Source organism: Ornithodoros turicata, chromosome 1, assembly GCF_037126465.1.
Source record: "Ornithodoros turicata isolate Travis chromosome 1, ASM3712646v1, whole genome shotgun sequence".
NCBI lineage: Eukaryota > Metazoa > Arthropoda > Arachnida > Ixodida > Argasidae > Ornithodoros > Ornithodoros turicata.
The window spans coordinates 152,195,334-152,267,422 of NC_088201.1; the positions used below are offsets into that span (position 1 = coordinate 152,195,334).

The window sequence follows — 72,089 nt, forward strand, 5'->3', positions numbered from 1 at the left end:
CATAGGACGAGGCATCGACCGACAGCGTGACCGGGCTCTTCGGCCAGCTATAAGTGAGTGCAGGAGTCCTTGCCAACTCAACTCTGATGTTCCTGAAAGCTTCCTGTTGGGGAGCGCTCCACACCCAGGCTTCGTCTGACGAGAGAAGATCAATTAACGGTTTTGTCTTTTTCGCTAGGCCATGCAAGTAGGAACTTCATAAGGTTCTTTATCATGCCGAAAAATTAGCGCAGATCGCCAAAATTTTTCACTGCCGGAATCTTTCTGACGGCTTCAGTTTTCACAGGATCTGCCGGCTGCAGTTCGTTACCTGGACCACTGGCTTTTAAAATTAGTGAGAGCGTTTGAAACGTTGAAAGGTAAGTATTACATACAAGTGAAATATCATATACTGAATCTAAAAAGGTAAGAACTTGAGAACTATAAAATTGTGTGGTCTAGAACCTTTTTATGTGCATTTCAACAACGCCATCTGAAGCACTTCTAGAGCATCTGAATCTGAGAATCTAGAGCATCTGAAGCACTTCAGGAGAAACACAGCAATGCTAAGCCTAGCGGATTCGGAAGTTGCCACGTTGACATTGGGGATCTAGCCCCCCCCCCCCCTCCCCCCCCCCCCCCCCCTCAAGGCATATACTAGGCGGTGGCGGCATGAGACTGTGCCGCCGATTAGGTCATGAGGTCCTCAGTAAACGAGGCGGATCGCCTTCAAGAAACGGGCGCGATCAAGATACGTTTCACACAATATAAGAGAGTCATGCATGTTAATTTCTTTCCTGATTTGTTCCTCTTTCATGTAAAAACATATCGTTGACCTCGTTATTTTCCTTGGTTCGATAAGCTTAATTGTCCCGGTAACGAAGTACATCCGGATCTGACGGTATTCCTTTTGCGTCCAGAATGTGTCCAAGAAAAGGTATCCTCGTCTTGCGGAACTGGCACTGGTTGAGGTTGAGTGTAACACCGACTTTATTCAACCTACTGATCGGACCTACCGAAAAATCCAACGCGAGTTTCTGTCTAATTTGGCGTAATGTATGGCAAGAGCAGACGACGAATGTTGAGAACATGCTGGAATTCCCTCTCTGGAAATCTGAGAAAACGTCACTCTGAGAAGCACAGTCAGTGAGCGCCTTTTACTGCGAAGATGTTCAATCAGGGGGCGGCAGTACGTGAGCAGAATTCCGGGAACTCTGATAGCCGGCTTGGTAGCCAACAACCGACCAGCAGGCGAGTGGGACAGCACCTGTAGGTCGCGGAGAGTATGTCCTCGGCTTGTGGAATGTAGTTTCTGTTTAGCGTCAGACGTGTCCGTAGAGCCAAGAACATAACATTGTGCTCCCCACGACATGGACTCGTCAGAATTCACACTGGTAAGCGAAAGTCGGCGTATTTATCGAGGATTTTTCACGTAGTGTATTGCGCTACAAACGCGAAGGAGACGGGCTCGGAGACAATCGGATGCGCTTCGCTCCCATTCATGTGCCCGGTTTACGTCATCATGGTGTTACTATCGCTTGCGCTTTCTTAGATGCAGAGGAAGAGCGAACCTTTAAAACTCACTCACTTAATACGTAACCTGGTTTCGGACAACTTAGCCAACTAGACTGTGAAGCGGTCACGAACATTACCGCACCAGTCTCATGCACATACACATGTTTCTGCAGATGTGGATGTTATACGCACCTTTAGCGTTTGCAACTCACACACTGTTCTGCAGCTTCCCCTGCAACGTACAGCCAGACGGTCCGGTACGATGTGTTTCCTTTCGTTTTTTCTTGTAATGGCCAATATGTGTTTTCCAAGGACCTGGATTGAAGCTTCGCTGGTACGACCATTTACTGTGCAATGTACGCCAGGAACGACAAAGATGGTTCGAAGGCTTTTACAGCACACTGAAATAACACGATTTTATGATCGCACAGACGACATCATCGTTAAGAGAACACTACACATCTACACATTTTCGCTGATGCAAGCACAGCAACGAATAGCATAGTGGCATATCTGTCTGCGAGGGATGCGACAGGTAAAACCGTCAGTGCGTTCTTACTGACAAGGTCACAGATACCACCCAAAAGAAGGTTGTGTCTGCCGCAGTTCCAGCTGGAAGGAACCTAGGAAGGAAGAAAAATATTTTTTTTTTCACGGGATACTTGGCGGTTAGTATTTTTGTTACATTTGGAATGCGGAGCGCGAGACATGACTGAAAATAAGTGTTGTTTGGCAGAGACCGTGGGCCTTGTCTTGGTAAGCGTGTCAGTTCATCAGAATGGTTGCCATCCGCACGAAGATAGCGTGGCAAGTCTCGTGATCTGTCATCTCTGGAAGGTCGAAAGCGATAGCGAAACCAGTCTCGGCTTTCGCTACAGCCCCCTGCGGGAAGTTCGCTGTCAAACGGATGGTCGTCTTGCTGAGCGCACCTGTCCTGTTTGCGTCACGAAGCGTGTAAGGTTAGCGGGGTTCACACGAGAGACACCAGCAGAGATAAATTCTCGTGCCGCGCGCGAGTGACATCACGCGGACCATTCGTATGGCGGAGGTGAACGGTCTACGCTCCCTGATCTGGTCCTTCGCGTAGTCCGCATATTTCCATGACGTAAGCTGTAACGTTTACGCAGTCCGCGCACCTTTCCCGTGGATCCGTCCGCCGTGTGAATTTACCCGTAGAATTGACCCTTGTACACAGCTCTGCAGGCTACAATTTGAGAGGATCTGTAATAAAGTACAGGATTCACCTGTAGAGGTATTAAGGGCATCAGCTCGAAAGGCCTAAGTTTAAGGCTAATAGAAGGCCTCATGCCTTGGGGAATAGAAGGATTCCGACCGTGGTTATATGAACAATGCGGACCATTGCATCCCGTGGGATTGGAAAGCCAAACGGGAAGCCCAACAAAGAATAGGATTGCAGGCTCTGTCCGCTTCAGGGGCGACAGGTGCAGAAAGGAGCGGATGTGCAGTTGCCATTGAAGTAGAGGCTACGGCAAGGAGCACCACTGTCCGTTCCATACTTGACCATCGTTGGCAAGCTCCGGACATGTACTTCGACAAGACTTTCTTCTTTTAAACCGATCCCAGTAAACCATATATGTCTCAGAAACGTCCACACGATATCCCACTTGGGATTTTAGGGTATCCCAGGGACTAGGCTGAATAGCCCGTTGACGTCTCTGGGTCAGACAGAGGACCCGTATTTCTTCCGCATTTGCTGATCCAGGGAATGTTCCGGGAATGTCTGTCAGGGATATTTGGACATATAGGACATATACAGGACGTATTATTATTACTGTATTTTGTTGCTTTTTTGTAATTTTTACTTATTCTACGAAAATACTACTCTGCAATAGAGAACATCGTATCAACGAACTCTTGTTTATTGAACGCAGACCAAGTACACCGATGTTACATGCACTGTAAAAAACGCTGTTCCTAATAGTACAAAATATGAGATTACAACATAAATAGGCTAATTATTAACAATATAGGGTGACACTGATCAGACGCATAATACGACGATAATGGTCATAATAATAATAATCAGGTGATTGCTACGCCACTTCAGAACCGTCATCCCTGAAAGATAACTAATAGCATAGTTAATTCCATCTATTGGGATAGCAGATCAAACACTGCCATAATAGGCGTAAAGAACAGACACTCTACAAAAAGTGGGAACAAATGCAAGACAGTGACTTACCGCAGTTTCTTTCGGAGTATAGATGGTTACATGCGGAAGCAGCTTAATTACTGGCAGACCCAAGCGACGTCTTCCGGTTTATGCATGCTCTTCAGTGTTGTAGAGACACCAGGAAGTTTACACATGTGTGAGGTATCCATGGGTGTATGTGGATACTGTAAAACAGTCATGTTTTATTAATCTAGAGTCACATTGCGTCTGTGTGACATTCAAGCAAGATTAGCGGTCATGCAAAAAACAAGGAACTTTGAAAAACAATGCCGTCAAACGTGAAAACGTAACTGCTATCCTTTATATGAAAGGCAACTGTAGCTGAGCCAAGCTTATCTACTAGCAGATTGCGCATAGTTCATAGAATTGCTTCACCATTGCTTTCATCATCCCCAATGCAAGATATCACAAGGACCTATAAACTAGTACCTGAATCAAAGAGATGTGAAGAAATGTACTTGCACTTTGTACCTGTACACACACAATCTCACACAGTTCCACTGTTCGCACGACTGCGTCAATGATACGCACCGGACTCTGCAGGTAAAGAAAACTATAGCTGTTTACTCAGATACAAAGCTGTCATTGCTCCACACCTCTACCACATGTGATTGTTGAAAACACAACAACGCATAAATCTTAAGTGAGGCAAAAGGAAGAACGATCTCACCTTAACTCCAAAGCCGGAGAACAAAGGAACGCTAGCTCTCGCACACCACGGCAACCGTTGTTATGCACAACGTAGTTGTTCGGCGTACTGGCCAGTACTGCGTCGATGCTCCCGAGATTCCAGTATAAAATACGCATGATGCTGAAGTTCCAAAGATCCTTGCGTGTAACATGCAATATCCTACCGAACCGCTACGACGACGCGCCTCCCCTGTTTGAAACGGCAGTTGGAGAATGTCGATGGCGATGAGGCAGACGTCGTTACGCTTCAGCTCGCGCTTGTTGGGAACTTCATTCTTGTTATATCCCTCAACATACGTGACCGATAATTATAATTCCCGCGGAAAAGGTAAACTATGTTTTTTTTCTCTTTATTTTGTTTATTGACTATGGTGCTATACGTGATGAGTTGTTACAAATATGATTAGAAAAGGTATGGCTATGAGGGCATAAAATAAATATTATTATTATGAGGAAAGAGTGAGATAAGTACCACATCAAACAGGTCTTCCTCTACATGCGAACGGCTAATGAACAAATTGGGTGCGCAGTATGTTGAGTAAAAACGCAACGGCTTTTCCGTTCGTGATAAAGATTGACGATATGTCGAAGCTACAATGTAGACCACACGCAAATATTTGCTGCGTAAATCTTTAGTTGAGTGGGTCTTGGAAAATCAACGTTGCTCTTTATGTTCACAATCCACCATTGACCAGGTACAGTTGGAACAACGTTGATTCAGCAGAATCTATCTGCATACAACATTGCTCAACATTAGTCAACATTAGACAACGTGCATTCTACGTTACACCAACAGTCGGTGTTGACTAGCAGCTTATTCTGTGAGAGCTTCTTTATTTGTTCTGTTGTGCATGTATGAAGTGGGAAGTTATTTAGTTTATAACCTTTTTATGGAAAAGATGAAATTGTCACGCATTCTGAGAATGCTGGAAATGGCTGCTATCGACACAAGAAATCCTTGTAAGATAAAAATATGTCATTATTGTGATATTCATGGTATATCCACAGAATATTCACTGGGGGATATTTGTGACGTCTCATGGTGGATATACAGCGGAGCGGATGGATATACACGGAGGATACGCGTGACATCTGTGACGAGACCAATTTGGGAGGTCTGTGGGATATTGATGGTTTGCTGGGATGCCTGTCGTCTCAGTGTCCCACGTGACACGTATTCACGAAAAAAAAAACGTAGTGGCAATAGCCCGACTACTACCTACCCCGAATTTGTTTTCCGGCAGGTCCTACATCCTCGTGGATAGGGCACAGTTCCTGAGAACTATGCTGGTTTTGAACCTGGAGTATCACAATACTTTCTCGCCAAATAACTTTATGTACAGTCTCTTTTGTAACCATCCCTTTGATGGGATCAAAAGTAAATTTCACCTAGATGATATGATGAAGATGATAAAGGAAATTATGAAGTAAATACCCTCTTCCAGAGAACGTTCGCTCTGACCTGTAATTCGCCTGCAAAAATGGCATCTACGGTGCTGTTGTAGCTTTAATATAAGGAATAAATATTTTGCTCGTTCATGAAAAGTACACCTGCATATTTTTCATGTGTCATAACAGGAGAGGGTGCGTTTTACACTTGACACGTTTTTTTTTCCTTTTACGCTTCCTAGACGTCCTCGATCATGCGAAACGTCTGTCTCAAAAGTGACATTTTTACATATTACATTTACATTTTTACATACACATGATTTGTTTCATAAACAATGGTTAGAGGCGAGCTTCACATTTTCTCGTGAAACAACGCAATAGGTTAAAAACATAGATAGCCTCAGGCTCCTGCAAGAATGGTAATCTGCTAAAAAGTGATAATAAAATTGTTCCAAAGCCGGCTCCGTTCATTAGTTCTCAGCACAACACACAAATTATTATCGTTTCATATGTGCTTCGGTACGCTAGGTTGCGCCTTCCCCTCTAACACCAGGGAAAGAAAACGCACACATGTCGTCTGCATGTGGCGGAGCTATGCGCGGACCGAACAACACTGTTCACGTTTGGGGCGAGTTTGCGGAGCCCCCGTTGTTCAAGAAGACAACATCTTGAGAAAAACTTCATATCCTACATACACCCCCGCTAAGGGAATACAATTTTTTTTTTAGCGAAATGGGGTCGAGCTCCAACACTAGCTGGTTTTGTCCAGAATGGCTCATCTGTCTTCGAATTCTTATTACTCTCGAAGGGTGGAACTCTGTCCAGGTTGCCAGAGTACTGCAGCGACTGCAGTAAAAGAAGTACATTCTACACTCCGTCCTTGTGTCTGTACACTGAACCCAGTGAGAAGCTAACAGGGGCTATCATATCTCGACTTACGTACTGTCTGTGTTGAGCTGTACCCAATTAATGATGCTCTTGTTGGCACTGGCTTCCGCAATATGAATGAGTGCAGCTCCATGAGGACCCTACACAGTACGTTGCTGGCGTATTGCAACATCGTTGCATTTCGAATTAATTCGAATATTTAAAAACATAGAATACGGGTGACTTCATATGGGCGCCTAGTGAGGACTAAACCGAAATACCGGTACTCTATGAGATATTGGGATATGAGATATTGAGATATAATTATTGAGACTCTATCGATGTCTCAATAATTCGCGATTTGGGAAAGAAGAATATTTATAAAATATGTCGCAAATGAACGCAGTGTGCTCTTGCATCGTTGAACCCATAGGCGTGGGGATCCCGGATGTCTGAGGCTATGACAGGCCATCTGGATTTCTGGAGGTTCCGCCACGCATAATATCAAGCTTCTATATATATAAAGCAAAAACTGACCAACCGATCCCTGAAACGGTGTAGAATCGCCGTCCAGTTATGACAGCGTTGCGAAGGCGTGCAAAATGTAAGCTAAAGCAGCGAAACTCCTGAAAGAATGGTCCTCAGTGGGTTCCTACGACATCCTGATGCTGATTCATGCCAAACTACAGCCCCTGTATCTCATCGTCCTCAATATTTGGTGCCAACCTGACCTGGACAAAATTCGCAGAAACTGGCCTTTTGTGAAACTCGGAGCTTCTACGGTGGTTTTTCAAGGTAGATCTGGTAATATCTCCTCTTTGCTATATATCTTAGCTATATCTATAGCTATATCTTATATATCTTTGCTATATATCGAGACAGGAGGCCTCTCAAAACGTCTACAAGAATGTCAAGATTCGTTCGCCGAACTCCATCGCTCAGTTCTTCCGAGGTCGAGCACCGTATCAGTTGAATTGTACAACCTGCGTTAGTATATCGACCGCTCATGCGCATGGTCAGAGAACGTAGTGCGAAACAGTTACGTAGTTGTGATAGAGAAGTTGAATGCATTGAAGCTGGTGCGCTTCAGCTACTTTTCGTCGGACTGACAACGAGGGCCCTTAAAAAAGTCGTCGCGTGCTAGGCTCTTGGTACTCCAAAAAGCATGTGTTCGACTATTTTTTTCCGATTGTATGGCTCCTCAATGTCTCTGTCAGTTATCATGAACTTGAGTAACCTTGGCACGCGCTTCACATTGGCGGGATAAAAAAGGCGCCCCTTACTTGGCAAATTTTGGAGTTCAGTTCGTAAGACTTGACATAATAGAACTCAAATTAGATGACATTCACATCAGGAGGTGGTAAAATCCAAGTAAGAACAAATGCTGTTGACCACGTGATTCTAGGTGGCCTAGTTTTTATGACACGTTTTCTGAGACATCCTGCATATTGACGCTAGGCACTGAAATACAATGTAACAGAAACGGGAAGCATTTTCAGGAAATGTGTGCACGAGTTTGTTTTCTTACTAAGGCATTCTTTTGGCTAAAGAAATAGGCCGCCTGACACAGAGGCGTCATCCTAATATGCATGATCAGGTACAGCCGTGCAACAATTATGAAAGCGTCCTTAGTCTAAAAATGTTTAGGTATTCAAGTGGCTGTGTTCCGTATCTGCTCTTGCTTTCAGCTTTAGCTCGGTAAGGCGAATAGGCCGTACATGTAGGAAATCGTGCTTTGTGCCTCGTGTTTATTCCTGTTCAACAGATAAGAGGAGGCATCTTTTTATTGACTTCTTGGATGGCGACATTCAGGCGGTCTTCAGCAGTCAATTCCAAGAAGTAGACCCATGCAGAACCTCCGGACACGGGAATGAGGAGTCAAGTAATCTTCTGAAGAAATCTTATGAGAGAAGTAATCTTATGGAAGAAAAAAAGCTGCGGATCAGAATAACCCACTCGTTGATGCGGCGTTTTTTTTTTCGAAGATCCTCGAGACCGTAATCCTCGAGAATGGAGCGCAAGTGAGCATTAACATAAAGGAAGAACAAACCAGCGGTTATCAACGCCCGTTCACAAAACAGTCACTTATTCGAATATAGACCTCACTTCTTTTTGAGGGATAATCACCCCAAACGTGTAATCGACGGGAATCGATTGACAAACGGAGGTCAATCTCTAATAGTGAACAATGTACGTAGTCAACCAGAGTCGGCGAACACGCTCTATTCGGAATTTTCGATGTAGCTTCTGGCATCGTTGTATTTATGTGCTTACTTTTTTGTTCTTTGGATTCGGCCAATGGCAACCCTCTCTCATGCAGCACTCAATGATTTTTCTGAGGCATCTTATGATCTTTTTATTCCGCACTCATGATCTTATTTTCTGAGGACGAAATCCGACGTCGTACACTAGAACTAATATCCGAGGTCGGGAGGCGATATTGTGAACAGGGAATATTCGTCATGGCCCTTAAGATGGCCTGTGTTCGCAATATCTACTCGGGACGTGAGGTTTCACCCTTGGCGTTCTGTTCAGTGGTTGAATCTGAGCGTGTTAAAGCTGTGTCTTTAACGTGCGTCTTCTTACCTGGGCTTGCGTCCCTAACGCCGAGGTGGATCTTGTGGACTGTAGCGTCGATGACAGCACCTGCAGAAAATAGGAAGCTGCCAGTGAAGAAGTATTATTTCTGGAGTACGAGTCCTCCCACGTAACACTCACAGAAAATGACCAGGAGAAACACGACGATGACGGCCTTCATGATGACTGTCTTGAAGTCTTGATACACGTAAAAGGGTCCCAACTGACCTGTTCCCTATTGTAAAGACAGAGCTTCACCACATAACGCGCTACCTGTTCCACAGTACAATAACGCTACCGATCTTGATTTCAGGGGAGAGAGCGGGGCATACGAGTACGTCCTTCTGTGAAAGCACCTCAATAGCGCGTACGCCTCTAACTTTCAACCAGTCAGGAGAGAGAATGATAGCATTGCGAAATATGATTGGTTAGTCTCCAGTGGCTGCTCCCTTTCTACCGCATAAGAATGGTTGGGAAATACACACTCTGGAAGGCTACCTACGGCGAGGGCTTCACATTTATGGCAGTGATTACCAATGTAGTTATCGTTACAACCAGGGAAGGGCAACGGAAGTATTTTCATTACCGTTTCCATTTTCGTTTCCGTTATCCGTTTCTGATACCAGCTTTTAATTTCGTTTCTGTTATTTTTCCGTTACTGTTTCCGGTAATGGAAAGGCTGTTACAGAGCTTCGAGAGGACAGCCCGTCCGGATATGTCAGCAACCTGTTTTGCCCAAGTACTGCTTGGGTGTCACGCGTACACACAACTGAAGTAATTTTGCGTCGTTGGGATGCGCACTTCCTGCAAAATTGTTAAACAAGTGTAGGGCATGTCTTCAGTCTAGCGTCGCTATCTCGTCGCTATCGTCAATATCTGTCACTCTGAGTCTAGCAACCCAAGATGGGCGAAACCTTCATCCAATGTCACATTCATAGGTGGACGCTCTCACTAGTAAATAATACTGCCATAGCCGCGGTGAAATGAAGAAAGTAAAAATAAAAATAAAAAAACATATGCTGTCATCCTCGTGTTATGGCGGTGTAGAGTGCGTGGAGTCTATGTTTTGTAAGTCTCAGGTCTTGATGTCATGTAGGTAGGTAATGTCACGGGTAGGAAAGCGAGTGATGCATCCTCGATATCCAGTATTGCGCTTTGTTTCCATGCTGTCATGCAGTATTTAGAGCATTACAGGGAATGCAGTCTCAAAAGACAAAAAATAAAATTAAAAGTCACTGAAATGTCATCGCTCAACAGTAATAGCCATTACCCGAATTGTATTCCGGTCGATAATTTTCGTATCCGTTTCTCTTTCCGGTAATGGAGGACAATGGTATGCATTTCCGCTCCAATTTCGGTAATATACCGTTCCTGTTACCATTACCGCTACCCTGCCCTGGTTACAACTATTACCTTAAATGATTTGTAAAGACAACCTGATCCAGATTGGCTCACATGCGAAAAGAAGTCACTTACCAGACGTCAATGCAGAAGAATGATTTATCGAGGGGCCGTTCTTGTCTTTTATACGGAAGTTCCTTCTCACACTTCCGCACGGGTACAATGACACGAAGCACGGGACGCTACTTGTTTCTTATTGGCTGTTGTGATTAAAAATTTGCACGACATGATCGGCAAAGTTGGCGTGGAGAATATGAGGGAGGGAAGGGTTGTCTTTAGGAAACGGAGCCCGTTGCAGTGGAAACTTTCAAGGAATGAATATCAAGATGGCAAAACGTACTATTCCTGGATGAACTGAAGAAATCTTGATGATATCTAGTTTCATTTTGTGTATTAAAAGGCGAACAAGCTTACAACTTATGGTAAAACGGAAATATTTGGACACTATGGGAACTCCTTTCAAATTCTTGATAACAGGCCGCTTAGCTAGGTGAAGATGGATGGACGGATGTGACTAACATCTGATACGGTGTTCACGCCATTCACTTTGACGAAAAGTAGCAACCAGAAATATGCCTTAAGTGTGCTGCAGAGTAATTGTTTCATAAGTTGCCTTCCTGATAAGTAAATGTTAAGAATGTGACTTTTACAAGTAAAGTGCTCTTATGAGTAAAGAGGAATTTCACCTAGCATTTGCATCTTATTTGCAATTTAAATAGAAGATACATTAACAAAATCATCAGACACACATAAATCGACATGATAAAAAAAGCGATTAAGATATCAAGGAAATATTATCACCCGCAGAGCTGGTCCCTGACGCAGTGGTTCTGCATGGAGCGTGCTTCAACATATCCCTAGCCCTTCAGTGCCAACTGCGGTCCACTACACACACACAAACAAAAAAGAAATAATGATAATAAGAATAATAATATTTTCCAGCGTATCCCACGTAGCGGTTTCGCATTTTCTTAGAATCATGCAGCGGAATTTCTGTTCTACCGAATGAAAGATTTCCGTGATTTTTATCTGAGCTACAACCTTCCGGCAATTGTGGTCGAAAAATGAGAAAAACAATTTTATTTTATTTTAAACCTTGTCCACGTAGAAATTATTCCACGTAAAAACGCAAAACTTTTTTGGGGGGGATATTCGATATTCCCTTTCCCGCCTCGAGTTCCCAAGCGGGTGAGAATCCCGACGCTAGAAGATGACGAGAAAGAGTACTTCCTCAATTTTCAGTATTTTATCTAGCCTCATACATCTTATGGTTTCATATGTTTTAATGTTAATTGATCTCTGCTCTTTGGTGTGGGAGCTTTGCGTGTTGCGGCAGCAAAATATATTTTCTAAAACGTGGTTCAGTCAACATAAACTTGTCAATACATTTGCTCAAATAAGTGCAAGTTCCTTCGCAGAATTTGCTAACATAAGAACGTTTATTGAGGCCGCCTTAAAAAACGGTTTGGTTTTGGAAGTACGCAAGGTGAACGGATGAGAATTTCGCAACGATGCCCGTGACCGTTCACTGATCATGTAAGAAAGAACTCCAATAAAAGGCATGCTACACAAAAATGGAGTAGCTGTGCTACCTGTGGTACTCACAGCTGGAATACAAAGACAGCTACTTTGAGCGGTGAAACCAGAAAAGAGAGCCCGGATGATCGGAGAAGAGAAGGCACAACAAGCACAGGCAGACCAGCATAGAAGAGCTTTGTCCTTTTCCTTTCTATTTTTCTTAATGCATATATCCCCCCAAATGAGTGTAGAAAACAAGGCCAGACATGCAGAAGCGGAAGGGGAAAGAAGATCCAGAAGTACAGAAAGCACAGCGAGCCAGAAACAACGAGAAGGCTAAAGCGCTATCTGTGACGGATAGCGCACGCACGCTATCAGATGCTCATCTCCGCATATACAGCTGTCGCTGTAAAATGATATTTAGTTGCAGCGAGCGTTGGCCATGAACAACAAGTGGTTTATCAGATTTCAATTGAAAGACAAGTAATCTCGGGAATTCCACTCCGAAGTTTGCCAAGCCAATATAACATTTTCTGTCAGAAAGAGAGAGCTCATGACGCATTTACTCCATTCCAATACGGAATATATTCCTTAATACAATGGTAATAGCTGATAGAACGGTAATTTGCGCGCTCGAAAGGACTGCTTTTCACCTTTTTTAGCTACTAGCAGTAAGTAATTTAGTATGCTAGGGAATGTACCTTTCGATACAATGGGGTACATCTGAAATACGCTTTTAGATTAAAAAGTTCGCAAAATTATTTGTAGTACCTGACGGATGTTCCCTACAGATAAATATCGCTGATCACATAATTTCTCACATCGTAGTTTTGTCTTCAAAAACATTTCGAGATGAGTACTGCTGCCCTTGAGACAGGCTGTCGTGGAATGGTTGTTAGCATGATCACTTTCCACGCCGAGACTGGGAGGTGACACGGATTCGAATACTGGCACCGGCTGTGCTGTCTGAGGTTTTCCCAGGTTGTTCCGAATACTTTCCGAAGGATATATGTGGGTCTCACACTAGAGTAGTTTGTCATATCTCTGTTAGTTCCCGGAGAACCTATGGCCTTCTAAGATGAGACAAGAAAACTTGTCTATTGATAAAAGTCAACCAATCTACCCAAGCTATGTAATAAATATGTTGTTTTTTGCTGTAAAACTGTCGTCTCTCAATTCGCCATTATACAAATGGAGCATTCGCATTAGCGACATTTCGATGTTGCATCTTCTTCGTATTTCCAGCAAAGTATCGGGCAAAGTATCGCGTTATTTTATAGTAACGGTAGCGGTAGTCCGTTACCTTCAAAAAGAAGAATTGATACCGGATTCCATATCGATACCATATTTCGGAAGCGCGTACAACATTACTTGTCACGTAGGACCACGCGTTTTACCTTGAGCCATTCCACTGTCACATTGTCGCTTCAATGTGTTGGTATCCTGATATTCCCGGGTTTCGGCATCACTATGAAGGAATGGCAATCGGCAACGTTAAGAATGTTACTAACGAGGAAGGCTCACGGTGCACGATACTGCGAATGCCTTTTAATCCGTCTGAACCCAGTAAAAAACCCGTTTGCGCCGTACTACAACACCTGCTTCGGGTCCCTGCAATGGCACACGCTGCCAAATTTGTAATGTTATTTCTACCTGCACCTCGGTCTCCAGTACCATAAACAACTACACCTTTCAAATTAAACAATCTTTGCACTGTAACTCCCTTAACATTTGTTATCTAATAACATGTATGAAATGCAATGTTCAGTATATTGGTGGTTTTACGGTCATAAATCTGACATTGTCAATAATCGCCCCACTCCCGTTGCTATACATTTTAATCTTCCCGGGCACGACATGGATACACACCTGTCTATTGCAATTCTGGAATCTGGCTACACCACCGATTGCAAACGCAAAAATCGCGAGTCCTTCTTCGTTTCTAAATTTTCTTCTTTAAAACCACGGGGACTAAATGTTCATGGCGGTCCTCTGCAGTTGTTCAACCCATCATCCAGCTAAGCTACTTCATTCACCTTCTGTTCTTAGCATTCTTAGCTCCATTTTCCCTTCAGCCCATAAGGTCACCCGTACCTTCCCACGCAGTTCAACAAAAGCTGTGTTCTTCTCGTACACGGCTAGACATCCACCTGTGCCCCCGTTTTTTCACCACCAAATCTTTGAACCCTAAATCTCCGAATGTCTCATTTACCCGGACACTTTCTCTTTCCTGATTCTTATGTGACGGTTGCTCACGTGATGCATTGTATTACTTTCTGGTTGTTTTGTGTTTACTTAGTTCTGGAAACCTGTTTTATTGTATCTGTTCACTTGGTATATATACTCGTGTCGCACTTAGTTGTGTAACCTGAAGAAGTGCAGTCTCTTGCACGAAAGTTCTTGTTCGAATAAATATTAGTTGCTCCTAACCGTTTTTCATGTTACGTGTGTGATTCCCTTTTCGCGGGCTCCTTGACAGTGTTTCTTTTTTCCCCTTTTCGACGTATCCGTTCGCCATGTCAAGTCCCAACGGGGTTGAGCATCTTCCTCGGATTGCGATCATCGGCAACTCCTTACTCAAACTAGTGCCCAAGTTTTTGAACTCCAGCGATACCATTATGAAGTCTGTTCCTGGTGCCAAGATTCCGGACCTAATCAACATCGTGAACGACCTCTCGCAATACACTGTTAAAAAAGACCGTAAATTTACGGAACGGCGCCCACGGAACCAGAGCTTCTCTTTTTCATTGCTGCTCCAATTCCATAGCGGCACATGAACCGTTGCTATCCCGTCGTCTTTTCCAGGAATGAGTAGAGCAATATCGCTGAAAATGAAATATTTTGTTCAGACCACGTTACGATTATACTAGCAGAAATATGGAAGACGATATATGTCTTCAGCGAAGCACATATTTAGAGTTTTTAAACGATTCAACAATGATATCGCGATTTTCGGGCGTAACTTTTTGCTCGGATGAATGTGGCAGGCTCAAGGACGCCGGCGTCTCGCCGTCAGCGAGTGCGCAGCGCGGAGCAATACAGCATTGTCACCTGAGCCGCTAACTGGAAGCCCGCGAAATTCTTTCCTCGTAGACGCATGAGACGCTCCGTGAAGTTTTAAGTGTTTAGAAGTGCATCTATTGTTTGGTCTTTGGCCGACTGTACCCCCGCAAAGCAAGGGTGAGTTGAAACTCTCTTTCGTTGTTCCACTACTATGCCAAGTCAAATAAGCACCACTTGTATGCATGGTTGAAAAAATTGTTTCGTTGCAGACGCGTTTCAGCAACGGTGTGCAACAGCAGGAGAGCAGTGTCTGTGTGTATCACTGTGTGTGGATCATGAGTAGAAACGTAAAGAGTTGCTAAACCTTCAGTTATTCAGGGGGAGGCTACTGAAATAATTTGTGTTTTGCTGTGATCTCGCACTAAAAATTGATAAATGTTGTGACTCTATTTTCCCCCTTGGAGCTGGAGTAAACACAATTCCTCTGTTGTGGAAGGTTCACCTGAAGGTGTCCCAATCTCCAAAGTGGATATCATTCCGATATGGCCTGTTCTACTTTCCATTGAAGTCTGTTGCATTTGCACTATAGGAAGGCCTCCTGTCTGCAAAATTGCAATCCTCTACAGTTTACAATTTATCAAAGAGGTCACATTTCACAGTCTTTCCAGACAAATGTACCTTTACTAGTCAAAGCGGCGTCAAAATTTTCAACAGTAACAGTTTCCTGCTCGCACAGCTGAAGGCTCTACATAAATGGATCCCTTTTTTGCACTCTCTTGGTAGGTGATATACGGGTGCACTTTGTTCCTGCAGAAATTTTCATCTCGTCGAGCTCTTTTCGACCATCTGCTATCACATGAAGATTTTGCAAGTGGTGTTCCTTGCACCATAGAGGGACGTAATGCTGCTTCTAAGAACTATAGAACCAATTCCTCCAGGTGTCATCCTGACGAAATGCCAACACATTCAACACAAAAAGTATTGTCTCAAAAGTTTTGCTCTCTGACTTCTTGCAGCCAGCAGTGTGGAGAGTGAGGAAGCACATATTGCACGCTGAAAACATCACCTCATTACAGATGCATCGTGCACTGTGAGTTGCCAGTCCCTTCTTGTGTGCTTCGACAGTCACTATTCATGGGACTCAACATACAACAGGACACTATCTTGTGGTCTCCAGAGACGAGTACAACCTGTGCTATGGGAAACTGGTACACATCTTTGTGGAAACTGGCCCGGAGGTGATGCCAATTTTTCTTTTTCGCATAACGCCATCAACCTTCCTACTAGACCTCATGCTATACCATCTTGAATCTCAGGTACAAGTGAATATTGTTGTGTGCGACCCTCATAATTAATGGACAGTCATCCATATTCAGCTTATGAAGTAATAATCTCTATTGTTGTCTCCCCCAGAATATCACTGCTCAACCATGATTATGGAGGTATATATAGTCTGTTTAACCAAATTTTTGCCAAATATATACAATACTTCTGGTTTCGCTTACTAGCTTCTAGTTTTCTGACACAGAAAGTTCTATATGAGAGGTACATATATTTCCCTATGCGTGCTACAGTGATTGCTATACATGTGTGTGGTTTTCAAAGCTTGCTCAATGCTGCTGCCTTTTCTCTTTCTTTTTTTACTAGACGTTTCTGAAGATCAGGAGTAGAGATCACAAAACGAAAAACTTGGTGTCAGTAACATGTCTTGGGGAGCTAATCAGAGTTGCTGTGGGTCATCGAATTTGTCAGGAAGGCGACATACAGGTATGCCACTTTTGTTATAACGTTTATAATGCTCGTATGAGCTTCAATTGCATTGTTGTTCTAAAAATCTTTGTAACACCAGTTATTTGTTTCTAGGTGTATTTAGTGGATGAGTTATCACTTCCCTGTATGGTTGCTGGTGCTGAGAAATGCCTCGATGACATTTTCATTGTTAAAAATGGACTATAGAAACAAGGTATAGTGCATACATCTCCAGATGCCACTATGCCCTCTTGCTTGGGGCTTTAAGTGCCATTTTTTGTTTTGCTTTCTTGTTTAGATCGGTCAACATGTGTGAGTGCACCTTCACCAATCCCACAAATGCCTCTGCTCTCACGAATTTATTACCCTTGGGAGAGCCTCAGCAAGACAGTACTTGATGCATCGGAAGCAGACAATGTTCTGCTTCCCTCTCAACGACAGGAAGTGGCACACATGGCAGCGACATGGCCCTGCATATCAATTGAAGGTGGGAGGCACTCCTGATATTTATTCACAGGTATATTTGCTGTTTGCCTGGCTTACCTGGATAGGGTACAGCTGATATAAAAAAAAATGTTGTGACATGCATTGAAATGTTGTAGGAGAGCATATCACATACTGGTAAAATATAGCATTTTGCAACTCACGTGATGTAGTAGAGTAACAAAAAACTGGTTTGGAAGTTTAGATATTGCTCTAGCTTAGATTATCTGCGGGCCTGTCTCGCAAGAACCCTCCTTATATTATACTACATATTTACTGGGCTGGTACGATACATACTGCAGTAAATACAGCAGGCGATGTAACACATACGTATAGCAGAGGCCATATCAACTGCTAACCTTTCAGAGACATTCATATGCTTCACATATGGTGGTGTCTCTGCCATGCTGAACTATGCTGATAAGCATGTTTCACGAATGAAAAAAAAAATCATATCTATGTGCTCAGAAATTTGTTGTGCCACTTGCAGTGGTGGACGTGTAGTGTTCTTCATAAACTTATTTGGAATAGTTGGTAGAGAAATGGAGTGTTTGTCCTGACCATTACACCATGTGAAACTAAGAATATTTCATGCAATTATTTTGAATACTCATAAGGAAATTTTATTAATTGGTTGTGATTTTAGGCACCTGGTTGGTATCACTGAGAACGAAGGGAGCCAGCAGGCATAAAAAAATCAAGAGGGCTACATACATAAATGTGTGAGGCAGTGAGGGCAGCAGATGAATATAGCAAGAAGTGGGAACATGTAAGTTGTAAATGCTTCCTACGAGCATATTACATTTCTTTATTCATCAAATAATTTAATTTGTTGTGGAAGTATTATGACTAAGGAGGCTCAGTAATACTTTCTTTTCTTTTCAGCTCATGTGATACATAGCGGTCAAATGTTCCGCCACCAAAGTCATGCACAAGTTACTTGTAGTCTTTCCAGTAATTTCCAAAATAAAGGGTTATTATTGAAAAGCTATCCTCTCTGGACACACAAAACATGAGAATTGAACAATTAACAATGAAACAAAATCTCTGGACATCTCGCATTGATTATAAGGACTGTAAAGGAAAACAACAGGAAAGCAGCTAGCATCATGGCTGACAGCATTTATCCCTGTTTTAAAGCGGAATCATCGTTTCGTTACTGGACAGCGCCCCGTCATTATAATTAGTGAATTGCTGCCGTAATGAAGAGGCACATCACGAGTACAGTTTCCTATACTTACTGATATATAGCAGTACCTTGCCCAAACGGCACTTCGGTGATGATGTACTATTTACTGAGTGGTAGCCGTTGACAGTTCACAACAGACTCAACACCGTTTCTCTCAGTTACGGGTGCATTCCTGTACATTCGCCGTCTACCATCAGAGCCGTAACGGAAGACTACGGGCACTTGGCTGGCATCAACGGATAGCAGCATTCGTTCCCGTTTTGAAACGGAATATTTTCTTACAGTGTATGTAGACGTCGTCTTCCTTCAAGTCGGCTCAATAGACATCGGTGAGAACTCAGTTTTCTCCTGTGTGGAATTTTTTTACCTTCTGCTGTCTCACATGCACTCGACCCGTCCACACGTTTTTGTGGTCCTCTCCAGCATACCGCCACGACTTCCTTCTGCATATGTGTCCCCTGACCAACGCTTTTTTACCCGAGAGACAAACCGTAAAATTCAACTTATCAACCAGCATTTCTGGTATTTGTCCATTATGAACGACCGTGTTGGCTTTATCCGCCACAGTCGTGTCGAACAATCGCCGTGGGACTTTTTAGCTATCGACGGCCACCACGTGAATCTCCGGGGCGCTAGAGTGCTGGGTTCCAATTACTGAAGCTGTATCAGGCATTATTTCCGCCCAACCACCCGCTCCGTACGACAAGAGGTTTTCGTCTTCCCACATCCTGATGATTTCCCACCTCTGCCCCCTTCAATGTCTTTAACCCCTCAGTCCATAGGACCAAACACGGCCCCTGCTGCTGTTCCTGACTTACACCCGCACACTCCGCACCTTCCATCAGTTCCCCCCGCGCGCTGTACCCAACGCTCCTCGTCTGCCTCACCTGTGCTCCCTTCACCCCGGTTCTCCCCACCTAACCAAGTACCGCATCCTTCGTCATGTCCTGCGCTTCTCGTTTGTGGTCACAGTGACCGCCGCAGTCCCACCAGCTCACCTGGAACGCCCAGTTCCCCCGAAGAACATCAACATGATCACAGACACCAATCCGTGGACGACAGTGCTACAGTGCCGCAAAACAGTGTGAACGCTCCAGTGAACTCAGTTGAGTCCACCATCCTCTCCAGAACCACATCTGCTCTAAATGCGGATAGACAAGCCACCAAGAAACTTCGGAACGTCACTAGGAGGTATAACACCAGGAGCTCTCGGTGACTGGACATGGACAATAACAGGTCTGCTTCCTTCCTCAAAGCACGTGAATTAATCGATAAGAAAGCTAGATTTGTGTCTCATCTTCATTACTATTCCGACTGCATAGCACAGAATATTGTTCCCAAAGGTTTGCTTGTTCATGCCGTCCCCAGCATTTACATTCCACTCTCCTCGAAGCTCTAGAAGATGATCTAGCTCATTAAAGCATGCATCCATAGAATTGTTAAAAAATTTGCGTACTGAGAGTTCGTACCGAATTAAGGACATTGACAACCAACTCCGGCAACTAGCACTAACACTACGGCCCAACGAAGTGACGGAACTGAGAATCTTTGCGTCTGATAAGCTCTCAAAACTACAATCTGTAAAATCCAAGAAAGCTAAACGTGACAAGCTAGACCTCACACCCGTTAATGATCTCAATATCTGCAATATTTTAGTTGATATTACATATCCCACGGCATGCTCAAATGACATAGTTTTTAATTGTCCAGTGCCACGCTAAATCAAGCTGATTGTTTTGTCTAAGGGTCTTAGCTTTGTCCCCACCTTCTGTTGATGAGTTCGACATACTGAATGATTTACAAAGCTTAGGTAGGAGGATGCATTTGCAGACATTTTTTTCATGGCAGCGCAATTACCCACAAGAACCCTTTTAAGAAGCCCTCCATTTGGACACCTGACGCATCACAAACTAGTCCCATGATCGACAACTACATCAAGGCGGTCTATAACGATATCAATAAGCTAGTCGGCGAGTCAATTAACGTTAAAAATCCTAACTTATCCAAAGCTGAGAGGATTGCTTTACGTAATCTTAAAACACGGGATGACATAGTGATCAGGCCTGCGGATAAAGGAGGGGGAATTGTGATCATGGACACTTCCGACTATATTAATGAGGCCAATAAACATCTCAACGACACTACTTTCTACAGGGTTCTTGATAATGATCCTACACCCTTGTTTTGTCAGATAATCAACAAAAAGATTTCCGCACTCGCTAATGACAATTTAATTCCACGCCACATAGCAGAATTCATCAAGCCTAAAAACGTTAATCCTGGTTCATTTTATCCCCTTATAAAAGTCCACAAGGAAAATAACCCTGGCAGGCCTATAATATCAGGCATTCACACACCAACAGAAAAGATTTCCCTTCTGATAGACCATTGTATAAAACATGTACCTCCGCTACTTCCTTCATACGTCAAAGACACAAATGATTTTCCTCTTAAAATTAATTCTATCAACAACCAGTTCTCAGATCTGACCAATATGACACTGGTAACCATGGACGTAAAATCATTGTATACTAACATCCACACGATGAGGACCTGAACGCAGTGGAATCCTTTCTCCTTTCTTTTCCCTCCGACATCCTCCACACTTCTGCGGTCATCCCACTACTTGAATTGGTCCTAAAGTATAATAACTTTGAGTTTAATGGCAGACATTTTATCCAAGTACATGGCGCAGCGATGGGATCCCGCGTGTCACCTAACTATGCAAACCTCTTCATGGGTCAATTTGAAAAGAGGGCCCTTGAATCCTTCCCCGTACAGCCGCTCATTTTCCTGAGGTACATCGACGACATTTTTGTTGTGTGGCCAGGTGACAACTCTTCCTTGTTGTCTTTCTTTGAACACTTCAACTCCTTGCATAGCACTATCCAATTCACCTGCAACTATTCCAATGTTTCAATCAATTTTCTTGATGTCACTGTCTCCATTCGGTCTGGAAAACTAGTCACCGACCTTTATAAGAAACCAACCGATAGACGCCAGTATCTTCATTTTAATAGTTATCACCCCCAATGTCCAGAAAAGAAATATTCCTTTTGGGCAGTTCACACGGCTCAAGCGCATATGTTCCAATACCGACGATTTCCACAGACGCGCTCACGAAATGTCTGCTGATTTCAGAAAGCGTAACTATCCCAGCAATCTAATTGAAAATGCTTTCACCAAATCATGCTCGCTGGACAGAGAGGTACTTCTTTCCAGCCAACCTAACGAAGAACACAGAAATATTACTTTCGTGACCACCTACAACAAAGCCCTTCGTAACACGAAAACTATTTTCCAGCGCCATCTTAACATTCTACACAGTGACGAAAAATTGAAAGAACTATTTCCTTCTGCCCCCATTGTTACATTCCGCAGGTCAAGGAATATCCGTAATATCCTTACTTCTTCGCGTTTGCGCCGTACTACAACACCTGGTTCGGGTCCCTGCAATGGCACACGCTTCCAAATTTGTAATCTTATTTCTACCTGCACCTCGGTCTCCAGTACCATAAACAACTACACCTTTCAAATTAAACAATCTTTGCACTGTAACTCCTTTAACATTTGTTATCTAATAACGTGTATGAAATGCAGTGTTCAGTACATTGGTTAAACCTCCAACACCATGCGTCAGAGGTTTTAAGGTCATAAATCCGACATTGTCAATAATCGCTCCACTCCCGTTGCTATACATTTTAATCTTCCCGGGCACGACATGGATACACACCTGTCCATTGCAATTCTGGAATCTGGCTACACCACCGATTGCAAACGCAAAAATCGCGAGTCCTTCTTCATTTCTAAATTTTCTTCTTTAAAACCACGGGGACTAAACGTTCATGGCGGTCCTCTGCAGTTGTTCAACCCATCATCCAGCTAAGCTACTTCATTCACCTTCTGTTCTTAGCATTCTTAGCTCCATTTTCCCTTCAGCCCATAAGGTCACCCGTACCTTCCCACGCAGTTCAACAAAAGATGTGTTCCCCTCCTACACGGCTAGACATCCACCTGTGCCCCTGTTTTTTCACCACCAAATCTTTTGAACCCCAATTCTCCGAATGTCTCATTTACCCGTACACTTTCTCTTTCCTGATTCTTATATGACGGTTGCTCACGTGATGCATTGTATTACTGTCTGGTTGTTTTGTGTTTACTTAGTTCTGGAAACCTGTTTTATTGTATCTGTTCACTTGGTATATATAGTCGTGTCGCACTTAGTTGTGTAACCTGAAGAAGTGCAGTCTCTTGCACGAAAGTTCTTGTTCGAATAAATATTAGTTGCTCCTAACCGTTCTTCATGTTACGTGTGTGATTCCCTCTTCGCGGGCTCCTTGACAGTGTTTCTTTTTTCCCCTTTTCGACGTAAAAAAATACAGAGTGAATCTGTTCGAATGCGTTCCGCGTGACTGCACAGTCCACGTTCTCCTCTTCGCTTCGTTGTTTCGTGACGAAAATCAAAATCCAGAATTCGCCATCCATAACAGCTGCCATTACATCATTATGCCTAAGTATGGTTTGCCGGGTTCGGCTATCACATTTCCGTACGTGACCCCCTAAGAGGAAGCGTTAATGAGTTTTATGTTAGGCTTTCACAAACAGGATGTACAGTGTACGTTCAGATATCACTTGTCGAGTTTCGACTATCACAGCTACACGCAGGGCTTCAGGAAACAGGATGTAGACTAAATGCCTCTTTCAGTTGCGGAGTCTTAAGTCCTTTTAAGGAACAGGATGCACGACTTTCCATGGTGTACAACGCACGGTACCGCAATATTTCTTTGCATGCACATTACATGCGCACATCTGCATGTACTGCCTCTGCATCTGCCTCATCTGCATGTGATATGCATAAATGCATGTTTGCGAACACTGCGGTTTTTGGGTGCTTATCGTTGTTTGTTGTTTGCAAGGGTCATGACGGTAAGCTAGTCGCCCTTGAAGACAGATCCCGGAGTTCAAACCTGATTGTGCACGCCATATCAGAAAGTAGTACAGAGTCAACTGACGATTTGAAAAACAAAGTTATTAAAGAGCTGTTCGAAGAGGCGCTTGGAGCAACACGCAAGTATCTTAGTAGAATCCACCGCTTGGAAGGCCAAGAGGCGATCGGCCGGTTGTTCTTTAGTTCCAGGAATTTACGGAAAAAGAAATCGTAATGAAAAACTCGTACAAATTGAAGGAAGGCAAGTTCTACATTAGATATGAGATTTCACCAGAAACACTTAGTAAAAGAGAGGGTTTATGGCATAGTGCCGTCGAGGAAAAGAAAAATGGATGCAAAGTAAAAGCTGATTCATGACAAACTGAAGGTTGGTTATGCCTTATACGTTTGGGATGGCCACAAAAATGCGTGTACTGCAGTAAAATCACCTTCCTAAAAATCTAAGTGACAGCATGAGAATGAGAAAGACCTTCGTTTTGTATGTCTCAATGCTGAGAGTATTGCGTACAAATGCGAGAAACTTGACCATGTCTTGCAATGGTATTATCCCCATGTTGCTATAATCACTGTATTTCAACCATCTTGCAAGATTTATAGCAGACGCAGTGTATCTAGAGGAGGTAGTGTTGTCATCTTGGTGAAGGACGGAATTGAGTCATTTACACCACAGCAAATTGTTGTGCATGAAAGTATGTGCTGAAAAATAAATGATTCAGGTAATGCCTTTGTAATAATTGGAGTATATAGGCCTCCAAAGTCATCCCAGCAATTTTTGCAAGAATGATGTGATTATGTGAACCAGCATCGAAGCGAAAAAGTTTTGATTGTTCGTAATTTTAACTTTGGAGGAATTGACTTCAACGCTCCTAGGGGTGGCAAGCCAGTACCCTGGGAAGTACAGAGTTCCGAAATCCTTGTGGAGATTGCATTCGCTTATGACATAACACAGACCGTTAACGAACCTATTAGAGTAAGGAATACGTGCTCGTCCTTGTTAGACTCGTCTTCATTATAGCAATTCTATTAAGAGCGTTTCAGTTTCTACCGTTGTAGAAATATCGGACACACAAACTACCGTATCTACAGTGTACAGTGAATAGCCAAAATGATACAATGCCGCGTAAACATATCATTGAGAAAAATTACAATGTAGCAGAAGTGTATCATGGTTGTTGAGTACTTAAATCAGACACAAGAAGAATTCTCAGGCGCTGACATTAATGCAATATGGTACAACTTTCAAGCGCACCGTTTCTGTTGTCTAACAACTTCATACCTAACAGAAAGAAGCGAGTGGGACAGAAGAATCAGTGGATCACGAAAGAAATAATACACCTAAAACATAAACTAAAAAGATAACGTAAAAGGCGGAATGCTGACAGAAACGTTCTTTCTCAGCTTCAAGCGACCTTACACGCGAAGTTGCGACAATCGAAAGAAGTTTTTTTTGTCAACCGACTTTCCACTTTAGGAGAACAAAGCCCGCAAAATTCTGCCACCATTTTTCCGATAACAAAAAGCGTACCGAACAGATTACACGTTACGATATCATCATAACTGATAAACAAACTGTAGCGGATATACTTAATGGATATTTCCAGAGTGTTTTCAGTGATAGTGATATGGATATCCCACCCATGGTAGAGGTATTCTGGCGTACTTTCATGCTGCTGAATTTGGATATCAAGAACTCAAACATATTTTTACGTAGATATGCTTATGCTCTGGCAAGTTTTTTTATGTTAATATTCCGGACTTCCCTCACGTATAATGCGGTCCCAGTCGACTGGCGAGTTGCACGAGTAATACCAGTATTCAAGAAAGGAGACTGGTGATACATTCAGAATTACCGCCCCATATCTTTAACATCTGTCACACGTGGATATTTGGAACACGTAGTAGCCAAATCTCTAACATAATTTTTACACGAACACAACATTCTGTCAGAGTTTCAACATGAATTCAGGCGGAATTTGCTTTAGTTCTAGGTAAAGGAGGGAAGGTAGGCGCAATTTTTCTTGACAGCACCAAAGCTTTCCACAAGGCTCCCCACAACTAGCTCCTCTTAAAATTTCTCTCAAGCATACTTGACCGGCAGCATGCAATTAGATCATATATATGGTGTATTGTTATGCTCCTTATACGTTCGGAATTCCTCAAGGCGCAGTATTAGGGCCCCCGCTATTCTTCGTTTACATAGATGTCCTGTTTGAAGACTTAAACTTAGGTTAAATGAAAACTTAAATTTCTGTGCCTACTCTACAACCACAAGTTAGGCATACTCCTCGAGAAGTATTTAACCAAGACACACCCATGAACTTGAAATAACGTCCATACACGATCGTACTAACAGAGTCAAGAGCTCAATTTTTGTAAGATCCATCGAAGATTGGAAAGAGATACCGTAGGACGTACTGAATATCCCCGTGTAGCCTGAATACTTATGTTGACCACTTGGAGCATATTTAATATTTCATCCGTATGTAACGGATATAATTTAATTGCATTTGTGTCATCCCCTGTTTTTTTTTGTTTACTTTTTTTCGTAGTTGTTATTTTGTGTACATTTGAACAGCGAATGCACTCTTCCTAGGGCCCTAGTCGCCTGCAGCATTGTGTAAATAAATAAACTTTGCCCTCTCCCCTGCTCTGAGACAGACTGCTGCAGCGCACCGCCACAGAAATGATGATCGCCTCGTTCTCCTTTCAAACCAGAAGCAGTGGCAGCGGCTGGAAAGAAATGTGAAGAAGTTGGAAAAACATATTGGTATAACTTTATTTCTATCCTTGACTGCCTCTGCGCCGGGCTTGCGGGACCCAACGTTGTTCCGCTCTCCGTTTCCCCCAGACCCTCAACAACAGTCACAAATCTTGTATCATTCATGTCAGTCTGTTCCCCAGCGGTTCTATCTTGTGGTCAGATGGATGTAATCTATTTTGACGTCTCGAAAGCATTTGGCTTAATGAACCATGATCTACTCCTTCGTAAGCTTGGTTTATATGGTGTTTCTGACTCTCTTGTATGTTTCCTTGCCTCGTACTTACGGCATCGCTTATACTCTGTGTGTGTGTCCGGATCTTGCTCTGATACCTATGTTTCTACGTCTGGTGTACCCCAAGGGTCAAATCTCGGTCCTCTACTGTTTGATATTTTTATTAATGATCTTGTATCTTGTGTTAAACATTCCACCATGCTACAGTATACTGATGACTTCAAAATAATGAAAAGCATGACCTGGCCTTCTGATTGCTTACTGCTTCAGGAGGATGTTTACAGTGTTATTTCTTGGTGTACTTCTAATTTCCTCAAAATCAACAAGTCAAAAACCAAAGTTATCTCATTCACGCGCAAGTCTCAAGTAACCCGATTTCAGTACTTTTGTGATGGCGAAATAGCCCGAGTCGACGGCATTCGTGATCTCGGTGTTGTCTTTGATGCGAAGCTTCAATTTCATGAGCATGTGAGAGCAATTCCTTCTGCTGCTCTGCGTATGCTTGGTTTACTCACCTACAGCTGTAAAATGTTTTCTTCTCACACGCTATTTCTTACTCTCTACAAAGCTTGCGTCCTTCCCAGGCTTGAATATGCGTCAGTAGCATGGAATTCTTTATGTGCCACCGATATCAAACGTCCTGAAGCTGTGCAAAAGAGGGCACTTCATATTATTCACTATCGTTTCTTGCGGAATGTCCCCGCATTTTTATCGTATGACTATGACAAGCTTTCAAATTACCTGCACTTGCTTCCTCTTGTTAACCGCCGCCACGTTCATGAAATGATCTTTCTTCATAAATGTGTGCACTCAATATTTGATTCGCCTTTTCTGTTAGGCCGCCTAAATTTTTGTCTCCCGCGTGCTACTCTGCGGAAACCCCCAACGTTCTATGTCAACCACTGCTGTCCTAATGACCCCCTTACACGATGCCAAATCTTGTTTAACTCGCTCCCTTCTTCTTTTGATATTTTTTCAGCATCATGTACATCATTTAGGTGTCATATCTCTTCTCATTTTTCGGAGATTTCTTTTCTTTGACTTTTTCAGATAATTTCCCTTTTGTTGCAGTGCGAGTGCATGTGTTTCTCCCATTACAATGTGCGCGTGCTCTTTTCTCGTTTTTATTTATTTTATTTTATTTATTTTCAACTATACTGCAGGCCTTAAAGGGCCCATGCAGGAGTGAATACAAGATGTTGAAGGTATACATTGGCAACATCGAACTACATCATAACATAGTATATAAGCTCTGCAATTCGACTTTTAAAATGTAGCACTGATTGCTGTTGAGAAGGCATCATCAGAGGCGAACGCGCAAGGTGGTAAATTGTTCCAGTCCTCAATAGTCCGAGGAAAGAAAGAGTATTTATATCTATTAGTGCGGGCAAAGATAGGTGTTAATGAATGTTGATGGGAATGTCTTGTTGTCCTCGAGGTCAATGGACAAATATAACTGGATGGACTAATGCCTAATCTCCCGAAATAGAGAGACCGCATAAACACAAGCCGAGCAAGTTTACGTCGGTGCTTCAGTACTGGAAGTCTAGACCTACGCAATAGATCAGTTACCGAGACTCCTCTCTCGTATCGGTTATATATAAATCTAAGCGCTAGTTTCTGTAGCTTTTCAAGTTTCTCTACATCCTTTTTAACATAGGGATCCCATACAATATTAGCATAGTCTAGGGATGGAAGAATAATTGTCTTATAAGCTAATAGCTTTAAATCCACAGTTGTATGCTTCAGACGCCTTCTAAAGACACCAAGTTTTTGGCGAGCTATCGAAGTTATCTTGTCAATGTGTCTAGACCACTTCAAATCACTGGTAATTGCGACCCCTAGATATTTGTAGTGATTTACTTTAGCAAGGACAGTTCCATCAATTGCGTATGCAAACTCCAAGGGATGCTTTTTACTCGTAACGGTCATGGAGACAGTTTTGTCAATGTTAATCATCATGTCCCATGTGTCACACCATGATTTCACCATAGATAATGCATGGTTCAACCGCTGTTGATCACTACTGGGCATAGCTGGGCGAACTCACTCATGAGGGCCCTCATGAGTGCTCCTGACCCTCACCTCACGCCTTTCAGGTGAGGGTGAGTGAGGGCAAGCCCGCGATTAGGCCATCCGTGAGGGCACTCATGAGGTTCTTACCCTCATGAGGTCTCCTGTGAGTGTACGCATGAGGTCTTACCCTCACAAAGTCTGCTGTGAGTGCACTCATGAGGTTTTGCCCCTCATGGGACCTCCTGTGAGTGCACTCATGAGGTCTGAGGGGCGCCAATTCTGTGTGAGTGAAGTCACTGGTGAGGCCTGAGGCGTGTGAGGTCCGTATGAGTGCATTCAGAAATGAGGTCAAATGACGCTTACGAGACGTGGGCAAATTATGAAGGCACTAGTGATATGGTTCCAGCGACCCAGCTACCGGCAGGGTGCACTTTAAAGGGCTGGTGTTCTCGTTTTTTTTGCAATTTCGTCTACGTCGCGCTGGGAACACAGTCAAGCGTCCTGAGCTGACGGATTAGTTGGTGATATGGTTCCAGCGACCCAACTACACGCAGTGTGCACTTTAAATTGCTGGTGTGCCCGTTTCTAGCGGTTTCGTCTACGTCGCACTGGGAACACAGCCAAGCGTCCTGAGCTGACGGATTAGTTGGTGATATGGTTCCAGCGACCCAACTACACGCAGTGTGCACTTTAAAGGGCTGGTGTGCCCGTTTTTAGCGGTTTCGTCTACGTCGCGCTGGGAACACAGTCAAGCGTCCTGAGCTGACGGATTAGTTGGTGATATGGTTCCAGCGACCCAACTACACGCAGTGTGCACTTTGAAGGGCTGGTGTGCCCGTTTTTAGCGGTTTCGTCTACGTCGCGCCTGGAACACAGCCAAGCGTCCTGAGCTGACGGATTAGTTAGTGATATGGTTCCAGCGATCCAACTACACGCTGTGTGCACTTTAAAGGGCTGGTGTGCCCGTTTTTAGTGGTTTCGTCTACGTCGCGCTGGGAACACAGCCAAGCGTCCTGAGCTGACGGATTAGTTGGTGATATGGTTCCAGCGACCCAACTACACGCAGTGTGCACCTTAAAGGGCTGGTGTGCCCGTCTTTAGCAGTTTCGTCTACGTCGCGCTGGGAACACGGCCAAGCGTCCTGAGCTGACGGATTAGTTGGTGATATGGTTCCAGCGACCCAACTATACGCAGTGTGTACTTTAAAGGGCCGATGTGCTCGTTCTTTGCAGTTTCGTCTACGTCGCTGGGAACACAGCCAAGCGTCCTGAGTTGACGGATTAGTTGGTGATATGGTTCCAGTGACCCATCTAGCGGCAGGGTGCACTTTAAAGGGCTGGTGTTCCCGTTTTTAGCATTTTCGTCTACGGACGGACGGCAAAGTGCACCCTGCCGGTAGTTGGGCAGCTGGAACCATATCACGAAGTAATCAGTCAGCTCAGGAGGCTTTGTTGTGTTCCCAGCGCGACGTAGACGAAATTGCTAAAAACCGGCAAACCAGCCCTTTAAAGTGCACCCTGCCGGTAGTTGTGTCACTGGAACCATATCACTAAGTAATCAGCCAGCTGAGGACGCTTTGCTGTGTTCCCAGCGCGGCGTAGACGAAATTGCTAAATACGTGCACACCAGTCCTTTAAAGTGCACACAGCCAGCAGTTGGGTCGCTGGAACCATATCACCAAGTAATCAGTCAGCTCAGGACGCTTTGCTGTGTTCCCAGCGCGACGTGTTATTCAGACCCAAAAACAAAACTTGCCATGCCGCCTTAACAATCAGTATGAATAACAACGTTATCAATTTATCCAGGTCTGTAAAAATTCTTGGTGTGACGTTTTCCGAGACGTTAACATGCAATGAGCACGTCATGGAAGTGAGAAATGAAATATCAAAGGCGATCGGTGTCTTGACGAAGAATCGCTCCTACCTCCCTACATCAGTGAAGCTATTGATATATAATTCTCTAGTTATGTCAGATATTAATTATTGTCACCTAGTTTGGGATAACACAACGTGGCCAAATACACAGATTCTGCTGCAAAAAAAGAGCTATTCGCGCAGTTGCAAATGTTCCGTATGATGCCTACACAGACAACCTCTTTTCCAAATTCAACATACTGAAAATGTCACAACTTTACCCGTTCATGGTCTGTAAATTTTACCAAAGAGCATTAAAATATAACAATGAATATTTTCTTTCCCTGCCGAACCTAATGAAATGCGCCCATATTTATCCCACTCGTGAAGCCAACAAATGGATAATACCCTCTTATCGCACGTCCTACGGCACACAATCATTAACAGTAACACTTGCTGGAACAGCCAACATGGTGCTGGAGGCTAAACACGTGTCACTCAATCAATTAAAAACTTACTTCCTGGCCAAGCAATAGATTGAACATAATAACTTATGTATAATGTCGCAAATGTTACGATCCTTGTATGTGGGTATGACATCGTTGTCCTTGCAATGTATTTTTCTTTCTATAGTGTATTCTAGTCGAATATCTGTTAGGTAGTTTGTGCTGTGTGCACCGTATTGTTTTATTGCATTGTATATTTTTTCTGTACGTAGTGCTCCTCTATGCTTGCCTTGTTTCTGTGCATCCGCAACTCTCCATTGCAACTGCCGCATTGTCACTAGGGTCCTTGGCCTCTGTCAAGCAGCTTTGCTGCTTTTTGCCAGGCCCTCAGTATTCATGTATTTTTGCATGAGTAAATAAAGACAATAATATTAATAATAATCAGTCAGCTCAGGACGCTTTGCTGTGTTCTCAGCGCGACGTAGACGAAATTGCTAAATCGTGCACACCACTCCTTTAAAGTGCACACGGCCGTTAGTTGGGTCGCTGGAACCATATCACCAAGTAATCAGTCAGGTCAGAACGCTTTGCTGTGTTCTCAGCGCGACGTAGTCGAAATTGCTAAATACGTGCACATCAGCTGCACACAGCCGGTAGTTGTGTCGCTGGGACCATATCATCAATGCCTTCGTAATTAAGTTATCGTTAAGTCAAGTGTTCTTCTCACTTTTGAGCCTGGCCGCGTGCTCCCTGCCAAGCTACAACTTGGCTTCGCTTACTATCCAGTCTCGGAGTATATTGACCCCCCGGTTCAGTGCTTTAACTGCCAGAAATACGGACATTATGCCAGGAATTGCCGAGGCTCCCAGCGATGTAAAGTGTGTTCGGGACCGCATGATTTCAAACAATGTCTGGCCCGACGAGAGCCGAAGTGCGCCAACTGTGGTGGACAGCATACCGCGACTTACCGTGCTTGTAGAGTTGCCAAGGCCGCAGTCGCTGCGAACCGACGACGTGTCCTGAGTGCAGCAACCTTGCCTTCGCGGCGTCCTCCCCCTGGAGAAGCCCACTTCCCACGGCTTCCGTGTAGCGCCGAGCAGCCGACGCACCGTCCCCCGAGACCGTTAAAGACCTTTGCTTCTGCTGTCAAGACTCAAGAGCCAGCTGGAAAACCGGCGCCTCAAGACAGCCTCCCGCGATCACCTAAGGCGTGCCGAGCTCGACCTGAGAAAGAGGATCCCTCCTTTGGCGCAATAATCGCTATGATGTTCACTGCACTGCGCGCCATTGTCCAACAAATACCTGCTTCGGGAGATCTACCGGCTGTTCAAGCAGTACTAGCACTTGAGCCTCTTCTGCGTCATCTTCCCTCTCCACCTGTGAATGGCTAATCACCCGCCACTTCCTCCAACAGCCCCTTATCGCCACACGACTATTTTTCAATGGAATGCTCGAAGTCTCCAGTCGAAGACGCCTGAATTTCGCCAGTTCACATGGCGGCACAAATTCCCCTTGCTCTGCGTCTCCGAATGCGGTATCACAGAAGATTTTCGGCTCTCGAATTACCTTACCTTCCTTTCTGAACCCCGAGGACGAACAAGTCGTGTAGCGCTTTTCGTCCGGTCTGACATCCCCGTAGTCCGCCGGACAGTGCGCACGCAGGGGACTGGTGACTACGTGGCCTGCTCCGTTCGTCTAGGCTCCCTTGACCTCACGGTTGTCTCCCTTTACTTGCCCCCTGGTGTTCCCTACGACATTGCTGAATTGGACACACTTATTGCCAGCCTCCCGTCGCCGCTTGTGCTTTGTGGCGATTTCAACGCGCATAATGCCGTCTGGGGTAGCACACGCACCGACGCAAGAGGACAGCGCCTTGCGGACCTCTTCGCCGACAGAGCTCTAAGTATATTAAACGACGGTTCCCCAACATTTCTTCAAGCCACATACCTCTCCTCATGTCTTGATCTTACCGCTGTGTCAACATCAGTGGCTCGTCTTTTCACATGGGGAGTAGATGCCGACACCCTTGGAAGCGATCATTTGCCCGTACTTATCGGCATCCGACGATCGCGTCAGCCGGCTACATCACGTTCCGTCAAGCGAACCAACTGGCAGCTCTATCAGGCCACACTGGAGTCAGCTTCGTCAAACGATGCACTGGGAAACCAGCAGGATTTTGCTCGTACTGTAGCAGGTGCTGCGCAGGCTGCTACTAACTGCTCCCGTGTCCCGGTGTGCTTCTCTGCCGTCGATGCTAAGTACGAGCGGCTTCGTGCTCTTCGTCGTCGCGCGGAACGCCGTGCCCGACGCACTTTTCACGCTCCTGACCGCCTCGAAGCCCGGCGCGTTCAGAAAGTTATTGGGCGTCATCTGCGTCAGCTTGCGCGGGACCATTGGCGCAGGTTCACGTCCTCTTTATATCCTCGTACACCACTCTCTCGGATATGGGGAGTACTACGAGGCCTCTCCTCCCCTGTATCTCAGCGGAATCCGTTCCGCTCCCTGTCCCTTTGTACATCACAGCCTGAACTACAAATTGCCGAAGATTATTGCGCAAGACTTACCACCAGCACGCCTAGCTCAGTAACGCCTGCAGTCCCAGTCCACGCGCCATGTCATCCTGTCCTGGACACGCTCTTCACCCTCTCTGAACTCGAAACTGCACTTGCAGCCGCTCCCCTGCACACCTCACCTGGCGCAGATCAGGTTACCTATAAGGCCCTTTGGCACCTTCCCCTATCGGGCCGCTTGCACCTCCTGCGGCTTCTCAATGAGAGTTGGTGTACCGGACAAGTCCCAGAAAATTGGAAGACGGCCATGGTGGTTCCCATACTCAAACTGGGCCAATCGCCGCATCACATTGACTCTTTTCGTCCCATTGCCCTCACCAGCTGTATAGGGAAGACACTTGAACGCATGATTTTCACACGTCTCAGCTGGTTCCTTGAGACTGCTGAGTATTTCCCGGAAGTGATGGCGGGATTCCGCCCGGGCCGATCAGCGCTGGACTGTGTCATCAACCTAGTCAGTCAGGTACAACAAGCCAAAGCAGAGGGATTATTGACTGCCGCTGTGTTCCTCGACGTAAAGAAAGCCTACGACAGTGTTTACCATGCTGCCGTCCTTGACGCTCTTACTGCGGCTCAAGTTGGCGGCTGCCCCCTGCGATGGATACAAGACTTCTTATCAGGCCGTTATCTCTTCGTGCGCACCGCTGGTGGTGACACCACCAAGCACCACGTGACCCGTGGGGTCCCGCAGGGCAGTGTCCTTAGCCCCCTCCTCTTTAACCTTATCATGGCTTCCCTTACCCCGTTGATCCCTGCTCATACATCCATCACAATATACGCCGACGACATCTGCATCTGGACTTCTGCAACCCGTCGAGACACGATCCAGCGCCGACTGCAAAGCTCTCTACATGTGATTACCACCTATCTTGCCTCCCGTGGCCTAACAGTGTCGCCGGCGAAGACTGTTGCAATGGCGTTCTCGCGCAAGTGCTTCCGCAGGTATCCGCTCTACCTTGACGGCTCCCCTCTGACTTTCGCCACTTCATGCCGATACCTAGGTGTTATACTTGATCGCGACCTAACTTGGTCCCGCCATGTGAAGATGATTACCACAAAGGCGACTGCCTCAGTTCACGTCCTCAGACGTATCGCTGGTGCGTCCTGGGGCCCGTCCTGCTCTGATCTTCATCGCGTCCATCAGGCCCTCGTGTTGGGGACACTACGCTACAGCCTCCCTATCTTGCATGCCCTCAGCCAAACACAGGAGCGCGAGCTCCTTAACATCCAAGCCCGCGGCCTTCGCATTTGTCTGGGAGTACCACGAACATCAGAGACTTACGGCACGCTTGCTGAAGCACGGGAGACTCCTGTCCCTCTTCTGCGGGATGCTGATACACTTCGAGTATATTCTCGCTATCTAACCAGTCACCCTCACCACTATCTTTGCCATATTGACGACGAATGCCCTGACTCAGCTTTCGGCAAGACCATCGCCCGCCTGAACGATCATCTTCCTCCCTCCCCAACCACTCCCACATATGCGCCAGCAATGTGGACCCTTGCGCGTCCTGATATCTGCTCCACCATCCCTGGTCTTCAGTGCAAGCGTGACACTCCCGCACCTGTAGCCCTCCAACTCGCTCTCCATTGTTTGCACTCCACGTATCAGAATCATCGCCAGGTATACACGGACGGCTCAGTCACGGCAGACAGCTCGGGTGCTGCATTTTATATCCCTGATAGTGACTTTCAGCAAGCCGTTGCCCTCCCATACCCAATGTCTTCATTTTTTTCTTTTAAAATCAATCAATCTTCTATGGAAGCGGAACTCCTCGGTATCCTCTCTGCTCTACAGCACCTGCTCGGTCTGCCGGCTGCACAGTGGGTTGTTCTGACTGACAGCAAGGCTTCACTGGATTTGCTGCTCTCGTTTCGCCCCAGCACCATATGCACTCTCCACACGCTCATACTACAAGCTCTGACACAACTTGCGGTAACTGGCCATTCTGTGACGCTTCAATGGATCCCGGGACACGTAGGCCTTTTGGGTAACACCCGCGCAGACACAATAGCAAGAGACGCAACATCTAACAGAGCTCTTCCTGCCACCCCTCTGCCCCTAACGATGTCTGTCTGCTCCCTGCACATTCGTCGGTGGCGTTATGTCCGTACCCGGCAGTTCCGAGCGGACTCTACCTCATATCACCATTTCGTACGCCTCATTGACCCCATGCAGGACTTCACTATTGCCTGCCGCTGCAATAGAGCTGAAGAATCACTCCTCCGCCGCCTTCGAATGAATGTTGCACGGACACCCTCACTCCTGCATAAAATGCGCCAGACGAACTCCCCCGATTGCACAACTTGTTATGTGGAAGCCGACATCGAGCACTACCTCCTATCCTGCAACCGGTACCTCCCAGAAAGACTCGTCCTCCAACGCCACTTGCGACAACTTGGCTACCCTAACGTCTCTTTGGCTACCCTGCTCGGCCCGGTCCTGCACAACCAGGGGGCAGTTACGACTGCCCTCTTGAGCTTTCTCCGTGCAACCGGTCTCTCGACCAGCCTCTAAGGCCCTTTTGTGTATCTGTCTGTGTGTATTCCGTTTTCTTTCCTTTTTTCGTTTCTTTCTTTTTTTTTTCGTTTCTTCTTTTTTTTCGTTTCTTTCCTTTTTTCTTTTCTTTCCTTTTTTCGTTTTCTCTCTATTTTTTCGTTTTCTCTCCTCTATTTCGTTTTCTCCTTTTTTTTTCGCTTTCTTTCTTTCGTTTTTTTTTCGTTTTCTTTCTTGCCGCCTTCTTTCCTGTTTTCGTTTTCTTCCTATCTTTTCGTCCCCTTTCCTTTTCCGTTCCTCTTTACGAAAGGAATAGCAAGTCGGCCTTTGCCTGACTAACCTTTCCTTGTTTTTTTTTCTCAATAAACATATCCCCCCCTTCATAATTTGTGCACGTCTGGTATGCGTCATTTGACCTCATTTCTGGATGCCCTCATACTGACCTCACACTCCTCAGGCCTCATGAGTGATCTCACAGGAGGTCTCATGAGGGGCACAACCCCATGAGTGCACTCACCGGAGACCTTATGAGGGTAAGACCCTCATGGGTGAGGGCTTGCGTTTGTGAGTGCCGTGGGATGAGGGCGAGTGAGGGCATGTGCCCGTGAGGGCCGTGAAGGTGAGGGCGAGTGAGGGCATGTGCCCATAAGGGCCGTGAGGGTGAGGGCGATTGAGGGCATATGCCTATGAGGGCCGTGAGGGTGAGGGCGAGTGAGGGCATGTGCTCGTGAGGGCGGTGAGGGTGAGGGCGAGTGAGGCCATGTGCCCGTGAGGGCCGTGAGGGTGAGGGCGAGTGAGGTTTCACCAAAATGCCCACCTATGCTACTGGAATCGATTGCAGTGTATATGACACAATCGTCCGCAAACATGCGCAGCGATACTTCTGAACCTAGGAAGTCTGCCAGATCATTGATATAAATCAAGAACAACAATGGGCCCAAAACTGACCCTTGTAGGACCCCTGAAGTCACATCTGAAATTTCGGATCGGTTCTTTTCAATTTCTACATATTGTCTACGATGAGATAAGTAGGCATCAATCCAGCGTAAGAGGTTTACTGGTATACCAAGACGCTGTAACTTAAGCAGAAGTTTACCATGAGACACCTTATCAAAAGCTTTTGCATAATCTAGATATATCACGTCAACCTGTCCCGCTTTGTCTAGAATCTTTGCGAAATGATGAACAGTAATTACTAATTGAGTAATTGTAGACAAGCCCCGTCAAAAACCGTGCTGACATGGCGTAAGAATATTATTTGCCTCAAGAAAACTTATCAAGTTTCGGGACACTACATGTTCTATAAGTTTACAGGGGATGCAGGTCAGCGATATAGGACGGTAGTTGCTCATAAGTGACTGGTCACCCTTTTTAAAAACTGGAACAACACGCGAAGTCCTCCACTCATCAGGAATGTTACAACCGGACAGAGATACTTTGAAGACTTCAGTTAAAAATTTTGCCACGCACTCTGCGTACCTTCTCAAAAAGGCGAGGGGTATTCCATCTGGTCCAACTGACTTTTTTACATTCAAATTCAATAACATAGATAGCACACCCTGGTATGTTATCTCAATATCAGTAACTTCATTTTCTTTATCAGGCACAAACACTGTTCCTGACCCCGACGTGAAAACACTTTGGAAGTACTGGTTAAAATGCTGAGCTATACTCGTCAGGTCCGTAATTATCGTGCCATCATGTTTAATTTCGCTGACCGAGTGCTTTCCTTGTGCCAAGTAATTCCAAAATTTTTGTGGAGACTCCCTCGCGAACCTTGGTAAGGTATTCGAGTAAAAGAGCTGCTTCGCACCGCTAAGCTTTTCGTATTGAGTCGTTTTAAGATGCCTAATGACGTCGCTATCACAATTTCGTCGTCGGCTCAGACGTTTCAGTTTACGCTTCAAATGAATTATTTCACGGCTAATCCAAGGATTGTTTCTGCTGACTCTTTTGTTCCTGCTAGGTATAAATCTCTCTAAGCAAAAATAACATGACTCCTTAAATTTCTTCCATAAGCCATTCACGTCAGTGTCAGTAAAGGTGAGAAACACTTCATTCAGGTACTGTGTCACTGCAATATCATCTGCGTTGTTATAATCTTTAATAGTTACATATCTCTTTCCATTTGACGTCTCCAAACGCTGCAACTGATAAGTAGAGTGAACTAATCCACGGTCAGATATACCAGGATAAACCCTCGCCGAACAATCACCTATATCGTTAGTGTAAAATATGAGGTCAAGAATGGAGGATATCGTATTAGTCACCCGTGTAGGATGCTGAACTAGTTGATTTAAGTTACAAGCAAACATCATATCAAAAAGGATTTCAGAATCTAAAGCGTTACCACCAGTCGACGTTAACGGTAACCAGTCTACGTTCCCCATGTTAAAATCGCCCGCAAGCACAAGTTTGTGATGCTGACGTTGACAGACGTCATCATACAAATCTCGTAAAAATTTAGACCCTGCCCCTGGTGGCCTATACACCCCTATCAATACCAAGGCATGTCCCCGGAATTTAACTTACAGCACACACTCTCGTGATTATCAATACAATCTAACGCAATGCTTGGTATGTCATTTTTGACCAGGATTGCAACACCACCGCCCCTTGACTGTCTATCCCGTCTGTAAACAGTGTACGAAGGTGGAAAATCATCCTTATCTTGTATTTCTGGCTTTAACCAAGTTTCAGTGATAATAGCTACATGCGGGTCATAGCACAACAGAACATGTTCCAATTGTGTAATTTATTTACAATACTTTGTGAATTTAGGCAAACAACGCTAAATTATTCACTATTTACGTCGTGTCACTTGCCGACCCTGTTCTTTGTCTTAAGTAGGGTCATTTCATTTTCAAAATAAATTTCATTTCAAAATAATCATTTGAAATGAAATAATCATTTCATTTCAAAATAAACAAAAAACTTCGCACAAATATATTTGTACCTTTCATTTTTTTCGCATTCCTGAGTACTTCCTATTTCTCAGTATAATCTTGAAAGAATAAGATTACGGGTCTCAATTTGCCAGGTCTACTTAGGCGATGTATACGTGCAACAGACTTACAGTGGATTCCAAACCTCTCACTAAAGACTTCACGTATAACCTTGGTTTTTAACTCGTCCACACTTTCACCAGTCACTTCAGGTATACCATGAACTATGAGGTTAGATCGCCTGCTGTAGTCTTCAATGTCGTTAAGCCTTTCTTGTTGTTTCTTGACTGTCTCTTTCAATTGCTTAATTGTTTCCTGCAGTGCATTGCATTTCCTATGTTCGCTGTCTATACTCTCAAGAGATTTTTCGCAACGTGTAAGCCGGTCATCAATCAAGCTCACTCTTTTTTCAAGCACTTCATGTGATTTCCGGGGTTCAACGATTTCATTTATTTCATTTTTAATTTCACCTTGGCCGCGGAGCAGCTTCTCGAGCATCTCCTCCACAACGGGGCCAGGGTTTGTCTCGACATCACCACAGATCAATAACTTAAATACATGATAACAATCATAGACAATGGTACAACATCTCCTTGGGCACGGCAACACTACAAGGCACAGACTATTACTACAGATAGAGGAAAGAGCATTACCAACCTGAATTACAAAGAATAATCGTTTGATTAATGCCATGTTCGTTGCCGTGTCGCCGTGCCCACTGAAGATACAGTCCCGTGGATCCCCTTTTATAGGAAGTGAATGAGATAATGTCGATGACGGTGACGTACTCGGAAAAGAACCTTCCAGAGCAGTGTAACGCCATCCATCGTCGTTCACACCAGCTGCTGGGACCACCAACAAATTCACGTCGACAGGTAGTAAAACTGTTTTTGGCGTATGTCGAAAAACAGGAACTTGTTCCCACTTCACTGTTACGTATCCGCCACCCGGCTTATCGTCTACCGGAATGCACGCGTGGCCCGAACGGAATGCCAGGTATGAAGAGACCTGAATTACAAAGAATAATCGTTTGATTAATGCCATGTTCGTTGCCGTGTCGCCGTGCCCACTGTTTTTAATTCAAGTCATGTATTTTTTTTCTTCTTTTCTTCATGTACACTCTCTTTTGTATTTTTGAGTGTGTGTGTGACCACGTAGATCGTGTCTTGTTGTTAGTGCATATTGTATTACTGTATTTGTATGTATATTGTGTCTATTTGTAGTGAATTGTATTGTATCTCTGTGCGCCGACATTAGGGTCGTCACGACCGTTCTTGGGCACCAACAAAACATTATTATTATTATTATTATTATCTTGTGCTTCGTTTTGTGTGTTCCTCAAACCAAAGGACATGTTGCCTCTTTCTACGGTACACCACCTCGGTTGCACAATATTAGTTACTCACAAAAGTCAAGTTGCTTACATTCGTGCATGAGTGTGTCATTGAAATTCAAATCACACGCTTGGTTTTCAAGTTGTTTATTCTTCCTGCCTCGAAGATATCCCCCTTGTATATATGTCTGGCTTTACCACGCAGGATATGCGCTGATCAGCACTTAGCACGGGGTGAGATCGCAAGTCTGGTCTGGGAAGATACGCTTGAGATCTTCGTTCGCCGTGCGTTCCACCTCTGCGACAAGGACAGGGCACCTTGCTCCTAGGTGTCTTCTAATGCAGCTGGAGCCCACCTGAGTAGCGCTACGTGAAACATAGTACTGGTGAATTATATTTCATAAGCGGAAAGCGCGCTTTCCCAGCTGTCAACATATGGTCATCACTAGTGGCTGACCCTGACTTCACTCAAGAAACCTCAAATCAATGAAGGGATTTTGTAGCAGCCTTTCACTGAATTGGCCTCGCGTAGTTAGCCTCATTTGCATCATCTTATTCAATATGCACCGCCGAATCTCGTTTTCAGCGCTCTAACCACACGAACGTCGAGCTGGTTTTACAAGGAAACAGGCAAAAAGTAGCACGGGTATCAGTGTAGCAATAAATACTGTAGAGATCATCCGACATATTCAAGTAGCTTAGTCTTCCAACTACATTGCTTCGTTGCACCACAACAGGATTGAACTCAGATGCATTGATAAGATATTTTGTTTTCGTGCGGAATTGCACAGCATTTCGCACTGAAGTTCAGGTTTGGATCTGTCTCATGTACACATACCAGCAAAAAGCACGATGATGGGTAGCGTTGTTTGAATCGAGTGGGGCGGGTGCGTCCTCTGGGAGCCACAGAGGTTTCAATAAAGAATTCGCAGTCATTTCCTGTTTACAAGCTTCTAGAGCAGGCACAACGATCTCATCCGAGCAATCCAAGGATGCAGGAACGGCGCCTAATGTACCTGGTAGTGAGTAAGGACATAAAAACAGAAGAATGAACAGAGGCGAGAGTGACTAAATGTTTCGTAGCCGGACAGATTACAGTTATACCGAGTCCAGCGAAAGAGGGAAATATGCGAGATCGCGAAAAATGACCCTGTACATGCTCCTGCTTTCCCATAGAATGGCATACTGAAGGTGTACTCTGCAATCACGATAAGTCATCACGAGTCGTGTCATATAATGTTTCATCCCGTGCGAAAAATTTTAATTCTACGTGATATGTTCGCAATAACTTAATAATACTTGGGTGTTTATGTCGCGAGACAACTGAGATAATGAGCGACGCCACAGCAGTCGGCCTGTGGATTGCTTTTGCCCACCTGAGGCTTCTTTAACGTGCGATGAAAGCTTATCACACTGCACCCCGTATTTAACGTCCCTCGCGGAAGACGGCGTGTCTAAGCAACTTATACCCTGCCACTAAGTTGCTGGCGTTCTTGGCCGGGTTCGAACCCGCGATCTCGGGATCAGAAGGCGAACACGCTATTGAATGAGTCACCGAGGGCTCGCAATAATTTGGTGCCCTGCCCAATCAAGTTGCAAAATATTTAAGGATGTAAAGCCAAAATCTGTGCGGGGTAGTTTCATTTTAAATCGAACAACGTGTGAAAGTCGTACTTTTTAATTCGACCAGAAAAAATATATGCTAGACGACAGTTCAAACGACGCAAATCGCGCCACGTGCGACGCTCGTGCGTGGAGTAGTTCCCGCGTAGGAGAGGGGGAAAGTCGGAGGCTGCTTGGGCGCGCTTTCTTCTGGACCGATTTTGACGGGATCTAGCACCGCTGACTTTATGTCTAGGGACCGGAGGATTTTTGTGATTATAGGCTGCACCATAAACACTGTCGACAGCCACCCACAGAACTCTGAGCGCCACAGATTTTTTTGTTAAAAAATGCCAAACTTGGCGTAAACGTTCAAAAAGGCCAAACTTTGTTACCAATTTGCTTCATGACGGAACCTCTGAGAACATTGAGCTTAGTCCCATTCGATAGGACGTTGAAAGAGCTTTCGTGCTGTATAGAATTCATTTTTCTGAGCCCAGCTGTTTTTGTGTTATTAGCTTCAGAATCACACATGGTAGGCGAAAGTTTCCAATGTTGCATCTCAATTTTCTCAAAAATGCCATCTTCGATTTCCTTGATTATTTTTCAAAAGGTGGCGTCATGTCTCTACTTTAGACGCCAAGTGAGACAATCTTTTATTTTTGCCTGAGAGACGCGCAGCGATTTTTTTTTTGTCAGGCAGGGTGCACGAGGCTGCGGCCTTGCGCGCTCCACCCACGAGCACGCGACCTTCAACCTCTTCTTTGCTACATGTGTCCCGTTGACGGAGAAATCAATGACCACACTGCGTGAGCTTGTTGTAGTGTCCCCGGAGCATCACTTTACGTTTACCCAATGGTCTCTCAGTTCCGTCAGGCTCATTCAAACCGTGGGATAGTACATGAGTTGCCTGTGCGCCCTTGACGAGAAGCCCCAGTTCGACGAGCATGCCGACAAAGCACTGAGAAGAAACGAAGCGCTTCGTAGAGATCTTTATCCACTGGTAACATCTTAGCTTTTGTTTCAGGTTGCCGCCAGTCCCTCAGGCAGTGTGAAAGGCACATCCTTTTCATTGGTAAAAGAACGAAAACCGAAAGTTTCGAAAAACGTAAAATGTGCCCATTGCGAGACCCCTGCAGGTGGTATTTGCCACCATTGGATTAGCATCATCCGGTAGCTTTAGACATGACCTTTCACATGATATAGAGTGACTGGGTTCAAGAGCATTCTTTGTCCGCCTGGTATCGCAAAACCACGAGTGGTACGCGAAAATTTTGCATGTTCGATCTTAATTAGTTCTAAAAAGCCGGAATATTTTTCACGATTTATTCCACAGGGGCAGAATTATGCCGGTACTTTGCGCTGCTGGTAAAGTACCTGATCTCTTTTTGATTGAGACGTAGGGCTACCTTTCCGCGGAGCGATTTTTCCACACAAAGGCGCTTTTCGTATGTTTACGAGCGCGTTTTGCTTCGTAGTCTTTGCTTTGTAATTTAATGCCCAGATGTTGCATTATGTACTTATTTTGCACTTATGGTACGTATGTTTATTTTTTTCTTTGGAGACGCAGGGCAATACTTTCGTGGGCGACTTGAATTTGCTATTACGCACTTTCATGGGAGTCGCACGCACGACGTGTGCGTATACGCACGTGCGCATATCCCCTATTCTCCCGCACATGTGCTTGAGGCAATGCACATACGCATGCTATGAGGCTGTCGTGCAAGTTAATATTAAGAAGGCAGAACTACGGCCACAGGGGACAGAAAGTTGCAACACCTGAGAATACAAATTTGTGGTCGCGTGGTTGCAGTCGCCTCTTAACTTGGGCGCAATAAGTGATAGTTCCGAAGGTGTCCATGCTAGCTTTAATTAGTTTTATGCTCCGTAGCGTTATTTCGGAACCACGACGAGTGGTACAAAACCCGTAAGACCGCTGTGATGACAGTTGCTGCACGTTCGCCCTCACCGAGATGTGTCAGTGTCACCGTGGGAATCAAAATTTCCGACACAACAACGCACAACTAAAATCCCTCGTTTCCGGTAGCAGTAGGTACCTTAAACCCTCGGTGTGGTCTTCAGTAGTCCTTCTGGCATCCATGCGCTTGGACCCATTTGCTTTATATCATGTGAAAGGACATGTGTAAAGCTATCGGATGATGCTAATTCAATGGTGGCAGCCACCACCTGCAGGGATCTCGCAATGTGCACATTTTACGTTGTTCGAAACTTCCGTTTTTCGTTCTTTTACCAATGAAAAGGATGTGACTTTCACACTTCCTGGGGGACTGGTGGCAACCTGAAACAAAAGCTAAGATGTTACCAGTGGATAAATATCTCTACGAAGCGCTTCGTTTCTTCTCAGTGCTTTGTCGGCATGTTCGTCGAACTCTGGCTTCTCGTCAAGGAAGCACAGGCAACTCATGTACTCTCCCACGGTTTGAATGAGCCTGACGGAACAGGGAGGCTATTGGGTAAACGTAAAGTGATGCTCCGGGGACACTACAACAAGCTCACGCAGTGTGGTCATTGATTTCTCCGTCAGCGGGACACCTGTAGCAAAGAAGAGGTTGAAAGTCGCGTGCTCGTGGGTGGGGCGCCCAAGGCCGCAGCCTCGTGCACCCTGCCTGACAAAAAAAAAAAATCGCTGTGCGTCTCTCAGGCAAAAATAAAATATTGTCTCACTTGTCGTCTAAAGTACAGACATGACGCCGCCTTTTCAAAAATAATCAAGAAAATCGAAGATGGCATTTTTGAGAAAATTCAGATTCAACATTGGCAACTTTCGCCTACTATGTGTGATTCTCAAGCTAATAACACAAAAATAACTGGACTGAGAAAAATGAGCTCTATACAGCACGAAAGCCCTTTCAATGTCCTATCGAATGGCTCTAAGCACGATGTTCTGAGAGGTTCCGTCATGAAGCAAATTGGTAACAAAGTTTGGCCTTTTTGAACGTTTACGCCAAGTTTCGCCTTTTTTAACAGAAAATTTATGGCTCTCAGAGTTCTGTGGGTGAGTGTCGACAGTGTCTATGGTGCAGCCTATAATCACAAAAAAACTCCAGTTCCTAGACATAAAATTAGCGGTGCTAGATCCCGTCAAAGTCGGTCCAGAAGAAAGCGTGCTCAAGCAGCCTCAGGCTTTCCCCATCTTCTACGCGGAAACTACTACACGTACGAGCATCGCATGTGGCGCGATTTGCGTCGTTTGAGGTGTCCTCTAACATATATTTTTTCTGGGCGAATTAAAAAATACGACTTTCACACGTTGTTCGATTTAAAATGAAACTACCCAGCAGCAACTTGACCAATAGCAACTCTCTGGCGCTAACTACTTAACTATTATGTAAACGCGCATTTGCACAGGTACGACAGAGTAGTTCGTTTTTCTTTCTTTTTACGTTGCTTGTTTTTATGCTGGAGATGCCGCTATATTGCCTTTCTGAATTGCGAAACTGCAGATCACTACTGCAGAGAAATCAGAGTAATCACGAGACGTATTGGATCTGATATTATGGTATTGATCAGGTCCTTCAAACGTTATCGGTACACTAGCGAAGTGAAATGAGTCAACCATGGCGCTATTGGGGATCGTGCTACCTCGACCGATTTAATTAGCAGAAATTCTCAAATTCTCAAGTCTCATTACTATTTTCTTTCCATAGCCATAACTGCAGTTGGGTGGAACCTCAAGTGGAATTATACACAACTGTGTCGAAATTGTCGGCTGAGTAACGGTGAAGCAAAGGAGGAGGTACAGTGTGCAACCTTACCCAATAAAACGGCAGCCACAAATGCAGTAGCGAACACCTTCATTTTGCTGACTTATTCGAGGGCAGGCAAAACTCCTATAGAAGATAAATTTGGACAACGGTAAATATTACTGTCTCTCGCAGACATGGATTTTCATGACGTCCACTTGTTACTTGATAAACGTACCTTGCTGGAGTACTCATCCACTTCATATCTAATATACTGCAGGTAAATCGCGCTCTACAACATCGAAAAATATTTCGTCTTTAAATATATTCGGTACTGCATTATTCGGGTATTTACTTATTATACATAAAATATCGCGAGGGTACAGAAGAGCCTGGGCTTTTTCACCGCCTAGGTCATAAGCAGACCCGTGTTTCGGAGCAGGCCTTGCCTGACGAAAGCTATTGGGAAATGACACTGTATGGTACTGCAGCTGCATTCGTCGATTTTGCGATTTGTTTTCGACAAAATAAATACCGCGTTTTAGCTGTTCTCTTCAACGCGCCAATAGCCATGTTGGTATTTGTCTGTTATGCAATGTACAGCGAGATCTGTACAAAATAGGACGGACGAGGACTTCATAAACCCTCAATTCCTTCAAAAAATACTTGGTTTTCTTTGCCAGCTGCCCGTACAGTTCTTTATTAAGGCCTTCCCCGCCACGCCACGTACCGCTCTGACTGGTTCCATCCGGTGTCAACTTATGAAAACTCTTTGGCAAAGCCTTCGCACCGAAAATTCGAAAACGATTCCTATAGGCAGGATTTCTGTTCTATATGCAGACAAGTCTAACTCGCTGTGCTTGCGCGCTCAAAGTTATGCAAACGTCCCTGCATCCTATAAATGGCATTTATATCAAGACGCTACCACAGTTGAATTAAACGACAGATATCTCGGAGATTAAAGTAAGCGATCTTACCAATCGAGGAATATTGCACTCAGCAGTGATGACGGATGTCGTTGTGGTAACGCACGAGGCTTTATGTGTGATCCTAATATAGGGAGCGTGTGTGTGAGTTGCCAGGTTTTGCTGCCTCTGATAAGAAATGGAAAGCGCATGTGGAGGCGATTGACGTCAGTGCCTCATTTCCCTCTCACGAAGACTTCCGTTGGACGTGGCGAACACTAAGCACAACGGTTGCGTCCTTAACCATCACATCCACTGAAACTCACCAGTTCTATAAAGCGTCATGCGACACAAATCACACGCGCCTTCAACATGCGAAATATATCATGTGGACTTTGAGACGATCACTTCAGAAGAAAACAACACGAACTAGAGGAATATTTGGGTAATGCTTAATTCATTTGGCAATATATTACACTAAGCGCTGGAGTGTACGTACAGATTGTGCAGAACACGTTGTACCAACGTGCTTTAAAGCTCCCGCAATTTTAGCTGCGCGGCGTCTTAGCCCACATATATTCCAGCACCCTCGCTGCTACATTTTGATTTGAGCTTTTTACAGCAGCAGCTATTGACGGGAAGGCATCGAGAATCGCTTTCTCTGTATCACAAAACCCTCCTCTTCTTATCTCCTCCTCTTCTGTGTCTGCTTCTCCTTATTCTTCTCTCGTGTAAGGGCCCGTTTCGGTTATGCAAAGCAAGTTAACATAATTTAAAGCTAGTATAAGCAGTCTTGACATACTCGGATATGGGTGCATTGTCCCGAAAAGTGTCCCGATTTTTCGGCGTTTCCTGACCCGCTTGTGTCCCGATTTTAGTACCATTTTCGTCCCGCTAATCCCAGCTCTACACATCACCAATCGCTTCACAGATCACAAGGCAGTGCTCCTCACGCTAAAGTAGTTGTGAATCTATCACGAATAAAAGTGTCAACATCCACACACAACAGAAACGGCTGATATTTGCGTTAGGCAATCGTAACCGTCCTGTATTTTTACCTTTTTTGTGAAACTCTTACATGATCGATCAGATTCGCATCAGAATGAAAATTTCTGTAACGTGGTGAAGTACTCGGGAGAAGGTCGCTTTTATGACGTCCCCTTTCCTGTACCTGACCTTGATGGCTTCATGTAGAGTTCGTTCGAGCTAGAAAATTTATTCGTCCCGTGAGCGTCCGTTTTCATGCCTCAACATTTCTGGGGACAGATTTTACCAATGGCTCTGACAACCTCCCTATTGAAAAATCCTACAGGAATTATCACAAGAAACATGTCACAGAATCGTAAGAGAAATTATATAGGATTATCGCCCAGATTCTCACAGGCTTTCTCATAGAATTTTTCATAAGGCTTCTCTTAAGGGTTCTCCAAGACATTCTTATAGCTTGTTTCTCATAAGATTTCTTATACCTTGTTTCTCACAGGACGCAGTCCAAATGTTTTCATAAGATTTGCAGGAGACAGTAAGGAAATGACGTTCTACAGCAACGGGCAACCCGTGTCATCTGTTCACTCTTTATTTGAATCATACAAAACATTCACATGTGCAGACAAAAGAACTCAGCCTTGTAGCCTTCGGTATATCTGACGACTTCTCATTAAGACGTAGTTTATATGTACCTGAAAGAAATAAACAAATCAAGAACGTCATAATGCCAATTGTGACACTGTGATGCAACATGTGCTCTTGGAATAGTTTTGGAAAAGCTATTCAGGCAAAGCATGTATGTGCAGAAACTGGATGAAGGAGCACAAACTTTCGAATACAGGCACGGTGCAACAAAAAGCATAATCTAGACAAGAACGCTGATACTGCGATGCATAAGCTCAGTTCAGCCGGAGTACTAATTTATGCTTCAAGATAAGTGTGGCTATTGTGCTGGATAAAGTGTTTTAGCGATGATAAGGCATATCGCTGAAGAGATAACGCGATTCATTTTGCATTCCAACGAAAAGAACGGAGCTCTGCTTTAGTTTTTAAGCTCTCATTACGGACCTAATACATTCTACGTTCTACACCTTCTGTGCCAAATACAAGACCGTAACCTAACCTTCAAAAAGAAGAATCGATATCGGATTCCATATCGATACCATATTTCGGAAACGCGTGTAACATTACTTGCCACGCAGGACCACGCGTTTTACCTTGAGCCATTCCACTGTCACATTGTCGCTTCATTGTGCTGGTGTCTTGATATTCCCGGGTTTCGATATCACTAAAGAATGGCAATCGGCAACGTTAAGAAGGTTACTAACGAGGAAGGCTCAAAGTGCACGATACTGCGAATGCCTTTTAATCCGTCTGAACCCAGTAAAAAAATAAAGAATGAATCTTTTCGAAGGCGTTCCGCGTGATTAGACATGCACTGTCCACGTTCTCCTCTTCGCTTCGTTGTTTCGTGACGAAAATCAAAATTCAGAATTCGCCATCCATAACAGCTGCCCTTACATCATTATGCCTAACTATGGTTTGCCGGGTTCGGCTATCACATTTCCGTACGTGACCCCCTAAGAGGAAACGTTAATGAGTTTTATGTTAGGCTTTCACAAACAGGATGTACAATGTACGTTCAGATATCACTTGTCGAGTTTCGACTATCACAGCTACATGCAGGGCTTCAGGAAACAGGATGTAGACTAAATCTCTCGTGCAGTTGCTGAGTCCTAAGTTCTTCTAAGGAACAGGATGCACGACATAGGTATTTTCCATGTTGTACAACGCACGGTGCCGCAATATTTCTTTGCATGCACAATACATGCGCACCTTGTCTACATGTGGTATGCATACATGCATGTTTGCGAACATTGCACTTTTTACGTGCTTGTCGTTGTTTGCTCTTTGCAAGGGTCATGACGGTAAGCTAGTCGCCCTTGAAGACAGATGCCGGCGTTCAAACCTGATTGTTCACGCCATATCAAAAAGTAGTAAAGAGTCAACTGACTTGAAAAATAAGGTTATTAAAGAGCTGTTCGAAGAGAGGCCAGGAGTAACACGCAAGTCTCTTAGTAGGACCAACCGCTTGGGAGGGTAAAAGGCGACCGGCAGGTTATTCTTGAGTTCCAGGAACGCGAACAAACTGAAGGAAGCCAAGTTCTACATTAGAGATGATTTTTCGCGAGAAACACTTCGTAAAAGGAAGTGTTTATGGTAATGTGCCGTCGAGGAAAAGAAAAATGGATGCGAAGTAAAAGCTGATTCATGACAAACTGTATGTTGGTGATGCCTCATACGTTTGAGATGACCATAAAAATGCGTGTACTGCAGTGAAATCACCTTCCTCAAATTCTAAGTGACAACGTGAGAATAAGAAAGCCCTTCGGTTTGTATGTCTCGATGCTGAGAGCATTGTGAACAAATGTGAGAGACTTGACCATGTTTTGCTATGCTGTTATCCCCATGTTGTTATAATCACTGAGACGTGGTTTAACTCGGCACACACAGATTCCATCGTATTTCCACCATCCTGCAAGGTTTATAGCAGAGATGGTGTATCTAGAGGGCGTGGTGTTGTCATCTTGGTAAAACACGGAATTGAGTCATTTACACCACAGGCACGTCAGTTGAGGCAGGGAGGTCCCATCGACCTCTTGGATTTTTGTTATTTTTTTATATTTAGAAGCCCATCGTACATGATGACCAACAGCGGTAAAATGAATAATTTCTACGGAATAGTTTTCGCGCAAAAAAATCGAGAAAATCCGGCCCTGAATTCGAGTGTCAGTTTTGCCGTGTTTGCACGCGTATATCTCCCGAGTCTTAACAGATACTCCAGTGAAATTTTTTTATGCTTTAGTATGCCTCCAGGCCAGCAGTCCGAGCGCAAATTTTGGCGTGCTGGAGCAACGTTGTGTGATATAAAAAATACCGTACATGCCTTCTCGTGCGGTTTTGTCCCAACTTCGATGCGTGATTTCTCTGACTGTAGATATTCCTCACTACCCTATTTGGTATCACTTCACTCAGCTTTTAATGCTCTTTCATCTGGTATATATATCGAGCATATACAACCTACAGGTATCTGCTGGGTAATTCAATTTTTAATCGACCAAGGTCCGCCGATGACATTTTTTGATTTCAGTGAAAAGAATATATGTTGGAAACGACCTCAAGTCAAGACGAAAGCAGGTTCCCGGAGCTTCCTACGATCAACCAGTCCACAGATGGAGAGGGGGTAAGGTGGCGCCGTCTTCGCGACGTGATTTTTTCTCGCGATTTTGCAGCCTTACTGATGCCATTGCATTCGCGTCATAGCCCTCATAGGTAGCACACATAAAGTATGGGCACTCTACTATACCTGCACGGAGTGAAAATGGTGTCACTTTAAAGGGACGCTGAAGAAAAAATGCCAAAGTCAGCAGATATGACAAAAATATTACATTTTTTAGCGCTCATAGCTCGTCGACGACAAGTTAGATATCCGTCAATGAAGTACGCTTTTAATGCGCAATCTATCCTCTATCGTTCAATATAATGAAAGCGAAAGTTTCTTTGCCGAAAAGGATGTCAGTAAAGTTAGGTGAGAGCAGAAAATTGGCGATGTTTGGTATGGCATACCTCAGCCACTGCAATACTTATTCCAATAAATTTGCGGTTACTGAAAGGCAAACGTCTCCTCTAAATCCAGTTGCAAAAATATGTTGCACTAGTTTAGTCGGGTGAACGCAGCGAATTTTTCTCTGTGCCCAGGTTTCGCCGTTGCGGCCTTGCACTCCGACTCCACTTTCCAGTGGCACGCCGTCGCGCGTTTCAAATTGCACTTACCTTCGGTCTTCCTGATGTCGCATTGATTCCCGCTGCTGGCACTTGTTTGTGGATATGTTCACGGCGGCATTCTTAATTACGAGCAACCCTTTTATACGCCGTTGCGAGACCAACATCAATGGCGTCTGTGTATTATGCCGCAGCGACTGAGAGTAGATTACTGACTGGAGTAGCTGAGTATAGCAGCAACTTTTGTTAATACCGCACAAGGTGTTAATTTTTTAACTTAAATTTTGTACTGGGAAGCACTACCAGTGGCTGATTGCTGGAAGTGCCGTCTTTATTTCATCCGCACAAAGAAGTAATAAAAACATAGGTACCATGCCTTTCTGCGATAGAAATTATCGTGACATCTATTTGTGACATATATTAATAAAAAGAATGAGGGGCGCATTCTACCGACAAGGGTTCGCCTGGTCTGGCGTGGTGCGACCTTCCTCTTATTGACCAAATCCTGTGTAATTGACCAAATAATGTCGGGGCTCAGGGGATGCATATGCTACCTATGTAATGTATGTTAATGCTTAACGTAAGTTAATGTAATATAAGTTAAGCTAATGCCTGTTTTTTGTTACTTCTTCTTGCGGCTGTAATAAAGACGGCACCTCCAGCAATGGGCCACTTGCCTGCACTTCCCAGTACATATTTTTTTAGCGCACACCCTGTGCAGTATTGACAAAACTGTTTCAAAAGTTGTTACTATACTCAGCTACATATTGTCAGTCAGTACTCCACTCTCAGTCGCTGCAGCATAATAGGCAGACGCCATCTGTTGGTCTCGCAGCGGCATATAAAAGGGTTGCACGTAAATAAGAATGCCGACGTGGACATATCTACAAATAAATGCCAGCGGCGGGAATCAGTGCAACATCAGGGAGACCGAAGGCCCTGTGAAATGGGTAACGCGCGATGGTGTGCCACTCGAAAGTTGAGTCGGAGTGCAAGGCCGCAACGGCGAGACGTGGGCACAGAAAAAAAAATTCGTTGCGTTCACCCTACTAAAATAGTGCAACATATTTTTGCAGCTAGATTTAGAGGATATGTTGGGCTTTCAGTAACCGCAAAATTATTAAAATAAGTATTGCAGCGGCTGGGGTATGCCATACCAAACATGGGCAATTTTCTGCTCTCACCTTACTTTACTGACATCTCTCGAGGCAACTAAACGGGTTAGAATGGTTTTCGATATACTGAACGACAGAGGAAAGATTGCAAATTAAAAGCGTACTTCATTTGCGAATATCTGACCTGCTGTCGAGGAGCTATGAGCGCTAACAAATTTTTGTCATATCTGCTGATTTTGGCATTTTTTCTTCAGCGACCTTTCAAAGTGACACCGTTTTCACTCCTTACAGGTATACTAGAATACCCATACCTTACGTGTGCTACCGGTAAGGGCTATGACGCGAATGAAATAGCATCAGTAAGACTGCAAAGTGTCGAGAAAAAATCACGACGCGAAGACTGCGCTACCTCACCCCCTCTCCAACTGTTGACTGGTTGATCGTAGGAAGCTCCGGGAATCTGCTTTCGTCTTCACCTGAGGTCGTTTCCAACATATATGTTTTTCACTGAAATCAAAAAAATGTCATCGGCGGATCTTGGTCGATTTAAAATGGAATTACCCTGCCCTGAAACAGGCAAACGTTAAGGTATATTTCGAAAAAACAAGGATTTTGAGCGTCCATTTCTCGAAAAGGCCCCTTTTTCTTTCATTTATATTTTGCCAGGACACGGCCCGATCATCTTACGTAAAAAAATTCTGCTTCAAAAGATTACACTGCCGATTAGCGCGTTAAAACGCGGCCTTAGTCTGCGTGCGTTCTTGACCTGAGCCAGGCTGCCGGTACCGCGGGATGGCGGGCCTCCTGTCGATGTCGTACAAGAAAAGGATAACTTTGTGTAATCAAAAGTGGTAGTTTATGTCGATATATTTACAAGACTCCGAAAAAGCAGTATTTTGCAATGACAGCGACAAATGATTTCACTCACTTTGTATGAAAACGTCACTCTTCTGCACTCACTGTCCACGGTACTAGCTATGAATGTTTCTCGGCCTACTCTCCGGTGTCTTGCTTTGCCACGCATGCGAATCATGTATGCCACTTTGATGCGGTATAGGTGTACCCATTGCTTCAGCCCGTACATGGAGTAAATGGACGCGCGTTAGGTGTTTTGGCAAGTACGTTATCATATTTTGTGACTCTAAGATAATGTCTTGCTCGGGTGAATGCAAATTAGGTGTCGTGGCATGGTGCTTGATTCCTGTCACACCGATCCTGTGCACCGATACTGTCACACGCACTTCTGTCGTGGCCTGTTCCTGAACAGCCATGTCGCGTTCGCAAAAGTAGATTTGGAGAGCTCATAGAGCCTATGCCGATTTCTAAAATGGCTCGCCGCTCCATCTGGCACGTAAATCATTAGCTGCAAGAGGAACATTCTCGTCAAGACATTCTTCAATAGCATGAAAGCTAACACTTTGCTGAATCGTGACAGAAGTCTTCGCTCACCACACCAAAACTGTGTGTTTCCGTGCCAGCTGTTTGCTCATATGTGAATATGGAAATCTGTTTCCCACAGTGGCACGCTTGTATTTCGCTAGGCATGGCTACTGTCCAATTTTGAGCGAAATCGAAGTGCATTAGGTGCGTCTCCCGTATGGCTCTGCTCTGAAAGTCTCTAATGTAACTACGACAAATGCCAGAACCCGTCCACTTCCCTAGCTCTGAGAAGAAATATACTACTGCAAGTTCAGCACAGAACACGCATTTTGTGCTAAAAGCACTCTGCATAACTTAAAAATATCGTAAAATGAAGTAAAGCAAGCTTCGCAGGAACTTGTTGGAACTCTGGAAAAAGCAATTCCTAAGTCGATATTTATTTGTAGAGTATTGGTATTGCCGTGTACGGAGCTTGCAAGAGTGAGGTTTTACCTTCGCTGACCATTAAGTTTGATCTAGCCGTCGAAATACGGCTTCACGGCAACGTAGGATTTCACTCCGATGCTTTGTTAGAAATAACTAATTCCCAGAAGTGAATTATTTCTTCAGCAGGACGTCAAAAGTTTGCCGACGAATTGCTCAGGTAAGGCTAAGTCCAGACAACCTTGCTCAGAGAAAGGGAGCATCGACACGAGCCCCGGCATCCCGCGGTACCGACAGCCGGGCTCCGACACGGACGCACGCAGACTAGGGCCGCGTTTTAACGCGCCAATCGCCAGTGTACGTCTTTTGAAGCAGAATTTTTTTACGTAAGATGAAAGGTCTAACATCAGGCCATGTCCTGGCAAAATATAAAAGAAATAAAAAAAGGATCTTTCGAGAAACGGACGCTCAAAATCCTTGTTTTTTTCGAAATATACCTTAACATTTGCCTGTTTCAACAGATACTTGTAGGGGGTATACGCGCGATTATTATAACAAATGAAAGAGCATTAAATGTTGAGTGAAGTGACACCAAATGTGGTAGTGAGGAATATCAGCAGCCGGAGAAATCACGCGTTGAAGTTGGAACAAAACCGCACGAGGGAGCATGTTCGCCATTTTTTATATCACAGATCATTGCTCCTGTGCGCCAAAATTTGCTCTCGGTCTGCTAGCCTGTACGCATACTACAGCATAAAAAACTTTCCCTGCAGTACCTTTTAAGACTCGGGAGATATACGTGTGCAAACACGTCAAAACTGAAACACTCGAATTCAGGGACGGATTTTCTCGATTTTCTTGGGCGAAAACTATTCCGTAGAAATTATTCATTTTACCGCTGTTGGTCATCATGTACGATGGGCTTCTAAATATAAAAAAATAATGCAAATCCAAGAGGTCAAGGGGCAAATCCAGGGACCTCCCTGCCTGAACTGACGTGAAACCGGCCCACAGCAAATTGTTGTGTATGAACGTATGTGCTGTGGAATAAATTATTCAGATAATGCGTGTGTAATAATTGGGGTATATAGGCCTCCGAAGTCGTTGCCGCAATTTGTGCAAGAATTATATGATTATGTGAACCACCATCGAAGCCAAAAAGTTTTGATTGTTCGTAATTTTAACCTTGGAGAAATTGACTGGAACGCTGAAGAACGCTCCGAAGAACGCTCGTTGTCCGAACGCTCTTAGGAGTGGCAACAGTGAAGCACAGAGTTCCTAAATCCTTCTAGATATTGCATTCGCTTATGGCTTAACACAGAACGTTAACGAACCTACTAGAGTAACGAATACGTGCTCCTCCTTGTTAGACTCGTCTTCATTATAGCAATTCTATTAAGAGCATTTCAGTTCTACCGATGTGGGAATATCGGACACACAAACTAGCGTATCTAGAGAGTACACTGGATAGACGAAATGATACAACGCCACACATACATATCCTGGTGAAAAATTACAATCTAACATAACTGCAATTACTTCATGCGCCTTTACACGCGAAGTTGTGACAATAGAAAGAAGTTTTCTTATCAGACAGACTTTCCACTTTCGCGGAACAAAGTCCGAAAAAATTCTGACACTATTTTTCAGATAACAATAAGCGTACCGAACAGATTACACATAACGGCACCATCATAACTGATAAACAAACTATAGCCGGTATACTTAAGGGATACTTCCATAGTCTTTCCATAGTCCATCTTTCATGGTTAACTTCCATAGTGTTTTCAGTGATAGCAATATGGATATCCAACCCATCATAGAGGAAAACAAGTCACAACTAAATATTGGAGTCATATATTCTGGTCTACTTTTCGTGCTCCTGAATTTGGATATCGAGAACTCGATTGGTCCAGACAACATTCCAAACATATTTATACGTAGATATGCTGATGCTCTGGCAATATCTTTATGGTAACATCCGGACTTCCCCCACTTACAGTGCGGTCCCAGTCAACTGGCGAGTTGCACGAGTAATACAAGTACTCAAGAAGGGCGACCCGTCACACATTCAGAATTAATGTCCCATACCTTTAACATCTGCCACACGTACATATTTGGAACACATAATAGACAAGTCTGTAACATAATTTTGGAACGAACACAACATTCTGCAAGAGTTTGAGCATGAATTCAGGCGAGGATATTTTTTAGGCTAACTCAACTAGTAACTACGGTTCACGAGTTTGCTATAGTTCTCGATAACGGAGGACAGGTAGACGTAATTCTTCCTGACAACTCCAAAGCCTTCCACAAGGCTCCCCACAACAAGCTCCTCTTAAAACTGCAACGTATAGGTGTCGCACCCAAGAATACTTGACCTGCTGCACGCAGTTAGTTCATATAGATGGTGTATTGTCAGGCTCCCGTAGAAGGCTCCTCGAATTCCTCAACCACCTGCTATTCTTCGTTTACATAAATGATCTGTTTGAAGACTTAAATTTAGATTAAATGAAGAGTTGAATGTATATTCCTTCTGTACAACCACAAGTTAGGCATACTGCCCGACGTGTATTTATCAAAGTCAGAAACCAGACATACACGACGTAAACATGAACTTAAAATAACACCCGTACTAACCCGTACCTGTACTTTATTTCCTAATTCTTAATTTTATTTATTTATTTGTTTCTTATCCCTTCCTATCTCTTTCTTTCTTTAATTATTTTCTTTTCTTTTTATTTATTTATTATTTCTTAATTTTATTTATTTATTTGTTTCTGGAATAGCAAGCCGACGTCTCGTTTGGCTGACCTTTCCCCCATTTTTTTTTCCTTTTCGTCTAATAAATATATCCCCCCCCCCCGTACTAACAGAGTCAAGAGTTCATTTTTGTAAGATCAATCGCCGATTGGAATGAGATACCGTAGGACGTACTAATGTTCTCGGGTAGCCTGAACACTTATCTTGACCATGTGAAGCATATTTAACGTTTCATGTATGTGGCTGATATAATATAATTGCGTTTTTGCCATCACTTATGTTCTTTTTTCAGTATGTGGTATGTCGTGTATATTTGTACAGTGAATGGATTCTTGCTAGGATCCTAGTCGCCTGCAGTATTGTGTAAATAAATAAGTAAGTAAATAAACTTTGCCGTCTCCCCTGCTCTGCTACTGACTGTCGCAGCGCACCGCCGCAGAGAGGGCGAAAACCTCGTTCTCCTTTAAAACCAGAAGCGGTGGCGGCGGCTGGTTCACTCGTCACGGAAATAAATGTGAAGAAATATTTCGAAAAGCATATTGGTACAACGTTATTTCTGTCCTTGACTGCCCCTGTGCCGGGATTGCAGGACTCAATGTTATTCCGCGCTCCTTTTCCCCCAGACCCTATGCTTAGCACTGCGTCTTCTGCATTAAAGCTTTATTGCTGTTTGAGTCTTGTGCTTCGTCTGGTGTGTTCCTCAAACTAAAGGAAATGCTGCCTGTTTCTACAGTACACCACCTCGCTTTCACCATTCTAATTTGTTCATCAGTGTCAAGTTGCTCACAAAAGTACATTCGTACAGTAGATGGCCATTGAAGTTCAAACGACATGCTCGCTTTTCAAGTTGTTTATTCTTCCTGCATCCGAGATATCCCTCTTGTAAATATGTCTTGCTTCATCACGTAGGACATGCGCTTATCAGTACTTAGCACGGGGTGAGATCGCATGTCCTGTCTGGGAAGATACGCTTGAGATCTTCGTTTGCCGTGCGTTCCACCTCTGCGACAAGGACAGGACACTGCACTCCTAGGTGTCTTCTAATGCAGCTGGAGCCCACCTGAGTAGCGCTACGTGAAACATAGTATTGATGAATTATATTTTATAAACAGAGAGCGCGCTTTCCCAGCTGTCAGCATATGGCCATTACTAATGGCGGACCCTGACTTCACCCAAGAAACCTCAAATCAATGAAGGGATTTTGTAGCAGCCTTTCACTGAATTCTCCTCGCGTAGTTAGTTTAATTTGCATCATCTCATTCAATATGCACTGCCGAAGCTTTTGTTAACGCTGTGATCATACGGGCGTCGAGCTGGTTTTAGAAGGAGACAGGAGAAAAGTAGCACGGGTATCAGTGTAGCAATAAATATTGAGATCATCTGGCATATTCAAGTAGCTCAGTCTTCCAAGTGCATTGCTTCGTAGCAGGATTGAAATGAGATGTATTGATAAGATATTTTGTTTTCTTGCGGAATTGCACAGCATTTCGCGCTGAAATTCACTTTTGAATCGATCTCGTGTACACATACCAGCAAAAAGCACGATGATGGGTAGCGTTGTTTGAATCGAGAGGGGCGGGTGCGTCGTCTGGGAGCCACAGAGGTTTCAATAAAGGATTCGCAGTCATTTCCTGTTTACAAGCTTCCAGAACAGGCACAACAATCTCATCAGAGCAATCCAAGGAGGCAGGAACGGCGCTTAGTATACCTGGCAGTGAGTAAGGGCATAAAAACAGAAGAATGAACAGAGGCGAGAGTGACTAAATGTTTCGTAGCCGGACAGATTACAGGGATACCAAGTCCAGCGAAAGAGGGAAATATGCGATATCGCGAAAAATGACGCTCTGCATGCTCCTGAGGATGAAGTTTCCCATAGAATGGAATACTGAAGGTGTACTCTGCAATCACGATAATTGATCGCGAGCCGCGTCATATAATTTTTCATCCCGTGCGAAAACTTGTAATTCTACGTGATACGCTCGCAATAATTTATTAATAACTGGGTGTTTACGTCGCGAGACAACTGAGATCATGAGCGATGCCACAGCGGTCGGCCTGTGGATTGCTTTTGTCCACCTGAGGGTTCTTTAACGTGCGATGAAAGCTCACCACATGGCACCCCGTATTTAACGTCCCTCGCGGAAGACGGCGTGTCTAAGCAACTTGTACCCTGCCACCACGTTGCTGGCGTCCTCGGCCGGGTTCGAACCCGCGATCTCGGGATCAGAAGGCGAACACGCTATTGAATGAGCCACCAAGGCCTCGCAATAATTTGATGCCCTGCCCACTCAAGTTGCGGAATATTTAAGGATGTAAAGCCAAAATCAGGCCAAGTGAGCCGCAACTTGACCAATAGCAACGCTCTGGCGCTAACTACTTATAACTATTATGTAAACGCACATTTGCTCAGCTCCGACAAAGTAGTCGTTTTTCTTTCTTTTTACGTTGTTTGTTTTTATGCTGGAGATACCGCTATAACGCCTTTCTGAATTGCGAAACTGCAGATCACTACTGCAGAGAAATCAGAGTAATCACGAGATGTATTGGATCTGATATTATGGTATTAATCAGGTCCTTCAAACGTTCTCGGTACACTAGCGAAGTGAAATGAGTCAACCATGGTGCTATTGGGGATCGTGCTACCTGGACCGATTTAATTAGCAGAAATTATCGAGTCTAATTACTATTTTATTTTCCATAGCCATAACTGCAATTGGGTGGAACTTCGAATGGAATTATACGCAACACTGTCGAAATTGTCGGCTGAGTAACAGTGAAGCACTAGGCAAAGGAGGAGGTACAGTGTGCAACCTTACCCAATGAAACGGCAGCCACAAATGCAGTAGCGAACACCTTCATTTTGCTGACTTTTTCGAGGGCAGGCAAAACTCCTGTAGAAGATAAATTTGGACAACGGTAAATATTACTGTCTCTCGCAGACATGGATTTTCATGACGTGCACTTGTTACTACTTGATAAACGTACCTTGCTGGAGTACTCGTCCACTTCATATCTAATATACTGCAGGTAAATCGCGCTCTACAACATCGAAAAATATTTCGTCTTTAAATATATTCGGTACTGTATTATTCAGGTATTTACTTATTATACATAAAATATCGCGAAGGTACAGAAGAGCCTGGGCTTTTTCACCGCATAGGTCATAAGCAGACCCGTGTTTCGGAGTAGGCGTGCCTGACGAAAGCTATTGGGAGATGACACTGTATGGTACCGCTGCTGCATTCGTCGATTTTGCGATTTGTCTTCGACAAAAGAATACCGCGTTTTAGCTGTTCTCTTCAACGTGCCAATAGCCATGTTGGTATTTGTCTGTTATGCAATATACAGCGAGATCTATACAAAATAGGACGGACGAGGTCTTCATAAACCCTCAAATCCTGCAAAAAATACTTGGTTTTCTTTGCCAGCAACCCGTACAGTTCTTCATTAAGGCCTTCGCCGCCACGCCACGTACCGCTCTGACTGGTTCCATCCGGTGTCAACTTATGAAAACTCTTTGGCAAAGCCTTCGCACAGAAAATTCGAAAACGATTCCTATAGGCAGGATTTCTGTTCTATATGCAGACAAGTCTAACTCGCTTTGCTTGCGCGCTCAAAGTTATGCAAACGTCCCTGCATCCTATAAATGTCATTTATATCAATACGCTACCACAGTTGAATTAAACGACAGATATCTCGGAGATTAAAGTAAGCGATCTTACCAGGCGAGAAATATTGCACTCAGCAGTGATGACGGATGTCGTTGTGGTAACGCACGAGCCTTTATGTGTGATCCTAATATAGGGAGCGTGTGTGTGAGTTGCCAGGTTTTGCTGCCTCTGATAAGAAATGGAAAGCGCATGTGGAGGCGATTGACGTCAGTGCATAGGCCTCATTTCCCTCCTACGAAGACTTCCGTTGGACGTGGCGAACACTAAGCACAGCTGTTGCGTCCTTAACCATCGCGTCCACTGAAAATAACCACTTCTATAAAGCGTCATGCGACATAAATCACACTCGCCTTCAACATGTGGACTTTGAGACGATCACTTCAGAAGAAAACAACACGAACTGGAGGAATATTTGGGTAATGCTTAATTCAACCGGCAATATATTACACTAAGCGCTGGAGTGTACGTACAGATTATGCAGAACACGTTGTACTGACGTGCTTTAAAGCTCCCGCAATGTTAGCTGCGTGGCGTCTTAGCCCACACATATTCCAGCACCCTCGCTGCTACATTTTGTTTTGAGTTTTATACAGCAGCAGCTATTGACGGGAAGGTATCGTACGGCGGGCTAGAATGAATGGTGTGCTGAGCGAAGGATGAAGTCGGGTCGGGACGATGGGCTTGCCGACAGGTGGCTACCACGTGCTGCTTGCGCTGTCGTTTACGGCGCCATCACCCTCACGTGATAGGGTATGTGAACAGCATCTGAGCGCGCTCCGGAGTGCAGCGCATGAGAAAAATAGATGGAATCTACCGAAAATACAAAATAAATAAAAGCGAAGCGTGCGCGTGCTCATAGCTGTCTTACACGCACGTGCTGTCGGCCTCGGCAGCTGCAACAAATGCACTCTCAAAGACAAATCGTGTTTCCTTCAACATGTATATGGCAAACATAAGCAGAAACGGTAATGTGCGAACATCATTTGCACGACTGGTGAAGCACACAAATATAAACTTTAGATTGCCGCACGGCTTTTTACACATAAAAAATTATGCGGCGTATCAATTAAGTGAGTTAGTATCGATGTGTACTGTGATGGGCGGTTTTGCATTGGCAGCTGAGGCAAAGTTGCGTATCCCAAATAAAAAGTCATCATGAGGCATATTATTGCCTGTTTCGAACGCAGTTTTGGTAGAGCATATTGGTGGATGACGAAACCAATGCGAGCCGTCAAACTACTGGGTAATGAAATGCGTCCCATGCAGTACATCTCAAAGCGTACGAAAGGAGACGGTTCGTGTAGAGCTGTCACAAAAAGGCACGATTTGATTTCCCCATCAAAGGAGATTGAGGGTGACGAAGAATAACAATTAGCATTGTGTCCTGGCCTAATGCGCCCAGTGACAGTACAGATCGTGTGTGTGTTACTCATACAGGTTACTGCACTGTTTCAGATATTGTTTTAGAATACTCAGTAGCATATTCAAAGTTGCGGAAGAGAGCTTCTTCTCTCCGCGGCGAACACTCTTAATAGCATGAGAGAACTGATGTTCTGAGGCTGGAACCCAGAACCGGTAATCCTGAAGATGTGGATTCGAATCCTACAGCTGGCTAACCTTTTCAGTGACTTTCATCTTTCAACTTTTAATAGCAATTGACTGCGAAAAGCTACACGAACTGCCTGCGGCCTTTAACCACAGTGCAATGAAATAAGCTGCGCCTCTACGGTTTCATTGTTAAGCAGCATGGTTAGGCTGTATATGCCCTGACAAGTGCGGTTTCGGAAACGATATTGTCAAACGCAACCTCTTCGAGTGCAACAGGGGAAAGTCGTACGGGGCTCAAGCCCTGTGATCATTTTACATATACATACTTGAGGCATTTTTGATATCATTTTGATATCAGTGATGTAGCATGAACTCCTCAACGTTCACCAGCGTTTGGGAGTCATGGTTGAGCGGCAATTCAAAGTTGAGGACCCTTTGAAGTATTAAGCGACGCTTACAAAAGACAGTTTATAAGGACCGAAAAAAATGATCGCACGTAGCACCTCTATGGGCCGTATTCCCAAACCACCCGCAACTTCGCCCTAAGGGCACCCGTTGCCCCGGGACCCTTGAGGGCGACCCGTGGAGACCCGTTTTTACGTGGTTAGCTTGGTGCAGTGCGTAACGAACTTTCTGTTCATCGTTAATATGACTGGCTTTTCATGTAAGCAGTTACAGGTGACTGGCATGGGCTGCTGTACATTATGTTGACTGAGGATATTTATTTTCCTGAGTACGCATTATCCAGTATTCCTCAAGGTTTCGCCTCCTTGTCGATTATCTCTTCAGACGCTATGTCCGTCTCGAATTGGCCCTAGCGTGATTCAAGTGTACGAACTCTGCCTTGATTCAAAAGAGATGAGGCGAGCCTGATCCTGATCCTGAAACCGCGAGATCCCTGGAACTCTTGTTCGGGTGGCAACTGTCACGTGATCCAGCTCCGGAGCCGACCTAGCAATTGCCGAGCGCCAGGCAGTGTTCTAATTAAATGACCACCACAATTCGCCATAAGTAGGACAGTGGAAACATTATTTCCCTTTATTTCTCCTAAGCGCCGCTAGGGTGATTCTCTTCCCGCTTCAGCGGTCGAAGCAGCGTTCCAATTAACTCCGCTTCGAGCTGTACTTCCTTCAACTCGCCAGAGAGGGTCACGTGGGTTCCTGACTGCTGTTCATCCGGTGCTCGAAATGTTCTGTAGCGTGAGGTATGCGGTCCGTTGATTTGCACAGCTTCCTTTGTTCCCCTGCTTACTAATAATTCTCCTTAGAGATGTAACATATGTGACTAATATAAATATGAGAGCTGATGCACGAGAGCTATATTAAGGAACCTTGAGCGTAGTTGGATAGAAATGACACGACACTCGGTCTGTACAAATGAGATCGCGTTCAAGAAGTGATCTGAACGGAGAGGTATCCCGAAAATGAATTTTATTGGTATGCACGTTGCTGATGGGAGAAGCACTATCTTCGGAAGGTCATGGAAGTCCGCGTCATGATCACGGTAAAAGAGCATGGTGGGAGTGGTATGTTCTGTGGCTGGAAAATTTAGCGGGACGGCGGAAAACACACAAGCCTCAAGCGCCTTCAGAGGCGATCGACAGTTCAGACGATATTCTGGTTTCATGCATTCATACTGTTTGCACGCTTTTTCTAGGGGTTGTTTCAGCCGGTTAATAGCATGTTTTTTGAACGTCTGAACTGTATTAACAGAACGCATAAAAGAAAAGTAAAGGAGGAGGTCCTTTTTGTAACCTTCTTCGAGACCTGTGAAGTGGGCGTTTTCTCACCGTAGGATATATTGGTTGATTGTATTATGAATTATTAATAGTGCCGGAATGAGAATAAAATGTTGCTGCACATCCGCAGAAATATAGTATTACAGCGACTGACGATACGGCAGGGGTCGGCGAAAAGCGCGTATTCCAAACGCGAATTACATATTATGGGCTAGTCGCTTGCGTGTTAGACAAGTGTGCGGGCACGAACTGAAAGACAAAATGTGCATGTTTCAAAGACGGGGAATTTTTTAGCCATCTAAAATTTGAACCAAACAATTAGCCCTTATAACGACAGCTTTTAAGTTGTAAAATTTAAATGCAGCTCGTAAGTTTGCCTTTCTGTCCTTGTTTTATTATGCCCTGTAACTGCCTTGTGAGAGCTACCTTGTGTTATTCTTTGCGCTGGCCCGCCGCATGGAGACTGGGAGGCGATCCCTCTCGCCAGCTGTGCCGTCTCGGGTTTTTCCCGGGTTTTCCTCAGACGCTTTCAGACCAATGTCGGCGATACCGTTCCCCCTGAAGTCGGCCCAGGACGCACTTGTCCCCCACATGAGCAGAAGTATCACACTGGCTGACCTTTACTTGTATTTATCATCATTATATACCCCCCCCCTTTGACAAGTGCATCATATGTACTTTTTGCTATGTCGTCTCTATTTGTGCCTCGTATCATGAGCAGTCCGAAGTGACAACTTGCTTGTGACTGATCCCCGGAAAAACTCTCCCTAGGTTGGTGTCCCAGAAGGATCGTGGGCACTACGTAAAAGCAGGGATGTGCTCTGATAAAGGTCATGGAACGCGGAATAATTCTTCGTTCCTTCTTTTGTCCTTATTCACTTTTGTTTCCCCGGTTTCCTCGGATAAAAAATAAAATAATAAACGTAATACACAGTTCTGCTGTTTCAGTTTTATCAGGAAAACCTCAATTGAAAATATTTTATCAATTTATATTATTAATCATTCATAATACAATCGCAAAATATATATCGCACGGGGAGAAAACGCCTTTGCAAATGTGGTGAGCTTTTGTCCGGCTTCGACGCTGAATGGGTGAGCTTTTGTCCGCGCCCTTAGAGGAACATCCCGTACCTTGAGCACCAGCCCGAACGCCTCCACACCCGCCCTGCACTCGCGGCACCCATAACGACCCCCCCCCCACCACCTCGGTCGGCATTGGTTTGCCCCCCCCCCCCCCGGAGAAAATCCTAGCGGCGCATGCTAGGGGGTGTTTATTAATCAATGTCTACGAGTGTATGCATTGGTAGCTAGCCGACCCATATTGGGCATTCCCAAAAATTTTACGTTTCACAGTGTTGTTACTGCGGCAACGGAAATTTTTGCTTTAGTGCGTCTCATCTCACAGAATGCCTTTTTGTATTGTCAACTCACAGAATGCTTTACGCAGCAATCGTTCAACGTCCCGGACGAGCTATAGTTGCACATGAAAACTAAATAAACAACCAGAGAGAAGACCTTGCGCGAGCGCTCGCGACTTTTGGCGCAGATGGGCTGTACAACTTTTCAGCCGGCGCGAATCTGTGCTGCAGGAACAGCACGTGGTCGGCTCGCAACAGAAGAGCGTTTGTGAGCCACACAAAAATGTGACCTTCCGCGTGGCGCGCTGCGAGCGACAGCGCAAACGCTCGTGAAATTCGCCGCCATCTTGTCCACGGCCGTGACCACGCGCTCCCCATGCATTAGATTAGGCGCTTGGCACACCAGTCCATAGGTATCGGGAATCGCTTTCTCCGCATCACCAAAACCCTCCGCTTCTTCTCTCTTCCTCTTCTGCGTCTGCTTCTCCTTATTATTCTCGCGTGTAAATGTTGGTTTTTGTGATGCAAAACAAGTTAACGTAATCTAAAATCTAATATAAGCAGTCTTGACATACTCAGATACGGGTACGTTGTCCCGAAAAGTGTCCCGATTTTAGTGCCATTTTCGTAGCGCTAATCCCAGCTCTACACATCAAAAATCGCTTCACAGATCACAACTCGTTACTCTGAAGTAATTGCGCATATATCACGAATAAAAGTGTCAACATCCACACACAACAGAAACGGCTGATATTCGCTCTAGGTAATCGTAACCGTCCTGCCCTTACGAAAATAAACGTCTCCTTTCAATTGATCGTCAATTGACTAAAGTTAACGTATGCCATTTAAATGTCAATTTACATTTAATCTATGGGTGATTGATTGTTACCTCTTTCGTATTGATAATTGGCCGGTGTCTTTACACTGACTGGCGATTGACTATTTTCTATTGAGAATGGACACTGTGTCATTGACTCTGACTGTGGTACGCGGTGCGTGCGAAAGCTGCAGGTGCCCTGTGCTCCCTCAAAACAACTGGTACGACATCCCTACTAATGCACGAGACACATTGTGCCTCTTGAGTTCCCTAACAGAAAAAATGACCTCCAGGCTTCGCAAAAAAAAAAAGAAAAAAAGAAAAAGAAAATAAGAAAATACCCCAAGGACATCGAATATGAAACAAAATTTTATTGGCTTGCACATACCTTTAAGTTGCATCCAGCACATCATCGTTTGCCGAATGGAAATCATACACGGTTCGCTAATCCCAACACACACACATGAAGCACAAGTGCAAGACTGTTGCCATGGCATTCACCCGCCGATCCTTCCGCAAATTCCCCCTCCGCGTTGACGGCCAACAGCTCGCCTTCGTACGTCATCACAAATACCTGGGCATACCATTGACAGGGAGCTGACCTGGTCCAAGCACGTCAAGGCCCTGTCTACCGCGGCAACTACCATCGTGAACGTCCTCCGCCGCATCTCTGGTTCGTCCTGGGGCCCATCATACCCTGACCTTCGCCAGGTGCATACCTCACTCGTCCTAGGGCTCCTGCGTTACAGCTTACCGGTATTGCACGGTCTAAGTTCAACGACAGAGCGCGAACTTTTGAACATCCAGGCGCGAAGCCTTCGAGTGTGCCTTGGTGTCCCCAAAACGACCGACACCTTCCTGGTCTTGGCTGAGGCGAGGGAGACGCCAGCCCACGTCCTACGCGACATGGAGACTCTGCGCGCATGGGCGCGGTACCGCACACGACATGCTGCCCACTACCTAAGGGACATTCACCTACTGTATGAAAGCTCAGGTTTCGGGGCTGCTGTTGGCAGGCTGGCACAGTCTCTTCCGCCCCCTCCGTCGCGCCTGCTATACGCTCCACCTTTGTGGACCCTCGAGCTGCCTCCGACGGACCTGCATACTCCCGGCATGTCCCGCAAAAACGACACTCCTGTCCTCGCTGCGCGCCAGTTTGCTCTTGACCATTTGAACTCTGTCCACGGTCAGCGTAAAGGAATTTTCACAGATGGCTCGGTTGTGTACGGCGCGTCGTCTGCAGCTTTCTACATACCTCACAGCGATACTACGCAGACTTTCAAGCTGCCGCATGAAACTTCATCCACCGAAGCGGAACTGACAGCCATCTATGAAGCGCTCAACGCCATATCCGGTTCACAGGCCGACTCGTGGTCCATCTTCACGGACAGCAAGGCAGCATTGGAGACCTTGGCGTCGTACCGGTGCAGTGCTATTTGCGATCTCCGCACGCTTGTAATCGCCAGATACAACGAGCTCCTGGCTTCCGGCCACAGCGTACGGCTCCAGTGGGTACCCAGTCACGTCGGGTTGCCCGGAAATACCCGTGCCGACCTTGCTGCGAAACGTGCCCATACCACGGCTGCCTTGAGTCTCAGCATCCCGCTTTCAATGTCTGCCTGCCTGCTCCAAATACGTCGCTTGCGCACTCGCTGTGTCCTAGATTTCACAGAACGTGCCATCTCGCCCAATACATTTCTGCACTCCATCGACCCAAAAATGCAATACGTCCCTCCCCCAAACATCACGAGGAGGGAGGCGTCCGTTATCCACCGACTTCGGTTAAGCGTGGCTCGAACGCCAACACGGCTCTTCCAACTCAACACGCTTGACACCCCTACATGTGCAGCCTGCTCTACCGAGGGCAACACTTCCCACCTACTCCTCCACTGTCGCCTGTTCGCCGCTCCCCGTGCCACTCTGATGGAGCGGCTAGCTGCCCTAGGGCTCAGGGAGGTCACGCTGGCAACGCTACTGCGCCCTCTGCAACGCCCCATTCAGTGGCGCGTCGGAAGGGAACTCGTACGCTTCCTTACTGACACAGGGCTCGCGCTGAGCCTGTGAATGCGCCTCTTCTTTCGCTCTTTTCGATTCGTCTTTATTTTTTCTTCTTTCTCTTTATTTTTCCTTTTCCAAAGCTCTATCAAGATCATTCTTAGTGACGACAGTGTGACAGTTCCTGAAAGGAAATGGCCGACGAACAATCGTCCAAGCAAGTGACACTAGATCACGCTATGATGTGAGAAGCAGTTGGAATTTTGCACACGTATGTGTGACCGTTGAGACAGGAAAGAACCTGTAAAGAAACCGAAGTGAATATCACGCTGGTATTGTTCCAATGTGAATGCTGGAATAGTACACCATTTTGTAATTCACGTCCTTGCAATCGACAGTCCCACGGTCACCTATAACGAAAGAATACAATTAATCTCACTTGTAACGTACATCGTCGCTTCACCGATGTAGCCGATCCTCTCCTGCCGCCATTTGCAATGCGTTCACCGTCTGTAACAGAATGTATTTCAATGGTTAAACACGAGTAAAACGCAAGCGTTGTACGATGCATCACAGCTAGGTTGACTTACCTTAAGCAAACATTAAACCTGTACTTAAAAAGCAAGGTTGTCATCCTTCTCAAAGGCGAGGTTGCAGCGCAGACGACAGGCAAGAATGCGGGACGAAATGCACTGCGGAAGAATACGCGGTGCCATGTCACTCCTCGCCGGCGGAGCGCGGAGCAACGTAGTACGCTCCAACGAAGGCACACATATTCAGCCGGCACACGCACTATTGCACTATTAAACAAGCACAAGAGTACACGGTTCAGGAGTCACACATATTATTCAGAGGGTACAAAGGCGTTTCATACCGTTTCATACATAAAAATGAAGTCGATTGTCAGTTAAAAGTAAATTTTCATTTTTGTAAGGGTGTATTTTTGCCCTTTTTGTGAAACTCATACATGATCGATCAGATTCGCATCAGAATGAAAGTTTCTGTAACGTAGTGAGGTACTCGAGAGAAGGTCGCTTTTATGACGTCCCCTTTCCTGTACCTGACCTTGATGGCTTCATATAGTCTTGGTTGAGTTCATTCGCGCCAAAAATTTACTAGTCTCGTGAGCGTCCGTTTTCATGCCTCAACCTTTCTCGAAACAGATTTTACCAATGGCTCGACAGCCTCCCTGACACAATTACGTGAGGTAGGAATAACTTGCTTTCTGAGTATAGATGGGTAGAAATCCAGCGAACCAGTAGAGAAGTACGAAGGGAGTTGCCTCAGGACAGGAGCCGCCGATATTTCGAACAGAGACTGTTCTTCTTCTGGGCACCGTCCTCATCGCTGGCATGGTATTTAAAGGGTTAGGCGTGACGTGTCAAAGGTTCATACGAATTGTGGGTCAACAGCCCGGAGGGAAGAAAGGGCCCGTATGGGTTTTTACGGCCGGAGTGAATGGCCGCTTTGTTAGAGTGTGGAGGGGATTGTGTGAACGAAGTGATCTTGGCTCCAGACCGGTTACAGAAATGGGAGGTTCACATACACGGGGACGAAACGGGACAACAGGCAGGAATATATACACGTAGATATACTGAGCACCGCGCATATCACTATAAAGTTCACATCACAACACCCAACTCAACTTTTTCGACACCACAAAATCACTAGACAACCGCAACCTCACCACAACCCTGTACAAAAAGCCAACTGACAAACAACAATACATTCACTTCAAAAGCAACCATACGCGTCACTGTAATCTTGGAATTCCTAATGGGCAGAGTTTGTTCAAACGACACAGATGATGCTGAGAAGCTTGACGAACTGTGCAGCACACTTGCCCAAAGGGACTATCCAGACTCCCTCTTAACCGAATTCCGTCGCAAGGCACTCACACTTAATCGAAACGAGGCTCTGGAACACCAAAAAGATCCTGAAGCGTGCCAAATAAGCTTCATCACAAGATATTCCAACTCACTTCCAAACATGAAAGCCATTCTACGGAAGCGCGAGCCCTTCCTCCAAAGCAGTGACCGACTTAGCAATATATTCACCCATCCAATACAGGTGACATACCGACGAGCAAAAAAGCTAGCCGGCTCCTTGGTCAATGCCAAAATCAGCGAAACGATTTTTTCACACCCGAAACACCGCGAAACACCCAGTATACTGGAACACGCCCCTGCAACCTCCCGCGCTGCACAACATGCAAGCACATTCAACACACTAGCTCCATCAAAAGCACCGCGAGCAGTCACACTGACCCCGTTAACCACGCATTCACATGCACAAGCTCCAATGTCATATACTGCATTGAATGTGGCGACTGCTCTGTGCAATACATTGGTGAAACCAGCCAACAAATGAACAACCGCCTTACCGGACACAGAACCGCCACGTCCAACAAACTCCCCAAAGCTGTCGCCGAACACTTTAACGTCCCTGGTCACAACTTTGACAACGTTATAAACTATATATTCCAGAAACTGCGTTCAGATCCACACGTGATAGACGTGATAGGGAGTCTTATCTCATGTACAAGTTCAACGCTCTTCACCCGTCCGGTATCAACAAATCACAACCCAAGCAGTACAATGTACTGAAAGTTGAGTGCAATAGGGGTGGACGGGTAGGGGGAAGGCCTTGAACAGACTCGTGAAACTAAAGAACATTGCTAAGACACATACCGTCCACCCCTATTGCACTCGACTTTCAGTACATTGTGCTGCTTGGGAAGGCACCCTAGAAACACTTGACAAATAAGATATGCTCAGACCTTTCCCTTCTATCCCCTTTATCATCTGTTATGTTCTGCATGGCCACTGCTTTTTGCTTTCTTTATTGCATGCCACTACTTTGTATTACGAATATATATCTTTAAAAAGAAAGAAAAGAAAATGCTTTGCTCGCTCTGGAGTTTTCTCCACGTAACCACTAACCTCCGTATCTTTCTGAATGCCTGCCAATTCCTGCCTGTTGTCCCGTTTCGTCGCCGTGTACGTGAACCTCCCATTTCTGTAACAGGTCTGGAGCCAAGATCACTTCGTTCACATAATCCCCTCCACACTCTAACAAAGCGGCATTCACTCCGGCCGTTAGAAGCCCGTACGGACCCTTCTTCCTTCAGGGCTGTTGACCCACAATTCGCATGAACCTTTAACACGTCATACCTAACCCTCTAAATACCATGCCAATGATGAGGACGGTGCCCAGAACAAAACAACTTTATTTTTGGCTTTGGAGAGTGGGGAGGTTCATCGCCACAGGAGATACTCTATCCCATTGCTGTCGGGAATGTGGGGAATAAAATAACGAGCCCCTACAAAATAACGATCGAAGTCCGATGGTGTCTAGAAATGTCAGAATAGCTTTGAGCGCAGAGCGTTGCTGGGCTGGAGGTGGCCAGAAGAAGAACAGTCTCTGTTCTAAATATCGGCGGCTCCTGCCCTGGGGCAACTCCCTTGCTTTTTGAGTGGAAGCTGAAGTAAATTTCCGCATTGTGTCTAAAGCTACTCCATTTTTATGCGTGTGTAGGAAAGGGGCCTTATTTCACTGTTCATCCCATTCACACACATGCACTTTTCATTGCTTGCCCTCCTATAGAGGGCCAATAAATTGGGGCCTAAATTTTCTTTAGCAGGTATGTATTAGTACGTAGACATAGCAACAAAAACACTAAAAAGCGGACAACTCGATTTATCGCCTTCTTGCACCCACGGGTCCAGTTCCATGCAATGTCGTGTTTGCATCTCCAAGCATCGGGCTTAAAGGTATTTTTACATAATAAGCAGTCAAGCTGCCCGGTTGCCCGGAAATACCCGTGCCGACATTGCTGCGAAACGTGCCCATACCACGGCTGCCTTGAGTCTCAGCATCCCGCTTTCAATGTCTGCCTGCCTGCTCCAAATACGTCGTTTGCGCTCTCGCTGCGTCCAAGATTTCACAGAACGTGCCATCTCGCCCAATACATTTCTGCACTCCATCGACCCAAAAATGCAATACGTCCCTCCCTCAAACATCACGAGGAGGGAGGCGTCCGTCATCCACCGTCTGCGGCTAAGCGTGGCTCGAACGCCAACACGGCTCTTCCAACTCAGCACGCTTGACACCCCTACATGTGCAGCCTGCTCTACCGAGGGCAA

The 72,089-nt window shown here is 45.0% G+C and overlaps 5 long non-coding RNA genes across 5 annotated transcripts; 2 read left to right on the top strand and 3 right to left on the bottom strand.

Annotated features, from left to right (window-relative positions):
* Positions 1 to 8,362: 8,362 nt before the first annotated feature.
* LOC135371152 (uncharacterized) lies at positions 8,363 to 39,550 on the bottom strand. Its single transcript, XR_010415522.1, has 5 exons — positions 39,480 to 39,550; positions 11,414 to 11,497; positions 9,353 to 10,812; positions 9,221 to 9,280; positions 8,363 to 8,551 (listed from the first exon to the last, which is right to left on the bottom strand). It is a non-coding gene; the product is annotated as an uncharacterized LOC135371152 (long non-coding RNA).
* Positions 16,246 to 16,832, top strand: LOC135371143 (uncharacterized). Its single transcript, XR_010415519.1, has 3 exons — positions 16,246 to 16,449; positions 16,547 to 16,575; positions 16,781 to 16,832. It is a non-coding gene; the product is annotated as an uncharacterized LOC135371143 (long non-coding RNA).
* Positions 17,309 to 18,335, top strand: LOC135371148 (uncharacterized). Its single transcript, XR_010415521.1, has 3 exons — positions 17,309 to 17,369; positions 18,012 to 18,134; positions 18,251 to 18,335. It is a non-coding gene; the product is annotated as an uncharacterized LOC135371148 (long non-coding RNA).
* A 736-nt stretch (positions 39,551 to 40,286) lies between the features above and the next one.
* Positions 40,287 to 46,546, bottom strand: LOC135371155 (uncharacterized). Its single transcript, XR_010415523.1, has 4 exons — positions 46,439 to 46,546; positions 45,534 to 45,608; positions 40,994 to 41,171; positions 40,287 to 40,521 (listed from the first exon to the last, which is right to left on the bottom strand). It is a non-coding gene; the product is annotated as an uncharacterized LOC135371155 (long non-coding RNA).
* An 11,106-nt stretch (positions 46,547 to 57,652) lies between these two features.
* LOC135371156 (uncharacterized) lies at positions 57,653 to 60,668 on the bottom strand. The gene is made up of 4 exons (XR_010415525.1): positions 60,540 to 60,668; positions 59,634 to 59,708; positions 58,348 to 58,525; positions 57,653 to 57,887 (listed from the first exon to the last, which is right to left on the bottom strand). It is a non-coding gene; the product is annotated as an uncharacterized LOC135371156 (long non-coding RNA).
* Between the last annotated feature and the right edge of the window lie 11,421 nt (positions 60,669 to 72,089).